Below are 72,089 nucleotides of genomic sequence, written 5' to 3'. Positions count from 1 at the left end.
ATATTGAGTTCCCCGAAAGCAGATCCTGACCAAGTTTTGGCTGCAGTCATTTGTTTCGGAAGGTGTGTGGGAAGCACAAATGAGGCCACTGAGAAGCAAGACAAAGAAGTTGGCAAGTCAAGGGATGGTGCATTAACTAAAAGCATGTTACCCTTGAGAGCAACTGGGGCTCAGTCTCCCTGGAAACCCACTGAGAAAGTGGGGAGAATGCTACGAGGAACAGAAAGCTGGATGTTTATGGACTGACCCTCATCTCTTTTTGGTTGGAGGTTGTAGTAGTCACCATTCTCTAGAGGGACAGGACTAATAGGACAGACGTATATATGAAAGGGAGTTTATTAAGGAGTATTGACTTACACGATCACAAGGTGAAGTCCCACAATAGGCTGTCTGCAAGCTGAGGAGCAAGGAAGCCAGTCTGAGTCCCAAAACCTCAAAAGTGGGGAAGCTGGCAGTGCAGCCTTCAGTGTGTGACCGAAGGCCCGAGAGCCCCTGGCAAACCATTGGTGTAAGTCCAAGAGTCCAAAAGCCGACGAACTTGGAGTCTGATGTATCAGGGCAGGAAGCATCCAGCACGGAAGAAAGACCAAGGCGGGAAGACTCAGCCAGTCTAGTCCTTCCACGTTCTTCTGCCTGCTTTTTTCTGGCTGCACTGGCATCAGATTAGATAGTGCCCAAACAGACTGAGGTGGGTCTGCCTCTCCCAGTCCACTGACTCAAATGTTAATCTCCCTTGGCAACACCCTCACAGACACACCCAGGAACAATACTTTGTATCCTTCAATCCAGTCAAGTTGACACTCACAGGGGTTGACCTGGGGGCGTTACACGCCAGCATTTTGAGGCTGCCCTGCACACACTGTTGCTAGAAAAGTAAAGCAGAGAAGAAGAGGGACGTGGGCCACTGAGGTGGAGTGCTGTCAGCACACCTGGAAGCAGCCAGCACAGCTGCAGGGGAGCACAGAGGCGGGCCGAGAAGCAAGGTATAAACAGCATCAGCAATCAGCCAGTTTGAACATGAACCTATAGAAATTGAAGTGTCTTTAACATGAAGTTGATTAGAGAGGATGATAATAGAGACATATTGTCCACTCCTGATTACTCTGATGGAAAGAAATGAGGTGATTTATGGATTAAGCACAGCTTCTGAGCTCTTAAACTGTAGCCCACGGTATGCCCAGCACTCTACCAGATGGGGGTCAGCAAACTTCTGGTAAAGGACCCAGCCAGTGTCCAGTGGTTTTGGGGCTCCAGCAAGAGCCATCGAGCCTGTGCTGTGTCTGTGAATTTCAGTGGTGGCTCGGGCTGCCCAACTCCCTTGTTCCTTTCCATTTGTGGAACTGAACCTGATTTGCTAGCCTTCCCATTGTTGCTATAAACTACTCAATATTTTTCCAATAATTCAATTTTCTTCATATGTTAACCAGAGTAAGTTTCTGTCACTTGCTGCCTAGAGCCTGGACAGGTACACAGTCTTTCATTCAATCACTTATTCAACAAACATTTGCTGAGCACCTAACATGTGTCAGGTATTAGACAAGGCACTGGGGATGCAGGGGTGAACAGCACACACGTCTTCCTCTTGTGTTCCTTACACGGCAAGAGAAGTAGGTGGCAAACCACAAAACCCTCAGTAAATAAGGACGTATGAGCTGCAGCGGAGGCTGTCTGATGAGGTACTGCATGTTTAAGGCAAGCCTTTCTGAAGAGTTGATTTATGAGCTAAAAAAAAAAAAAAAAAAAAAAAAAAAACCAAGAGAGGCCAGCACGGTGGTTCATGTCTGTAATCCCAGCACCAAGGGAGACTGAGGCAGGTGGATCACTTAGGAGTTCGGGACCAGCCTAGCCAACATGGTGAAACCTCTCTACTAAAAATACAACAACAACAACAAAATTAGCTGGGCATGGTGGCACATGCTTGTAATCCTAGCTAGTAGGGAGGCTGAGGCAGGAGAATTGCTTGAACCTGGGAGACAGAGGTTGCAGTGAGCCGAGATCGCACCACTGCACTCCAGCCTGGTAACAGAGCAAGACTCTGTCTCAGGAAACAAAAAACAAACAACAAAAAATCCCAAGACAGCCACCTTTGGGAAGACCTGAAGGAAGATTCCAGATCCAGAGAGGGCCTGGATCTGAGATCCTGGGTAGAGAAATGACTGTGACATGTTTGAGAAACAGCAAGATGGCCAGTGTGGCTGGAGTCAAACAAATAAGCGGATAAATTTTTGGAGTTGAAGTCTCAGAGAGAATGGCCAAGTCAGGCCCCAAAACTCTTTCATAACTAACGAGTTGTGGATTGTACTTTAATGTGATGGAAAGCCATTGGGAGCTTTAAGCCGGGCAGTCTTGGGTGTGACATGTGATTCTTTGAGGAGGCGGGGTAGTCAATCAAAAATTCTGTCATGCGTATTAGAACTTGGGATGCTTATTGAACTTCGAAGCGGTGATATGAGGAAGACAATTGAAGTTCAGAGGAGAGGGTGGGGCTAAGGATATACATTCAGCAGTTTGGAAATATACCATATTAGAAGCCTAGATTTATGGAGCGATTTCCTTGCTTGAGAGTATAGATGAAGAGGGACAGGGAGTCAGGAGAGGCCTGTCTGTGCCCTGGCGGTTAGAGGTTGAGCAGAGAAGACAGGCTTGGTGAAAGAGGCTGAGGAGGAGTGTTTGTAGAAATAAGAAGAGAATCAGTAGAGACAGGTGTCACGCAAGGACAGTGTTGGCAGAAGCTGTGTCAAAATGAACAGAGCAGTCACCTGTGCTGAATGCTGCTCATGGTTTAGAAAACAGAGAGCAGGAAGGAGAGAGTATTCTTGGGGCTGTGGTGTGTAGTGAGTTAGGATGCTCTCAGCAGCCAGGAACTGAAACCCCATCTCGCATTGGCTTAGATCACGAAGTCACTGGTTGTCCCCATTTCACAGAAATCCAGAGCACAGGCTGTGGGAGGAGTCAAAGATGCCATCAAGGACCCAGGTTTTCCCATCTCTCTGGACTATTTTCAGCTTGGGCTCCACTCTTAGGCTAGTAACAAGACAGTCTCATGTGGACACAATGATATTTAAAGGAAGAAGGAAGACCATCCTTTCTGTGGCTTTTCTCCAGAAAGCTCCCTGGCAGATGTCCCCTGGCAGTCCATTGGTTGGAAATGGGTTGCATGCCTCTAAGCCAATGTTGGGAATAAGAATAGAATCCGTGGATCACCCGAGGTCAGGAGTTTGAGACCAGCCTGGCCAACATTGTGAAATCCCGTCTACTAAAAATACAAAAATTAGCCATGCATGCGTGGTGGTGCATGCCTATAATCCCAGCTATTTGGGAGGCTGAGGCAGGAGAATCACCTGAACCCAGGAGGTGGAGATTGCAGTGAGCCCAGATCATGTCACTACACTCCAGCCTGGGTGACAGAGCAAGACTTCGTCAAAAAAACAAAAAACAAAAAACAAAAACAACCGGAACCCCTCTTAGATTAAATAAGCCCACCCCTGTGGAGAGGCGCGGGAACCCGAGGGCTGTGGTGGGGAAGATATGGGAGGACTGCGTTCATCACTGCTCCTGTATAAGTTCATGTGTATGCAGCCATGACACACAGTCATCAGTGACATTTAAGAGTCTGTAGTTCACCCTATATAGGCATAGGTATAGGCATCACCTTCCCTACTAACTCCCTTGACAGTTTCCAAAAGAGGCAAAACAACAGAAACAAAGCTTTCTAGTTTTTGTTTAAGGGAAGCACTTAAAGTAATAAGACTTAATGACACGTAAAGTCTATTGTGGTTTCCTCACCGTGGGACAGGAAAACTGGGTCCTTATGTGACTGTCAACCTGACTGCCTCAACTAGACACTGACTTTGCTGACTGTCTAGATTTGAATGTTGGGGGTCTGTGCCCATCATCCTAACCACACTTTTTTCCTGTCTTCTTCATTTGCTCGTGGCCTTCATTAATTCCTGGGCCAGGTCTAATGCTTGTGACCTAAGACAGTGATTTGGAAAACAGTACGAAGATTGAGTACAAGTTTAGGGCTGTGCAGAAGGACCTCAAAAGTGTCTCTATCTTTGTTTTTCTGTGAGGCAAAAGAGGACTTTGGCAATAGATTGCCTGGTCCTTATCTATACACAATGAGTCGTTTGTTGAATTTCCCACCTCATGGGGGCCGGGGAATGAATGCTACTCAGTGTAAGACGCAACTTCAGGATAAGAAAGATAAATATTAACCATTTCCAGAAAAAACTTATGCGTGTTTAATGATATTCACAGTAAAGGTCTCAAATTAGAATATATTCTAATTCTGTTTTATTCTACTCTATTCTAGTCTGTTTTAGAATATATTCAGAAAACTGTTTCTTTCCACGAGGTTGCCCTGGGAGAAGCTTGAGCTGAGGCCTGGGTCTGCTTAGCATCCAGCTGTAACCAGCTGGCCAAACAGCTTTGATTTGTGAAGTAAATGTCTGAGGGGAATTTATATGAGTGGCTCTAGGGTCTCTGCCACAAATAAATCACACGGGGATCTCTTTTCCTGAGACGACCGGAATGCAATGGAACAATCGGCTCAAATCCCTGTCCTTATTTGAATTTCAATATAAAAATCCATTTTCACCTACAGCACGTTCATAAGCAGATTTCTGTTAGTTCTCTTGCCCCTGAAGAGCTCTCTAGGATGGAAATCCGTTCCTGTCCCAGGATCCATGCTCCTGTCCCTGTGGCCATGTGATCTGAATTTCTCTTGCCTTTTAAGGAAACAGGCTCTGCTGCTGGCCCTGGTTCAGCCGCTGCATTCCAGCCTGCACACATGGAACGCATTGCCTGCCACTGAGCAGGACAGCCTCGCCAGCGTGGCAGAGAGCAGCACTAAAAATAGCGGGGTGCAGCTCAGCAGGCTCGGCCGCGCAGCCTGGCTGTCTTCTGTGGAAGTGGAGGCACTGTCTGCGGAGCCTCATCAGGACTCGGCTGATTCCCTTGTTTGGCTGAAGTTGTTACTCAAACCCCAATCCAAATTAATTGTTGATGTACAGAGAAAGGGCACCATTCTGGAGCCTCTCGGGGTCACTCCCTTTGTGACCTCCCTGAGCACAAGGCTTAGGCCTCCTTAGGCTCCAGGAGCAGGAGTGGGATTCTCACTAGACAATTTCAAAGTGGGTTGAATGTGTGATAACAGGGGATGTATTGGCAGCCAGGGCAGCCACTGCGATGGTGGCTCAGAGACCCCCCTCAGCCTCAGTCCCTTGGGGTCTTTTGGAGCTCATGGAGCATACTTGGTCTAGGTGGAGTCACAGTCTTGTGTCTTCAAGGGCTGGGTGGGTCTCTTGGGCAGAGGAGGAGCAAAGCACTAGGGACTGCTGGGGCTTGAGGCAAATAAGGAAGAGGTGTCCATTCTAAAGGCATTGGGGTTTGAAGACTTGAAGACACTCCTGCCAAATAAATGTCTTCTGGGCAACTCTGGCCCTTGAGCCACCAGCTTGCAATCTCTGGTTTAGAGGCACTGGGTTAAATGCACCTCTAAGTATATGTTTCTGTGTCTGGTCTTCTGTAGAGTGCTGCGCAAAGCTTCATCTGGCCTGGGAATGAATGTCCTTGCCCTTGACCAAAAGATCATTGAATGTGACCCCAACAGAAAGACTGTACAGATGACAGACCTAGGTTTTATAGTGAATGTATAGGTGTTTCGGCGTGAGAGTGGCCGGAGTTGTCTGAAGGTCCGGTTGTGTTAAGTAGGCTGTTTCTATGAAGAATAAGCAGAGTTCTTGACACAATGCAGATGCGCGTTCTGGATGTGCTGCTGAACCAGTGCCATGAGGAAAGAGGAGACCAAGCTTTATTAGGCATCAGATGCCGAGGAAGCTTCCATAAATGGAGAGCCTGAAGAAAGGAGCTTCTAGAAGGAATGCTTCAGACCAGGTCCTCCAGCTCAAACTGGCCTTGGAGATTTGGCCTATACTGGTCATCATCCTATCTGGTAATTAAAAAATCCAAGCAGATCCAAGAACAATCATGCTGGCACGGGCGTACGTGTAAGTTTTAATGTCTGGTAACCATTTTGGTGTGTAGTTAGCAAGCAATGGTCTGTGCTATGGGATGTGCATCCACAAGGATGAATGCATTAGAGTTTCTGTCTCTCTGGCCTAGCAGGGGAAACAGATGTATAAACAATGACTGCTGTGCAAAATGATAGGAGCTTTGATGAAGGCATGCGTGCCATCAAGAGACCCTCTGTGAACCACGCACTGTGAAAAGCAGTGGGGATAAGAAAATGAAAAATCTTGGCCTTTGCTCTTAAATAGCATTGAGAGACAGATGCACAGGCAAGTAAAGACAAGATAATATTTGTTCCAATTGAGGTGAGGGTGAAGTCTGGGAGTTGAGGAGAAACACATTCACGTCTACTCAACAGCACCTGGGGAGACTGAGTAGCAGGGCTGGCATTTCAGTAGGGCTGAAAGGATGAGACATTTCTGCACGGTGAGTGCTTGTGCACGTGCAAACACTTGACGTCTCTGGAGAGAGGGGATTATTTAGGGGGCATGAGCTTTGTCATTGGGGCCCTTCCTGGGATAGTGGAGATCTGGCAGGGCTGATAGCTGACAAATAGGTCTTGAAGGGCCCTGTCTGTCATACAAAGGAGTTTATGTTTAAGACAGCACAGAGGGAGGAACATTGACTAAATGTTTAAGGAAGCAGAGGACATGATTGCATTTCAGTATCCAGGACAATCTACTCTCCATTTTCTCTTATAATGAACTATTAGGTTTATGTCAAGTGGAGCAGGGAGGCCGTGAACAGTCTAGAGAGAGAGATGTGAAGGCTTTCCTGAGGACTGTAGCCCTGGGCACGGGAAGGGGTGGGGGATTGAAGAGATGGGAAGGAGACAATGAGGGGATCCGGGCTGGTGGCTGGCTGGATGTGTCTGGTGAGGAGAGGGCTGAGCGACAAGGGTGCCCAACTGTCTGGGTGCATGGTGGAACCATTCTTGAGACAGGGAACACATGATGAGCTATGCAATGGTCAAGAAAATTAATGCATCCTGCTTTTGAGTCCTTATGGGGTACAAGCTAATTAGCCAGCAGTTAGATCTATTCATCCAAGCACGGCAAGGAAGCCTTGGATTCAAATGCTGTCACCCAGAGAGAATGTATAGTGAGCAAAGAGAGGCAAGGGCCACTGAGGAGCATCTGCCTTTCGGGATGGACACAGGGATGGGGCCTTCCGCAGGTTTCAAGGGGAATGGAAGAGAGGAAGCAGGAGGTGGGAGGGTGGATTCTGGAAACTGAGTGAGGGTGGGAGAGAACATCAAGGAGAAGAATGTGGCCAGCAGTGTCCAGTATTCGGCGGTCCTTCCTAATGAGATCACGGTTGTGTTTCTCGTGACTGATTATGATTCTGCAGCTTGGTTTTCATAAACTCCTGATCTTTCATAAGTATGCGTGTACCACTGTCACGCCGTCTCATTTTCTTGGACACCTATGTCGTTTCTACTTTTTCACTCCACAGTGATGGCGCACTGTTATCACAACATAGCGATGAGTAACATTTGCATAGGTATTTACCCAGTTCTCTTTTTGTTACTTCAGGACAAATTGCAAGAAATGAAATATGTGTGTCCAAGATGGCTCATGTTTTTAAGTCTTTTGGGATGCATCATCAAACTGCCTGCTAGAGAAGCTACACCAATTTATACTCCCACTAATGGTCTTTTATTTTATTTTATTTTTTTGTTTTTGTTTTTGAGACAGAGTCTCACTCTGCCATCCAGGCTGGAGTGCAGTGGTGTGATCTCAGCTCACTGCAACCTCTGCCTTCCAGGTTCAAGTGATTCTCGTGCCTCAGATTCCCGAGTAGCTGAGATTACAGATGCCCACCAGCATGCCCGGCTAATTTTTTGTATTTTTAGTAGAGACAGGGTTTCGCCATATTGGCCAGGCTGGTCGGTCTGGAACTCCTGGCCTCAGGTGATCCACCCACCTCAGCTTCCCAAAGTGCTGGGAATACAGCCGTTAGCCAATGCACCCAACCCACTAATGGTCTTTTAAATGTCTCATCTCTCATGTAAAAATATGTTCATTTTTACTAAATCTTTGCTGCTAATTTGTTTTGTGAAATTGATGTTGCATTATTTTGATTGGTTAAAATTACTAGTGAAGTTAAAATTTTAAACAATTTATTCTAAACAACAGTGAAAACAAACAAACAAACAAACAAACCAAACTAACAGCAACAGAAACAATAGCTCCTCTGGGATGGAGGGGATTGAGGGATTGAGCTCCATGCCTGGCTCACAGTGTCACGTTTAATTATTCCGACATTGATGGGAGCTTTGCATTTTGTAGATGGGCAACAGAGGCTCAGAGAGGTTTTGCAATTGCTCTTAGTCACACAGCTGCTTTTGAATTCAACCCAGTCTGAAAGTCAGACAAAGAGCTTGGGCCCCCTCTTTTTTTTTTGTCTTTTCTTTTCTTTTTTTTTTTTTTGAGATGGAGTCCCACTCTGTCACCCAGGCTGGAGTACAGTGGCGCAATCTCGGCTCACCACAACCCCTCCTCCTGGGTTCAAGCAATTCTCCTGCCTCAGCCTCCCGAGTAGCTGGGATTACAGTCACCTGCCACCATGCCTAGCTAATTTTTGTATTTTTAGTAGAGACGAGGTTTCATCATGCTGTCTAGGCTGGTCTGGAACTCCTGACCTCAGGTGATCCACCAGCCTCGGCCTCCCAAAGTGCTGGGATTACAGGTGTGAGCCACCGTGCCCAGACTGTTTTTCTTTTGGCCTATTTATTGTTCTACTTTAAATATTTCTTTACTGATTGAATTACTTTCACAAATATTGCTAATTTTAAAGTATTTATCATTTTCTTTTTATTTATATGGTTTTAAATTTTTCTGAACTCATACCTTTTAATTTTTTTTCCTTACAAAGTTCATCTCTGCTGCTGTGCTTATAAATGCCATCTTTAATTCCAGGTTAAAAAACACTAGAGTGAATGCGGTTTGGGCGTCTGCTCAGCCCCTGTGCCCCTTCTCTGAGAATGGCCCCCTGACATCCCGCCCCACTTCCCTAATAATGTGGGCTCCAGGAGCCAGGTTTTGCTCAATGAACCACAGCAGAGGACAAAATCCGAGGGTTAACTCTGCTTTCTAGGAGCAAACTGAATCTCAATAGTTATATTAGGCAGTCGGGCTTAGGAGTGGCTGACGCTCAGAGATGTCAGGCTGTGACTCATACATGGATATCGCAACCTGAAATTGAGAGGCAGCTCACCAGGGTTCCGCTGCCAGGGAAACCTCAAGTGGGGAGCTGAGGACCCAGGGCTCTCAGCACTCAGGTCATCCTTGGGTTCAAAAACCAATGGGCCAACCGCAGCTCTAAGTGGCCTGCCAAGGAGAAAAAGAGAGGCTGCCAAATATCCCAAACATCAGGGCGCAGCACCACCGTGGCGTAACAGCGCCCCTCACGGCGGGATGCCCAGACATGAGCGTTTGCCCCTCTTACCTTGTGAGGGGCGTGGGAGAAGTGGCCATTGGTGTCCACCCAAGAGTTTAGGCTTCTTTTCTTTTTGTTAGGGTCTCGAAGAGTGCCTTATTTGGTTGAAACATGCAGGGACTAGGAGATCTAATAAGGCTGCTTGTGAGTTATACAAGCAGCCCAGAAGCTGTGCAGCAGAAGTCCTGGACTTACTGTGAGGTGGATGAAAAGGGAAGGGGAAGCGAGAGCAAAGCCATCTTCATTTCCCAAAGCACTCCAGGTCTTATTCAGTCCCATGCGGGCCTTTCGTAGAAAGAGCAATGATAGTATATCATAAATTATAATGAATTCACTTTCTACATCATTTAGGTTGAAACCTTTTCTGTTACTTATAACCACATAGTAAACCATAAGAAATTGTCACCCATATTTTCTCCTAGTATTTTTAAATTTAAATTTTATTTAATTTTAAATTTAAATATCTGAGATGTGGATTTTTTTTTGGAGGGAGGTTTAATGTAGGAATTTTATTTTTTTTCCAAATTATCAATCAATTGTCCCAGCACCATCTGTTGGTATACTATCATATCATTTTGCTATAAATAGTATTTTGATATTAATTTCCAACATTTGTAGCTCTTATTTTTCTTATTTTATTAAACTTCCTAGTACTTACACATCATGGTGTGGTATTAAGCATTTCTATCTTCACTGAGAATGTCTCATTCATTGTTTTCTGGTATTAGATTCTGAATTTAGACGTTAAGCAATCATGTTATATACTATGTTATATATATTTATGTTAAATATTTTTCTCTTTTAATGTATTGTTTTTTACAATTAGGAATAAATGTTGAATTTTGTCAAAAGTATTTTTTTTAGATTAGAAGTTCAGAAATGTTCTTCTTTATTTCTTTGACAATTTATTCTAACCTGTTCCTAACTTCTCCTCAAGGCAGAATAATCCTGCTGTGCAATTATTGTTTTGAAATATCTAGTGGGTCAGGCTAAGGCTACACTTCACGTGAGACCACGATATTGCATGATAAGTATGAAACATTCTCTCATTTGACTTTCTGGCAAGTTCGTGAAGAGAGTCACACTTGTCAAAATGCTCCAGGGATTTAATCATCTTTCCAAGGCCTCTCTTAATCCCTTAGATGTTTTGGGATTAAGTCTTGTTGCAAGTCACTGATAATGTCACCAATTTTGTTAACTTTTCCCTTTTCAGTGATAACTGTTCTACCAGACTTTGTGATTCCAGAAGTCCTCTAATATGACTGTCACCTGCTACACAAAATCTTACATTCTTTGAAGAAGTTTGCAGTTAATTTGCATTGTATTTCTGTTGTATTAATAGCCTCCTCCAATCAGGAAGAGAATGGCTGCGCCTGACATGGTTTGACTGTGTTATGGCAGCTGCAGTGTTAAGCAGGGAGAGGGGAAGGCATGGAGGCTAATTTGGCAAGTGGTCAGCTCTTCAGTGAATGTTTTCTGGTTGAGAACAATTTTTGCTTCCCCCTGCCAACTGGTTGCTGAGAACACTCTGATACTTAGAGTTCACTCAGAAATGAGGAGGGAATTGTGTGTTTTTCGGTAGCAATTGGTATAAATATTTATACAAGGAGAGACCAGGAGAAACTCCACTATGCTAAGAAGGACGCTGAATATTAATAGATGAATGGATAAACAAAATGTGATCTATCCACACGGTGGAGTATTATTCAGCCTTAAAAAAGTAGGGGATTCTGACCCATGTTACCTACAACCTGGCTGAATGTTGAAGAGAAGAAAGCAAAATAAGCCGGTCAGAAAGGGACAAATACCGCACTATTCCTCTTATGGGAGAGACCTGAAATAGTCCAATTCATAGGGATAGGAAATAGAATGGTGGTTTCCAAGGGCTGAAAATAAAGGGTTAATGGGGAGTTCGTGTTTAATGGTCATGAAGTTTCAGTCTGGGGAGATGAACAAACTTCTGGGAATGGATGAAGGTGGCGGTTACACAGCAATGTGAATGTGTAAATGTACTTAATGCCACTGAACTGGGCACTTCGAGTTAAGATCTTCACCCCTGCAACCCCCGCCAACACACACGCAAGTGTGACCCTGGGGTGCTCTGCAAGTACAGAGAGAAAGCCATGAAGGATCAGGGAGGCCGGGTGGAGTGGGTGCTGTGGTGCACTGTCCAGACCCTCCTTCAGGATGGGACACTCATTTCTCTCACTGCCAGGAGTGGTGGCTGCTGGTGGCTTCCAGCTGACTCCCTCTCTGAGCGTTACCCTTGGTCCCAGGTCTTACCCAAGATTGTGCCCCTTCCTTGGGGGCAGCCTGTGTCCAGTGACTGGTCATGAGTGGGTTCCAAGTCATGGTCCCTCAATTGAGCCAACTCTGAAGCCCTTCCATTTTCAGGACTTCGTCTGAGATCAGCTGAGGCTCCATTTGACTGCACCATAGCCCACCTGTTCTCTGGGCCTAGCTCACTTCTTTCTCCCCATCAGTGGCATTGATGCCATGAGCACATCTCAAGGATTCCATGCCAATCTCCACACTGGCTCAGTGAGCCCAACTGCAGCAGTAAGAAGCACTTAGTGGTGGGAGCCAGACAGCACTGTGGTGAGTGGGCGGCTGGTGGGGGCTTTTCCAGTGATGTGTGGCACATGTAAGGCATTGCTTCCTGTGCGCCCATACAGTTTGAGTAAAACTACAATAAGGGGGCACAGTGTGAAATCAATGAATTCAAAGTTGACTGGGACCAAAACAACAACATCCCATGCAAATGGGAGATCAGGACTGGAGGCTAGTGGGGTGGAGAAAGCAGACATTTGGGTTTCAGCCATTTTTGCACATAACTGTTATTCCTTATTATTCCTTGATGTCTTTGAGAGCAGGGTTTGGGTTAGCTTGCACGTGCAGCTCTCACAGACCCAGAGAGCCTCTTGCCGAGCACATGTGCACGGCATGGGGAGAGAAGGGGCAGCTGCTGCTGCCTGCTGGACAGTGCAGGGCATTAGGGTGTCTGTAGGGATAGTCGCGGTTCTGAGCCAAAGTCCTGCAGAGGGCCAACTTGCCTCCACTGTAAAGACCACCACTTCCATGTCCTAGCTTGAGCAAGGCCAGAAGCCAAGTGTGTGATTTAATGCCAATTTGATGTCGCCCGGTCTCCTACTACACAGGAAGTCACAGGGGCCATTGCAACCATTCAGAGGGTGCTTTTAGTCTTTGTCAAGTAGGAACTGGAATCAAAATTGTCATCTCATTGTATCCCTGCCTTTCAGTTCTTTTTGGCTTTATTCCATAATCATAAGCCTCGACATTATTTTTGTTTTATTTCTCTTGAATCCTTGAGAAATTTTATTTTTATAACCTTTGGATCCTTTTTAATAGCTTCTCTTGTCCGTACCCTCGGTTCATGCTACGGAATTTCACTTTCTAAATTTAAAAGCTTTTTAGGTTGCTTAATTGTTGTTTTCATTTCCTTAAAAATTAACTTTGTAAACTTCAGGCTTTGTATTCTTTTTTAAATTTGTTACTGCTATTCCTTTGTTTTCCTTAAAGATTTTGTAGTTTATTATAAGACACACACATGAAATTAGCACATGGGGACCTGCTGTGGGTCCCATACATGTCTCTGAGATCCAGCGCATCGAACCCTTCTCAAATTCTTCATGGATGTGAGGAAGCTGGGTGCAACCTATGACAAATCATGACTGGTGGGGTCAAGGCAGAGTTCCTCAGGATTTTGGAGCTAATCCACATTTCCTTGAGCATGCAGGACTCTCCTTTAGGAAACAGCTCCTGACATGCACGACAGGCCACACCATCTAGGTTACCAGTCACAAGCCAGATGTGACCCAGCCCACCTAGTCACAAGTCAGGTGTGCCAGCATCACTCCACCATTCAGTGGAGTGAAGGCAAGACTTGCCAACACCATGTGACAACTGACGGATGCCATGTTAAGCCCTTGCTCGGGATATCCTGAAGGACAGCAGAGAAGGAAAGGAGCTCCCAAATGCAGAACATTGAGCAAGCATCTGTCCACTTGGTATGCAGTAATCCTAATGGGGAGGAAAATAACAACTAAGGGTCACATGCTAGGTACCCCGCCCTTCTCACATTTACTGCTTCTGTGGTAACCAGGGGTAAAGAAATGGCAGCAGGTGAGGATCTATGCAGATTTATGGGCTATGACACAGGAGTCAGGGACTCAAAAACAGTAGGACAGGGGGGTTAGAGAGGAGGTTTGGGGAAAATGGCCGGTCCTTTTGAAATGAGCCCAAAGCCGAGGATATTTGTACTACATCTGAAAGCTATAGGGGGTTCTTTCAATAAACAGTGGGTTGGGATGACTCAGCCTGGGATCTTTGTCAGCGTCTTTTCTCTAGTGATCATGGGCTCAAAATACCATGTGACCTTGCACTTAGGATGATGCCTGTGAGTGGGACCTGTGATACGGACTCCTCTTCATCACAGCTGGTGCCACCTTTGCTGCTGCTGTATGAGTGATTTGCCAGCAACCATGACCACCCTGACCTCCTGACCTGGCACAGTGGGACTGACCAATGACCCCATAGGAGTTGATAGCACTGAACTTAGGCCACTACAAGACAGCAATGATTTGTTTTACTTGGAGTGGACACAGTCTGAATGTGGATTTGCTTCTCCTGGTTACCATGCTGTCTGGACCTCCATCCATGGACTTACTGAATGGCTTATCCACTGTCCTGGGATGTCACATAGCATTGCTTCTAATTGAGGGAATCACTTTCCAGTAAATGAAGTCCCATTGATCTTATCCTGTCCCATGGCCCAGGAGCAACTGACCTTGTAGAAGAAATAGTGAATCAGTTACAACGGGTTGGGTTATGATGAAGTAATAAGTAACCCCAAACACAACAAAGGTTTATTTCTCACTCACCCTTCAGGTCCAACCCAGCCTGCACTCAGGCTGATGGAGGCTTTGCCTTGACAAATGCTTCCACAGTTACTAAGAAAGGGGAAAAAAGATATGGCAGTTCCTACCCCAGTGTGAGTTAGCATGTACCCTTATATGTCATTGGCCAAGTCATCACAAGGATGAAATTAGCTTCCAGGGTGTGATGAAGGAGAACCAAATATATATATGTGACCTCCTAATGACTAACATAAATGGCTTACTAAAAACTCAGGTCTGCACCAGCTGGGGAACAGCACCGTGTGATTTTGTAGCATTGTCCTGTAGGCTGTGCCTATATTCTCTTAGCCAAAGACCAATATACTGGTGCTGGTTCTTCCATAACTAAAAACTATGGGTCTAAACACAAAGAGATGGAAGGAGACATGGAATTTCCTAGAGGGTTATTGCTGATAATCCAGTTATAGTTTTGTTTTTCTTCTTGTTCCCAAGACACTGGAATCTTAGAGATTTTAGTATCTCTAAGATACTAAAGGGAGGACTGCTTCTACTAGGTCTTACAATAGTGGTTCCATTCATTGATTAGGAAGTGATACTGCTACTTGGCCATTCAGGGTTCATTCTGCTACTAAACCAATCAGCAAAGAAGTGGGTTATGGGGGGCTTGCATGATTGATCCTGACCCTCAAGGGCAAATAAGCAATTTGCTTCAAATTGGGTAGAGAGGAGTATAGCTGGAGCCCACAGGATTTCCTGTTATGCCTCCCTGAACCACCAAGCACAGTAATTAAGGCTAATTGAAGACTATTACAATACCATAGAGGCAGAATCACCAATGACTCATACCCCTTGGCCATGAAGGTTAAGGCTCCTCCCTGGCTGGGAACCAACCAACTTAGGTGCCAAGTCAGGAAAGTGGGACTCCAGAACAGACAGTAGAGGAGGAAAGTCCTGGCCATTAGCTGTCACCTCATGATCAGAGATGAGGACTGAAGCATTTTCCAGTATCTTTTTTTTTCTGTGCCATGCATTTACCTGCATGTTATAATTAATTTTTATTTCCTATCCTCTTATTTTCTTCGAATATTTTATATGAAGTGTATTAGTCTGTTCTCACCCTGCTTATAAAGACATACCAGAGACTGGGCAATTTACTAAACAAAGAGATTTAATTGGACTTAGAGTTCCACATGGCTGGGGAGGCCTCAGAATCATGGTGGGAGGAGAAAGGCACTTCTTACATGGTGGTGGCAAGAGAACATGAGGAAGAAGGAAAAGCGGAAACCCCTGATAAACTAATCAGATCTCATGAGACTTATTCACTATCACAAGAATAACACAGGAAAGACCAGCTCCCATGATTCAATTACCTCCCACTAGGTCCCTCCCACAACATGTGAGACTTCTGGGAGATACAATTCAAGTTGAGATTTGGGTAGGGACACAGCCAAATCATATCATTCTGCCCCTGGCCCCTCCTAAATCTCATGTCCTCACATTTCAAAACCAATTATGCCTTCTCAACAGTCCCCCAAAGTCTCAACTCATTTCAACATTAACCCAAAAGTCCTAGTCCAAAGTCCCATCTGAGACAAGGCAAGCCCCTTCTGCCTATGAGCCTGTAAAATCAAAAGAAAGTTAGTTACTTCCTAGATACAACGAGGGTACAGGCATTGGGTAAATACAGGCATTCCAAATGGGAGAAACTGGGCAAACCAAAGGGGCTATAGGCCCCATGCAAATCCGAAATCCAGCAGGGCAGTTAAATCTTAAAGTTCCAAAATGATCTTTGACTCCATGTCTCACATCCACATGGTCTTGGGCAGCTCCATGCCTGTGGCTTTGCAGGGTACAGCCTCCCTCCCAGCTGCTTTCATGGGCTGGCATTGAGTGTCTTTGGCTTCTCCAGGCACATAGTGAAAGCTATCAGTGAATCTATCATTTTGGGGTCTGGGGGACAGTGGCTCTCTTCTCACAGCTCTGCTAGGCAGCACCTCAGTAGGGACTCTGTGTGGAGGCTCGACCCCACATTTCCCTTCTGCACTGCCCTAGCAGAGGTTTTGCATGAGCACCTGGCCCCTGCAGCAAACTTCTGCCTGGGCATCCAAGTGTTTCCATACATCTTCTGAAATCTAGGAGGATGTTCCCAAACCTCAGTTCTTGACTTCTGTGCACCCACAGGTTCAACACCACATGGAAGCTGCCAAGGCTTGAGGCCTGCACCCTCTGAAGCCATGGCCCAAGCTCTATGTTGGCTCCTTTCAGCCATGGCTGGAGAAGCTGGGACACAGGGCACTAAGTCCCTTGGCTGCACACAGCACAGGGACCCTTGGCCCTCTGGCTCATGAAACCACTTTTTCCTCCTGGGCCTCTAGGCCTGTGATGGGAGGGGCTGCCATGAAGGTCCCTGACATGGCCTGGAAACATTTTCCCCACGGTCTTGGGGATTAATATTAGGTTCCTTGCTACTTATGCAAATTTCTGCAGCTGGCTTGAATTTCTCCCCAGAAAATGGGTTTTTCTTTTCTATCATAGTCAGGTTGCAAATTTTCCAACTTTTGTGCTCTGCTTCCCTTATAAAATGGAATGCCTTAACAGCATCCAAATCACCTCTTGAATGTTTTGCTGCTTAGAAATTTCTTCTGCCAAATACCTTAAATCATCTCTCTCAAGTTCAAAGTTCCACAAATTTCTAGGGCAGGAGCAAAATGCCATCAGTCTCTTTGCTAAAATATAGCAAGAGTCACTTTTACTCCAGTTCCCAACAAGTTCTTCATCTCCATCTGAGACCACCTTAGCCTGGACTTTATTGTCCATATCATTATCAACATTTTGGTTGAAGCCATTCAACAAGTCTCTAGGGAGTGCCAAACTTTCCCACATTTTTTTATCTTCTTCTGAGCCCTCCAAACTATTCCAACCTCTGCCTGTTACCCAGTTCCAAAGTTGCTTCTGCATTTTCAGGTATCTTTTCAGCAATGCCCCACTCTACTGGTACAAATTTACTGTATTAGTAAGTTTTCATGCTGCTGATAAAGACATACCTGAGACTGGGGAATTTACAAAAGAAAGAGGTGTAATTGGACTTACAGTTCCACATGGCTGGGGAGACCTCAGAATCATGGCGGGAGGCAAAAGGCACTTCTTACATGGTGGCGGCAAGAGAAAATGAGAAAGAAGCAAAAGTGGAAACCCCTGATAAACCCATCAGATCTTGTGAGACTTACTCACTATCACGAGAATAGCACAGGAAAGACCAACCGCCATGATTAAATTACCTCCCACTGGGTCCCTCCCACAACACATGGGAATTCTGGGAGATACAATTCAAGTTGAGATTTGAGTGGGGACATAGCCAAACCATATGATGAAGTATGTTGATGGAGACTAAACTACCTTTAGTGCATAGTTTGTATAATATTGAGGTGGAGTTATATTAATAGAACCATAGAAACACTTGGCACACAGGTATCCCAGACCTGTAGCTGGGTTTAGTGCCCAATGAGATTTGGACCTCTCCTTTTTGGAGGAAGTGAACACATTTTCAATTGCAAGGGATTTAGTTACATTGAGTTAGACTGGCCATTTTTGGGCCTAGAGGCATCTCTCACTTAAGTGAATGATTCATTCCTGAAAATCAGATATTCTGAATGAAAATGGTAACAAGGGGGCCTATTTATCATCGTTTTAAGTAGAAAAAAATATGATGCATTACATGTCAACACAAACCCCCCAATTTCCTGAAATACACTAAAAACATGGTAAAACACCCACATATAAGTAACAGACTATCACCTGCTTGAAGACTATATTGGGAAGAGCTCTCTTGTGGCCATGCAATGAGAGCAAGAAGTGTAGTTAGCTGTAGTAAGTTTTCAGGGTTAGAAGCATCAACTGCTGCTCAACCCAACCAACAAAATACAAAACCAAGAACACTTTTGAGTGGTAAACGTTGATTGAAATGTGACTGTGAACCAAGGACCAAGGATAGCGCCATCACCCTCATTGTACCTTCACATATATGCAGATAAATGTGTATTAAAAGCAGGAAAGAAGAACTTATCACAGTAGTGCCCCCCACCGCCTTATAGAAAAGTAGGTGATATTTTCTTCTTCCCTGTATCTTTTTGTTGCCAGATCCTGTTTTATTTTAATATTTTCAGATTTTGTTGTATTTATCTTGATTTTTAAAATATTGCATTAAAATGTTACTCATCTTGATTGCTAAGTTTTTTTTTGTGTCCCCTTAAATTTTATGCCTAAGATGAGTAATTCACTTACCTTACCCTAGTCCCACTGTCCCTCTGCCCATCACTGATATCCTCTCACAGCGTATACACCTTTGTGATGGTGTCGGTTCTTCATTCACTGTCATATAAGCTACCTAACATGGCTCCTGGTATCTTGTAGGAACTCAAAGCATCCTGGTTGATAAATGGACATACAATTATTTAATAGTAATGATAACAGAGCACAGGGGACGTGTCAGTGTCCTTGCTCATTGGCTTGTGGGCCCTGACTTGTACCTCTGCCAGATGTCCAATTCCTGCCTCACCAACATCCAGTATGACCTACTCGATGTGACAGAGCCCTTTCTGCCTGGTGCTGCCATTCAACCTGAGACTCCAGCTCAGCCTGATCCCTATGATCCCTAGTCTCCTGGCTGAGCCCTGATCCCTGCCTGACGCCTGCTCCCACTGGGAGTGCTGGGTCTGGTTCTTCTGCTGCTCCAGTCCCTGTCTGCAGATCTCCTGAGCCACGTCATCTGAGGACATCAGCTCCTCCCATCCTGAGTGTGAGCTGATCTACTTCCAAGCTGACCCGATGGCTCTTCCTCGAGAGCTCATTTGTCTGGACCTGTCTCAATGTGATTTCCCCATTTGGACACTTGGCATGGGTCTTCCTGCCTTCCTTCAGTCTTGTCTGATTTCTCCCTGTAGCCTGTGTGATTTAGATCCTAGCCATGCTAGCCTAGTGTGCCTTGTGCCCAAGTCCTCTTGATAGTAACCAAAAAGGGAAACAGCAGTGGCGTGGGCTCAGGGAGGCATTTTCAGTAATACGGAAGAAAATGGCAAGAGGTGAGTTTAGAAATTGGTAGCAACTTGGCGTGCTGCAAACAGTCTGAATTGAGTGGGAAAAGGCAGGGGATTTTGAGTCAGACAGATTGGGTATGAATCTCAACTTAGGCGTTGAAAATCTGTGTAGCGCCGAGGAAACTGCTTAACCTCTCTAAGTTTCAGTTTTCTCATTTGAAAAGGGGTTCATTGAGCCAATGTATGAGAAATGTTCTTCATAAACTACATAGTTCAATATAATTTTAACTTTTAAATATCTACTGAATATTTGCTTTTACTGCTGAAGAACACTATATTTCCTCATTATCAAAAGGTATTATATATATTAACATTAAAGCTAGAAGCTACTGTGGTTTTGTTATTTATAACTTTAGTTAAGTGTGAGTGTTCTCACTGCACTCTGCTTTTGAATGACTTCTTATCTTAGGTTTGGGAACTTTGTTATTGCAAATCCAGACAGAGTCAGTTCATTTTCATGGATATATATTATGTAAGTGCATATGCATCATAGAGGGTTTTATTTTAAGAAGTAGATCTACTAGGGATTTAATGACTGGGATATCTGACACCATGACAAACGTTAAGCTCCAGATCAAAGGCAGCTCCATCCATCCGCAGAAGCCGGTCTTGCATGAATTAGCCATGATTCATCTCAAGAACAACATCTGTTGCTGTATTAGGAAAAATCCTGTGGTGTATCCTAGCAATTTCATATGTATTATTTCACTTAACTTTCTTAGGAGACCTATGAAGAAAGTACAATGATGAAGAGCGCACAGTGGTGAACTGGTACAACAAACCCACTTTACAGTTGAGGAAATTAAGCTCTGAGGCTTGGCGTGCCTAAGTCATTGGTGTGTGAGGAGTACTGGTCTTCTCCCATCACCATATTTTCAATATGTCCTATGACCTGTGTGTGTTCAGGTGGGAGGCTGAGAAGCGCAACCTCATCCTCTGTGTTGGTCATCTCTTTGGTTATAGGGTGGCACTGAGTAGTGGTGTGACTGGACATGTAGAAGTTCTCCTGACAGATCTTTCTGGGATCAGGGATGATGCTTTAGTGTATCCCTAGCCCTGAGCACAGGCACACACAGGAATTAAGTGATAAAAGCCAGAAAAAGAGCTGGCTAACTCTTTTCTTTGGCGGACCATTCAAAAGATGGTAGGGCTATGGCTTAAGCACTTTCATAAGTACAAATTGGCTTGTGGAGTATGAAACTTGTTTTATTAAAACAAAGCAGGATTAACATTTTCTTGGGATTAGTATTGTTATTGTTTTTGGTCCTATGAATTGTCCTTAACCTCAAAACTGTCCATATGTGGTAGGTGCGCGGTGTTTTTTCTTTTGTTTGTTTGTTTTTTGATGGAGTTTCGCTTTTGTTACCCAGGCTGCAGTGCAGTGGCACAATCTCGGCTCACTGCAACCTCTGCCTCCTGGGTTCAAGCGATCCTCCTGCCTCAGCCTCTTGAATAACTGGGATTACAGGCACCTGCCACCACACCCCACTAATTTTTTGCACTTTTGGTAAAGACGGGGTTTCACCATGTTGGCCAGGCTGGTCTCGAACTCCTGACCTCAGGTAGGTGATCGACCCGCCTTGGCCTCCCAAAGTGCTGGGATTACAGACATGAGCCACCATGCCCGAAGAGGTGGGTTTTTAAGGAAGTTTTTGCAGCTAGAATTTCCCTGAGGTTTTCACCCAGATGCATGGCATTCCTGAGCCGGTTGAGGATTCTGAAGTGCCATAAAAAGTATTTCTGGACCATGCCACGATTGCCTCACATTCGTAGCACTGGAGGGTGTGTGTGTGGTTTTCAAGCACGTGTGCATGACCTCAGCTAAACTGATACTCATCATGAGTCAGAGAGGCAGGTAGAGACAGGTTCATTTCATTGACAGGAAACCGAGGCAGCTTGGGGCCATATCCAAAGGCATATGAAGTGGACATGTTGCAGGACTCTATGCTTCTAGGTCTGTATTTCCCCCAGCACTGCGGGACAACATTGTTGTTTGGGGTGAGCTGCCTACTTTGAGATCATTCCTATCACTGTTCCACTCAGCGGAGGATCTGAGGAAAGTAAGTAGAGCTAAATCTAGCTGCCACTACCCACCCATCTCACTCCTTTCTTTCACAGCGGTAGCCCTGGGAAATGCGGCGGACACAGCACGTCTGTTCTTCATCAAGGCACTTGACAAGCTTTTTATGATCTACTCGTGGACACACTGCAGAAATGTGGGGTAGAGGCTGGGATAATTAGGAGGATTACTAACTGGCTAATGGTGTCCAAAGGAATCATTGACTCAGTAACCCAAAGGCTTTTGATCTTGTTTTCTAGGACTCTGTCCCTGATTCTAGACTGTTCAGCATTTTTATTAGTGCCATGAACAGAAATACAGAAGTTGCCATTTCCTCAATTACAAGGGTCATGGTAGTGGGAGGGAGAGTGGAGAAACCTTGATTGAAGAAGTCTGAATCAATAAAAGTACATTTTAATATGCATAAGTATAAATGCTTTTATTTGCATCCACCTACCCCAAATCCCACAAACTACTTCCCAATATAGGACAAAGTAATCGTTCTTTAGTGGTAGCATGCTGCAAATATCTTAACAGTTTCAATCCATGTCAAATCAGTTAAATCTGAAATTAGCTTGCACTATGATGCACCCACTGAGAAGCTAGTGTGATCTCACATGAGTTTATACAAATACGGTACTTAAGGGCAGGTTTGATTCCAGCACAACTGGGGAATTTCCACTCTTTAGGAGCCTGTGGGTAAACTGTAGGATGCACAGGGCGGTGTGCTGAGAGTGTGGAGAAAGTGCCAGTCCCTGGCCTGTGAAGATGGCTGAAGGAACAAAGTTTTTCCTCCTGGCAAAGAGAAGATGTGAAGGTGAGAGGTCACTGGACATTTCCTTCATATTTGTGAAAGGCTTTCCTAGAGAAGCAAGATGATTCTTGCCGAAAACCAGGTGGGTAGATGATAGAAAATGAGGTGGCTCTGCAGCACTGGGGGTGGTTCTCCATTCCAGATGCATTTGAGTCCAGACTGTGTAAGCACTGGGGAGGGAAGGCTCCACAGGGGCTGTTGACCACATGACTTTGATGTTCACAGGAGAGTTTACTCAGGAAACGCTCCATGGCAGAGATGAAAGTCACGCTGAGCTTTGAAGAATGAGGCTTGGAGGCAGGGATGCTTGAAGTGTCTCTAGAAGTCATTCAAGCGGCAGAAAAAGCAGCCTGGTAATGAGTTGAGAGGCAGGAGAATGTGAGGGCTATGCATATGAATATTCTAGTTAAAATTGTATTTGAATCCAAACTCTGCCACTGGCTAACTTGGCAACCTTGGTGCTGTAGCCAGAATAATGTCCCCATGAAGACATCCGCATGCAGATCCCTGGAATCTGTGAATATGGTACATTACATAGCAAAAAGGAATTGAGGTTTAATGAAATTAAATTTGCTAAACAGCAGAGAGATTTTCTTGGATTATCTGGCAGGCCCCATGTAATAACATGGGCCCTTAAAGGTGGGAGAGGAGACAGATGAGAACAAGAGGGGCTCAGGGAGCAAGGTGTGAGGCTCAGAGAGAAGCAAACCCAGAGAGAGGCTCTGTTGCTGGCTCTGAAGGTGGAGGAAGGGGCAGTGAGGGAAGGAATGTGTCAGCCTCTACAAGGAAAAGACATGGAGGAAACTCTCTCCTAGAGCTTCCAGGAAGAAGAGCAGTCCTGCTCCACCCTGATCCCCACTCATTGAGGCCATTCCAGACATCTGACTTCCAAAACTGTAAAGTAGTAAATCTGTGCTATTTTAAGCACTAAGTTTGTGAAATTTGTTAACCGTCAAGAAAAAAAAACTAATGCATTTGAGTTAGTTTGACCTTTGTGAGTCAGTTTTTTCATGTGTAAAGTAGAGATAGAAATAATATCTACTTCCCAGGATTCTTGCAAGTAAAGTAACTAATACCCTATTTGACATATTATATATATTCAGTAAAAAGATAGTCATCATTATTACTATCAAGACAGTTTTATTTGTGAGGTTCCCCTCAGCATCATTTAGCTGCCATAAAAAAACTGCAACAGCAATTAACATATTCCTCCCCCACCTTGTGGGACTTCCTAATACTTTGCTTCCTTTCCTTGAATAAGGAAACGTCACCACTAGGATAGAGATCCGCAGCTACCTGACTCCTTCATTCCAATTTCTGGGGAAACACTGACTGGCCCAGCTGCCCAGTGTGGGTCAAATCCCGACTCACCCTAACCAGATTACTGCATGGATAACAGGAAAGGACAATCCTAGAGAAGTGATGCTGGTCAAGCTGTCTGGTCTAGTCTAGAGTCCACTGCTGGGCTGCCTAGTACACACATAGGTGTACACACTCATACACACACACACGCACATATAGACAGACACACACACACACACCAGTCATTGCATCTGGAGGTAATATCACGGAAACACACACACACACCAATCATTGCATCTGGAGGTAATATCACGGAGCGGCTGCAGCTGTCTACGTACAGGATGGTACATAGTACCAAAATGTAAAAACCAAAATGGTAAAAACCATTTCTCCCCAGACACAGTCTTGATACAGTCCAGATGTAGCTCCTTACAGCCTGCAACCTGGGCATAACTGTCCATCACATCTGGTGTGAACTGGTAGAGAAAAGCAAGGTGGAAATGTTACCCGTACTGTACATCAGTCAAAGGTCCCGAGCACAGGCTGTTTTCTTCTGGACAGAAAAAGTGACACACGCGTCCTTGTTGACATGTTGCCCTGGATGTGAACTGAACTCCTTAATAAGTCTGTCTGGTGGGCACAGCTTCTGCCTGATTGAATGACTTCTGTGTTCCAGTGTGCTTCTGGGCCAGGCTTAAGAGAGAAAAAGAAGTGTTTTCATGTGATGTGTATGTATTTGTGCGCTACTCATCTTGGAGAGTGATGGAAAAATCTCAAGACCCTCTTAGCTAAGCTTGGGAGTTTTCTGGTGACATAACTACCTTTAATATTACTAAAATTCCTTTCTCTTCTATGTGTGAAGAATACGTTTATAAGTTTTCAATGCCAGAATTGTTGGATAACTATGATTTTTATTCACCATGACCCACTAAAGTAAACTGTCCAGAGCTTTGGGGCATTTTAATTTCTTTAGTTCTAAATTTAACAATCTGCAGGAGGTTTGTGTGGTGAAAAATAAACAGAAGTGAGAGTATAGTTGAATTGTCCCTAACGTGCCCTGGACTGTAGTCCCAGCCTTCTCAGGCTACATTCAAATCAAATTTTCTTATGTCCATTTTTTCAACTTCATTTAACATGAACTTATTGAATGTCTACTACGTTTCAGGCATTGCTGTAGGCATTGTAAATATAACAAAACAGACAAGTTTCTGCTTTCAAGTAGCTTACCTTTTAGTGGAAGGACACTGAATAGTAATGGCAAGCTGTTCAGCAAAATCCAGTCTCCTCTACTTTGGACACACACCAAAACTCTATTTCCCAATATTTCTTAAAGTTATGTATGATCAAATTACCAAGCCCTTTCCAACCAAACGAGCAAAAATGATGTGTTCCGGACCTGGACAATGAACACCTCCATGTATATCCCTTCATGACTATTAGCTTCTGCTTACTGGATTCAGAAATGATGGAGCCACAGAATGGAAGGAGTGTGGATCCCTGAATGACTGCATGGAGGAGAACCAACCTGCTAACTTCAGTATCTACCTAGGACTACTAGGTGAGCAGGAAACAAAGCTTACTGTATTGAGACATTACATGCTTGAATCTATTTGGTATAACATCAGTTTAACCTACTCTGAATAATATACAGAGATGGGCAAAGAAATATATTCTATGTTGAGTGGTGATAAGTCTAGGCATAAAAATATAGCAGAGCAGGAGAAGTGAGAGTAATGTGCATGTTCATGTGTGTTTGTGTTTTATAAATGGTGCTGAGGAAGACCTTCCTGGAAATAAATCATTTGAACAGACAATTGAAGGAAGCGAAGATATGAGTCAGCCCTGAAAATCTTAGGCAGAGGAGAGAGGTGCTGAAGATGAAGGAAGAACCCAGGTAGGAGCCCCACAACTAAGGCTCTGAGATGGCTGTGTTTGATTGGGGCCCAGTGGAGCTATTAATAGCATCCTGAATTCCTCTGACTCTTCCTAGATAGCCTTATTCTAATGACAAGGATCTCTTATTTTACTTGTTGGTACTTCAACTTTAGCTTTAGAAATGGTTAAGTTTTGCAAATGGCCTATTTATCTGAAACTTAGCAGTATTATATTGCTGGAAATCAGGAGAAAGGACTTCCCTTAATAAATAATATACTTGCCCTGCTGTTATTTCTCTCCCCCTCTCTCTTTTTCTTTCATTTTTGCTTCCAGGCAGTAACCTTGGATCAAAGCTCGTATTCTCATTTAGATTCTTACTAAAGGCAGTAAGAGGCAGTCAACACATCTTGATTCTATGACATTTGCCAAAAAATATTCTAAAGCATTGGCCTCAGTAGGCTGTTGGTTTAACAGGAATTACCAGCTTTCTTCCCAGGATGGAGGAATCTTGAGAACTATCATCACCCTCCTCCCTGCAAATTCAGCCAATTCCATATGTTTGGGTCAGCTACTTGCAATTAATTTCTGATTTTTCTTAGTTATAAATATTTTGCCTACAAGTAATAGAAACCACTAAGCAGTAGGGGAATGTTTTTGACAATTACTCAGTTGGCTTATGAATTTAAACATGAGATGCATAGACTAAACACCATCTGGGGCTGTTTTCCTGTATAAATAGATAAATAGGTAAGTTTCTGTTTATTCTTCATGCACTTGCTTCACCGTGATATATGCATCCAACTGGGACACAGTAAATGTGGCATAAATTATATTAAGGAAATCAAATCAATGAAAAGGGTATTTGCAAACTAAGAGAAAGACTGAGGAAAGGAAGAGCAGGGTAGCAGGAACAACCAAGTTTTGAGACATGCGCTGGAGATAAGGAGGGGGTAACATTGATGTCAATGATATATAAAAAACGCACAAAACCTTTTGCATCACTGTTTTCACACTGCATGGGATAATTGTTGAGAATATTGCATACAAGTTAATGCCACTGGCTTTGGGGTCCAATTGGCTAGTGTTCTAGTGCCAGATTTGCCACTTACGAGCTGTGCATCACTGAGCAAATCACTTCACTTCATAGGGTTGTTGTAAGGATTCAAAATGCTTTAAAAATACATGCCAAGGACTAGAATTTAGTAAGCTTCTGATAAGCAATATATTTTAATTACAATATAGTTCAGAATCAATATCTCTATCCAATTATCCCTCATTGAATATCTGTCTTTTAACTGTCACTGTTCCTAAAGGCTTTGTATTCTCTTACTTCAACTCTAGGGAGTGGAGAGTTGATGAGGCTAGGAAGTAAGCTTGATATTTCCTTTTTTCTGAGCCGTAGTTTCATTTCTGTGAACCCACAGTGGGATTCACCAGATCCCACGCATATTCCATTCATATTGCACGTAGTGGGTCCAGACAATGAATTCTGGCCAAGGACAAAAGATGAGTGTTCTTTCTTGTTGAGTTCATAAAAAGCCATGCTATTTTCTTCAGTCTCTCTATGCAGGCCCCATGTTTTTGATGATTTAGGTACAAAACTGTAGAGGCATAATCACCTTGATCCTTGAGTGACTGTGTGGAGTAGAGGCCTCTGCTGTCCTATATAGGACTAGTAATGCGAGTGAAAAAATAAATTTGGCTGGATTAACCTACTGAGATTTTGGAGTTGTTGGTTACTGCAGCACAACCTAGCCCCCTTCCCCAACCCACCCCAATAACATACCAGTTGGAAAATGATGGTGACAGATCAGCTGATCCTTCACATTCAAAGAAAATGCATTTCTAAAAAATGCTGTAATTGACAAGAATGTCATTCTAACCCTTATGTACTACCACTTCAGTGTCACTCTTTGCAGGAAGATAAATTACCTAATGTGTCTCTTTTCTCCCAGCAGCTGGCATGGTGTTTAGCACTGAATAAACATGGAAAATGGTCACTGAGTATTCTTTATATTAATTATTTCCCAAAAATATGACTCAGAAATTAAAACAGCACTCAGTGCCCTTTACCTTATTTTACATTTCCATTTTCATCGTTAAATTCCTCTGAAGTCATTGGCATTATGACCATAGGAAAAATATCTGATTTACTCTGTTCTTAGGTAAAAACATTTTGACATTCATTTCATTTCTCTTATAAATCATTTAAGAGAAATCTATGCAAGTCACATGCTTCTGTGAAAAATGGAAAAATTAAAGTAGTTTTTGGAAACCTTAATGCCACATAGAGGAATTTTTAAACTTCTTGGGAGTTTACTGTAAACACATGCAGTACAGCACTAAAACACATTGGAAGTACTAAGGAAAGAGACAGTTTTGAAATATTTGAAAATAGCTGTTACAGCTTCATTTGCTTAACTTCTTAGTGCCTCAGTTTCCCCATCTGTGAAATGGAAATGATTTTACAGTTGAAGAAACGAAGAAGCAGTTGGTTGAATCAGCTGCTTGAGAGAGCAGAAACTCTGGTGCCAGACTGGGTCCTTGTCACGGGATTGTCATTTACTAGCAGATGGGCAAGTTATTAGTAATGTTTTCTGTGCCTCAGTTTCCTCATCTGTAAAATAAGGTGAATAGCACCTATAGTGTAGAGTTGCTGTGAGCATTCAGTTAACATTTCAAGTGTTACCTGGCACATAGCTAGGATTATGTGTTAACTCCCTCTACTTCTGCAAAGTTTACTTAAAATATCAAATATCATATGTTCTTACCACAATATGTATGTACTTCCGATTTTCTCGCCACTTTTATTGGAATAAACTCTTATGTTTGACCCAGCTGTACGTTTGATAGAGTTCATTTAAATGCGTTATCACAGTGAATTCCTCTCTTGTCTGCTTTTCAAAGATAAAAATGGGGAAAATTATCAACGTAGAAGATGGCAGCCAGACTTGAAACGACACAGAAGGGAAGCAGTTCTTCTGAAAAAGGAGACGTGCTGAGTAAACAGTCCCTGAAGTGCTCCTGGCTGGGCTCCAGATGAGTAATGATTTATGAACGGGAAATCTGGGTCGGCCGGGCTTCAGTCCCGCGGCGCAGGGAGATGGAAACCAGATGCGGAGGCTTCATCCAGAGGCCCAGGAGCGGCAGCATGGAGGGGGTGAGGGTGCAGAGAGGGACACAGACCCACGAAAGGCACATGTGGCGCGGGGAACACACAGAGAGGGGAGGAGGAGAAGACAGAAAAGAGGAGGGAGAGGAGAGAATCAACCAAGCCGTCACTCATGGAAATAAGACACCCTTCAGAGTTAACTCAGAAAACGTTTCCTCAGCCAGAAAACCTGGTGCTTCCTCAGAATATACGTTTTGTTTTCATCTACGTTCCCATGGAAACCAGCTAAAAAAGTTCAGACACATTTGTTGACTTCAACTACTTGGAGTACAGAGACCGTGTCTGTGTGTGTGTCTCAATATACACAACGTGTTTCCAAATATGTTTCAATGAAATGCTGGTTCTCTTCCAATTAAATCTCTGCGAGAGTTCAGTTTCCTACAAGCTAAAAGGAATTGATTTTTAATGCAATTCTGCCAAAGAGAAGAAAATTTAAGTGTGTATTCTTCCTATTGCCAAACTGTCCAATACAAAGCAAATCAGACATCTAGAACAGGGGTCAGCAAACTATGGCCAGTGGGCAAATTTTGGCCCACAAACTCTGTATAGTCCACAGGTTAAGAGTGGGTTATTTATTTATTTATTTTTGGTTGTTGTTGCTTTGCATTTTTTAAAAGTTGTAACAAAAAACGGGAAGATTATAAAACAGGATTGTGTGTGGCCCACAAAGCTGAAAATATTCACTCTCTGGTCCTTTACAGAAAAGTTTGCTAAGCCCCGATCTAGAATATGATGCTTTTGCCAGTGAAGTTGTTGCCATGATAACAGGGCAGCTGGGTAATCATTTCTATAAATGAAACGATTCTTAGAAATATTGATATAGACCCATAGAGTGCTTTGGTGTAAACACTCATTTGATCACTTCACGCTAAGCCACTGTGCTCCGCCCTCGAAGTGGGGAAAGCTGGCGAGTAGCACGCGGGGGTAGACGAGCTCTCCCTGGCCACGCCGAGGGGAAAGCACATGATGTTCTGGGTCTGTGCAGAGCTGCAGCGGCTCCCAAATACAGAGCTGGCACTCATCTCTCAAACCTCGTAAAGGAGCATGAGCAATGGATAGTGAAAAGTCACAGAAGAATGTATCTTGGGCTTTAGAGAGACCCAAAGAATAAGGCACTCATGGAGAAGCAACAGATTGTACCCTGGCTTTGATCAAAGTGACCCTGACCAAATAATGATGAGAATAATAAACAAAAACAATAGCTAATGGTGACTAAAATTTATTGGGTGTTTATGGTGTGCCAGGCATCATGCTGAGCACTTTCCTTGATTTACCTTATTTAATCCCCATAATGACCTTCTGAAAGCGGAGGAACAGACTCAGAGGTAAAACAACGCTTTCAGAGTGAAATAGCTGTTAAGAGGCAGAGCCATGGTCTGAGAAGAGATTCTTTTTTTAAATTTTTTTATAAAAATCTTTTATTAAACTCCCGTAATCTAGAAAAATAGACTTTTTTTTATAATTAATAGACTTTATTCAGAATTCAGCATGTCCTTTTCCCATCTTATCATCAAATGCAGTGTACCACAATATATTTAATCTTTGTCTCTTTATTTAATTCTTATGGCAATTCCCCCCCACACTTTTTTATTTATTTATTTATTGTATTATTATTATACTTCTTAAGCACTGCCTTGATGGCTTCTTGTTTAGAAAGACTCAGGGGGAAGTGTTATCAATATAAATATGCAGGGTACAAATGGAATTGAAAAACAGATCTTTACGACCCATATTTATCTCCCCTTTACTTTCAAACCCCACAGTAATAAAAGTCCATGCACTGAGGTACCACAACATTTCATTCTCGATGTTATTTTCCATAGAGTCTGAACTGTGCGGTATGAGGCCGACCTCAGGATTTGGAGCTCTTTGGAGGCCTCGTCTTCCTGGGTACTCTGATTTTGATATTTTCTGGCTTGTTCCTTGGTCCCTAGGTCAGCTGACTCTATAATATATCTTCACTTGATTCAGCTTGGAAATCAAATTGATGTATCAATATGTGCATTTTTCTTCTGAAACGGCTTCAGCATGATCAATGGTTCCTTATCAAATAAGGGTAACAAAGTCCAAACGTGCAGAGGCACCGCAGAGGAGAGTCACACTGTGCTTGAGTTGGGGCAGGTGTGGTCCCTTGGCCGCAGCCATGAGACAGCTTGACACGCCAAGCTTTGCTCAAACAAGGAGGATGGTAGTCAGCTGGGGCAGTCAGGAGTCACGCTCTCTCTCTCTGAAATTTAGTTTACATGGTTTTTCATAAGGAGTCTCCTATAAATTCTTACCGTTGTGCTTATGTTGGTAATGTGTTGGAGTACTTTCAAGATCTTTGTCTTTGTTTTTAAGAAGTTCATGCATAACGTATTGAGGGGTGTTTTTCTTCCCCTCAGTGTTCATCTGTCTCGTTTCTGGTTCCGCAAGTTTCACAGATCTGTGATCTAACATCTTTCACTGTTTTGATAAATTCTTGTCCACTATCTCTTCAAATATTTCTGTTTCTTCTCTCTCTCTCTTTCCTTTCGGGGATCTCGATTACACTTACGTTTGACTTTTTGCTAATGTCCCATGGCTTTTCATTTCCTGCTCTATTTTTCCCTCTCTTTTATTCTCTTTGTGTTTTATTTTGCTGATTTCCCTTGAGTCACCTGTAAGTTCAATGATTCATTGCCTGTGTTGAGTCTAGTGATAAGCCTGATAAAGGCTTTCTAATTTTTAATTTAAATTTTATTTATTTACAATAAATAAATAAATATTTGGGGGTACAAGTGGTTTTTGGTTACATGGATGAATTGCATAGTGGTGAAGTCTGGGCTTTTAACATACCCATCACCCAAATAGTGTACATTGTACCCAACAGGTGACTTTTCATCCCTTGCCTCCCTCCCATCCTTTCCCTTCTGAGTCTTCAATGTCCATTTCACCACTCTGCCTGCCTTTGTGTGCCCATAGCTTAGCCCTGCCTTATGAATGAAAGCATGCAGTATTTGGTTTTCTGTTCCTGAGTTAGTTAAGATAATGGCCTCCAGTTCTATTCAAGTTGATGCAAAAGACATTCTTTCATTCTTTTTTATGGTTAAGTAGTATTCCATGGTGCATATATATACCACATTTGTTTTCTTCATAACTATTTTATTTCCAGCATTTCCATTGGATGCTTTTTTATAGTTTCCCTCTCTCTGCTGAAAGTTGTCATCTGCTCATGCATATTGTCCACCTTTTCCACTAGTCTTTAATATATTAATCACTATTATTTTTAATTTTTTGTCTGATAGTATGGACATCTGGCTATCTGTGAGTCTGGTTCCATTTCTGCCTCTTGGCAGTGGGTTATTTTTGTCTTGTTTTTTTTTTCTGTCTCATAATTTTTGATCTAATGCCAGACATCATGTATAGAACAGAAAAGTCTGAGGTCAATAGAATTTATTCCTGGAGATGAAAATACTTTTTCTTTTGATAAGCTGTTAGTGTGAAGGTTGAGTCAGTCTTGTCAGGAGTTAACCTACAAACTGATGTTGCTGTTGCTAGGGTTATCACCACCAACTGTGCACCACCAGCTTCAAATTCTTCTAATGTCCCCCTGTGCTTTGACTGGGTGTTTCTCAATATTCTGCTCTGCTTTTACCTTCTGTGTGAGATTGATCCTGAGATGGGCTCTCTAACTATGGTTTTGACCCTCTCAAAACTGCAATTGCTTATTTCTCAGTGCTTTCTAGCTTACTGGAGGAGGGGATGGAGGGGTTCTCTGTCCTCTGTTGTGCCTCACTCTTAGGCAGACCCTATGTGCTTGGGTCTGGGGGAAGTGTCTCTTTCAGTGATCCTTCCCCTCCTCCTCATGGCAGCCAAGCCACCTTGTACCCTTTTCCAGCAGCCGGCAGCACCAACCAACATTGCTATAGAATCGTGGGCCCAGGACTCTTTTTGTTTGTTTGTTTTTGCAATGGAGTCTCACTCTGTCACCCGGGCTGGAGTGCCATGGCGCAATCTCAGCTCACTGCAACCTCCGCCTCCCAGGTTCAAGAGATTCTCCTGCCTCAGCCTCCTGAGTAGCTGGGATTACAGGCACCTGCCACCACGCCCAGCTAATTTTTTGTATTTTTAGTAGAGATGGGGTTTCACCATGTTTGCCAGGCTGATCTTGACCTCCCAACCTCAGGTGATCCACCTGCCTCGGCCTCCCAAAGTGCTTGGATTACAGGCGTGAGCCACCACACCTGGTGTGGACTCTTTCTTGACCTTCCCCCATGGATAGATGAGTTTTCCTCTCACTCTTCCCAAATGTACAATGGGGTTTCACTTATGCCCTGGGGGAGTGACAGGGCTTTCTGCCCTTCCCAAAGGAGCCTGAGGCTTTTGTTCCATATGCCAGACCTTCCTCTGTCCCCACCCAAATCTCATCTTGAATTGTAGTCCCCATGTGTCATGGGAGGAACCCAGTGGGAAGTGATTGGATCATAGATTGGTTTCCCTCATGCTGTTCTCATGATAGTGAGTGAGTTCTTATGAGATCTGATAGTTTTATAAGTGTCTAGCATTTTCCCTGCTCTCACTCACTCTCTCTCCTGCTGCCTTGTGAAGAAGGTGCGCCTGCTTCACTTTCCACCGTGATTGTAAGTTTCCTGAGGCCTCCCAAGCCATGCAGAACGGTGAGTCAATTAAACCTTTTTTCTTTATAAATTATCCAGTCTCAGGTATTTCTTTATAGCAGCGTGAGAACAGACTAATACAGTCCTGTACTATCCATGAAGCTCTCTCTCTGATCTTCAACCCCACCCCCAATCCACTAATAAGCACCAGATGGGGGTCCATGGAGAAGAGTTCTCAAGTGGGTGCAACCTCCCTTTGTATCTGGGAATCCAGGTACTGCCATGCTAGCCAACACTAGGCCCTCAGAAGGTTATTACAAAATTTAGCTTAATTTCTCTCACCTACTTGTATGGTGTCTGGAATGTCTTTCTCCTGTGTTCGCATTATCTCTCGTGAGGATTTATAGCAAGAGAACCTCTCATTCATTGCTGGTGGGAATACAAAATGGCACAGCTACATTGAAGACAGTTGGTCAGTTTCTTAAAAAAATGAAACATGGGTGCCATATTGTACCAGTCAGGGTTCTCCAGAGGGACAGAGCCAACAGGATATATGTATATATAAAAGGGAGTTTATTAGGGAGAACTGTCTCGCACGGTCACAAGGTTAAGTTCCACGATAGGCCATCAGCAAGCTGGGGATAGAGAGAAGCCAGTAGTGGCTCAGTCCAAGTCTGAAAGTGTCAAAACCAGGGAAGCCAACAGTGCAGCCTTCAGTCTAAAGCCAAAGGCTCAAGAGTTCTCGGAAAGCTGCTGGTGCAAGTCCCAGAGTCCAAAGGCTGAAAAACTTGGAGTCTGATGTCCAAGAGCAGGAGGAATGGAAGCAAGAGTCCAACACTGGAAGAAGAAGACCCAGGACTCAGCATCCCACTTATCCCACCTTTTTCCACCAGCTTCGTTCTAGCTGCGCTGGCAGCAGATTGAATGGTGCCCACCCACATTGAGGGTGGGTCTTCCTTTCCTAGTCCACCGATTCACATGCCAATCTTCTCTGGCAACAACCTCACAGACACTCCTAGAAATAATTCTTTACCAGCCATTTAGGCATCCTGCAATCCAATTCAGCTGACGCCTAATATTAACCATCACACTTATGATTGCATAATGGGCTCCTTGTTTTTTACCCAAAGGAGTTAAAAACTTATGACCACACAAAAACCTACACACAAATGTTTACAGCAGCTTTATTCAAAATTGCCAAAATTTGGAACCCACCAAGATGTCCTTCAGTAGGTGAGTGGATAAATAAATGCAGTATATCTACACAAAGGAATATTAGTCAGCAATAAAAATAAATTCGTTTTCAAGCCATTGAAAAGACATGGAGGGAACTTAAATGTATATTACTATGCATTGTAAGATTGAAAGAAGCCAATCTGAAAAGGCTAAATGTTACATAATTTCAACTATATGACAGTCTGGAAATAGCAGAACCATAGAGACAGGAACAAGATCAGTGGTTGCCAAGGGTTAGGGGGATGGAGGGATGGATAAGTGGAGCACAGAGAACATTTAGAGCAGTAAGACTACTCTCTGTATGACACTGTAGTGGTGGATACATGTCCTTATACATTTGTCTAAATCCATAGAATGCACAACACCAAGAGTGAACCTAAAGTAAACTATGGACTCCAGATGATAATGATGTATCCATCTAGGTTCATCAATTGTAATACATATACTTTCTGTTAGAGGATGTTGATAATGAGGAGGACTATGTGGAGAAAGGAGGTATATGACAAATCTCCATATCTTCTGTTCCATTTTGCTGTGAACCTAAAACTAATATAAAAAAGTCAACAAAAAAGGATTGAGAGCAACCTAGAATGTCTGGAGTGGAGAGAGTGGTGGTGGGAGCTGATGGAGAAAGCTGGGCCTGGGGGTGAACTTATGTATCATACTGAGAATTTTGGCCTCTATTCTGAGAGTGGAGTAGAACCCACTGAGATTCCATGTTGGAAAGTGACATGGATTGATTTGCATTTCATAAAGATGATTATGGATGTGATGGGTAGAGTGTATTGACAAGGGGACAAACATAGCTGCATGGGGACCAGTGAGGAGGCAATCAGAGAAGTTTCACAGCACAGACAATTAAGAGTATAGGGGAGAGAATGTGCAATATTGAAGAAACTCATAAAAGTGATGCTATATTGGACACGGAGAGAAAAGTCACAGATACCTTCAGATTTGAGTCTTGAGCAAGAGGCTGTATGATGATTGCATTCACCAACATGGTGCCTCAGGAGAGAAGCAGGGTTTCTCTGGGAACTGGGGTGGAAGATTAGCTCATTCTTTAAGCACATTGAGTTTGAGGTACCACTTAGTTACCTATGTGGAGCTGTCAATAAGATAGTGGGATTTTATGAGTCTGGCTCTCAGAAAGAGGTGTGGACTAGAGATGGAGATTTTAGGATATTCAGTTCATAGATGGTCTCTAAAGTCATGACACAGATGGGATTGCACAGGCAGAGTTTAGTGTGAAGAACAGGGTGAGGTGGTCCTCAGGGACCACATTTAGGGTTAGGAGAGGTGGAGGTGGAAAAGGAGACAGGGGCTATCGAGGAGCTGAGAAGACAATGTTGGGAGTGTGTGTCCTGAAAGCTGAGGTGCCCTGAGAGAGCAGACAGGGGCTCTCATAACCTGTCTTGGGGGTGGGGAGAAGAAATTGGCTTAAAGGGAATGAGGGAGTTGCACCAACGAAGAAGCATGACCGAGGCAGGGGCAATAGCAGGTATGAGGCAAAGACATAAGAATGAGCAGGGATTGATACTGGCAATTGCAGATTAGTAAGAACCGTGGGAGAGTAGGGTGCCACATGAAGAGAGGCAAGAGTTGAGGCTACAAAAGAGGGGTGCAGGGCAGATCCTAAACAGCTCTCTGCTCTATTTTAGTTAAGTGTGGATTCTGCTGCAATCTGCTGTGCTACGTTTGCATAGGGACACAGCAGATCCCATTTGCAGGGACAGGAATTGCAGAGATATTTAAGAAACAGCACTGACAGGAATTGCAGTTAGATATCTAGTACCTTAAAAAGTTTAAAATTTTAAATTTCCATCAGGAAAGCATTACTCTTAGAGAAATAGATTATTAAAACTCATTGGTGATAGTCCAGATATGATTCATCAAAGTGGAAATGTCATTCCTTTAAAGATGTGAGTCATAGACATTGTTATAAGTTGGTGACACTGCAGCTGTTTTTGGAAACCTCTATGTGTCTATATCCATTTTATGCATTTCACATACTACAGTATATCCAAAATTATTGGACGTTTTTCCTCAGCCACTGGGCACACACTACCTTATCTGTCATAATACCATTAGAAGTGGGTTGTCATTGAATACAAATGCCTTTGTGATATGAAAATTTACTAAAAAAAAATTGTCTTTCCAAATGGAAAACACCAATCATAATTACAAAAAAAAGAAAAAAAGAAAAAAGTACAAGCCATCAATGCTTCTAGATGGGTCATCTTAATACAGCCCAATTCCATTTCAAAAATGTAAATATCCAGCCTGATTGCACAAGTAGCTCACTACTTGGGTATAATGAAGTTGTTCCCACTGCATGGTGGAATTTGCTAGGGCCGTAGAGCAAAAATGTGATCACCTGCTAGCATGTGCTACAATTAATTATGTGAAATTTCCTGATATAAGAGCAAACACTATTGGATTACTTCAAACACTAAACAGGATCACTTTTAGGTTGAGCAAAAAGAGGTGAAATGAGAATGGTGGGGCGTTGGTTGTGATTGTCAATCTCATCTCAGCCTGGATTGTTAGAAAAGGGCCAGACAGAAAGCTTCTCTTTTCTGAGGTCTTCACCTAGGATCCAGACAGACAGGGGAGGCTTTGGGCTGAAACGAAAAACCTAGGAACACCCAGTCATCATCAGAGGCTCTACCACTTATCCCAACTCTGCTCTGGGGTAGACAGACAGACACTGTCTCCTCCACCTACACAACTCAGTCACAGCTGCAGAGTTAATGCAGTGCTTCCCAAATGAATAAAGCTCTTGGCATTTCTGCTCCTCCATGTAGATGCACATGAGTAAATGGGACATTTCCATCCTTTCCTTCCCCTCCCCTCCCCTCCCTTCCCTTCCCACCCCTCCCTTCCCCTCCTCTCTCCTTCCCTTCCTCTTCTCCTTCCCCTTCCTCTTCTCCTTCCCCTTCCCCTTCTCCTTCCCCTTCCCCTCCCCCTTCCCCTTCTCCTTCCCCTTCCCCTCCCCTTCTCTCCCCTCCCCTCCCTCCCTCTTCTCCTTCCCCTTCCCCTTCTCCTTCCCCTTCCCCTCCCCTTCTCTCCCCTCCCCTCCCTCCCTCTTCTCCTTCCCCTCCCCCTTCTCTCCCCTCCCCTCCCTCCCCTCTCCTTCCCCTTCCCCTTCTCCTTCCCCTTCCCCTCCCCCTTCTCTCCCCTCCCCTCCCTTCCCACCCCTCCCTTCCCCTCCTCCCTCCTTCCCTTCCTCTTCTCCTTCCCCTTCCCCTTCTCCTTCCCCTCCCCCTTCTCTCCCCTCCCCTCCCTCCCCTCTCCTTCCTTCCTTCTTCCCTTCCTTGCTTCTTCTTCCTCCTTCTCTCCCTCCCTCTCCTATCCTTCCTTCTTCTTCCTTCTTCTCTCCTTTCTTTTTTTCCTGCTACAAATATTTGAACATTCTATTTTGTCCCAAATGCTGGGGACACACCAGTAAACAAATGGACAAAAATCCCTATCCTCATGGAATTTGTCTTCTAGTATGGAAGGTAATTTAACATGATTATCAGGCAGATTACATTTGCTTTGAAGTAAAGCCTGAAGACTTGAGTTGTAATCTTTTCCGTGGTCACTTGCTGTAGGATTTAAGTCGTTGCATGTCTCCAAGCCTTAGTTTACAAAATACCTAGGAGGATTAAGTGTTTGTCAGTTACTCAGTGCTCCATAAGTGCTCCATAAGTCAGTGTGATGAAACGTGCAGACATAATTGAAGCTGCAGATCCAGTAAGCTTTATGGCATTTAAACAATGGTTGGATTTGTAAATCCTATAATCCAATATTCTGTGTGTGGGCTCCTTTGTCCTTAAGATGAGACATGATTTCCAAATTGAGGTTGAAGAACTTTGAAATTCATTTCCTGGCATTATGCCCAAACCAGCCTGTCTTTGAAAAATCCTACCATCTAGAAGTGGCTGAGTTTCTGACTAGGTTGTGGTCACTGTGGCCTCCAGTTCTATTCAGTTTGCCCTCTTGGGAAATGTGCCAAAGACTCCACCAGAGGCTCATCGCTTCCATCACTGCTGATGTTCTCAATGCCACAGATCATTTTGGACACAAAATGACAAGCATTTTACAGCAAACCCTTATTAGCAAAAGGGAATTAAGTAAGAAGCTAAGGCAGGACTCATTTTACGTGCACATTAGGGCAAGGCTTTTGTCCTTTGTTTCCAGTTGATTCCAAGTTACAATAATTTCCCTTATTTGACAGTATGTTAGAAGATGCAGATAATTTCCTTTAGGCCTCTAAAATTTGCTCACCTAGGAATCCCTCCCTGTCCTGGACTTTTCTTTACTTCATCCTAAACCCAAACTTTCTCTTGCCTAGACAAACCTTGACGTCCGGTTCCCTGCCCACTCTTGCCAACAGCACCCAAGTCCTGCCCAAAGCCAGTGAGAGCCTCTGAGTTTTCCCACTGTGGTGTGGGTTGTTTGGATCTGTTGATTTTTAAAATGTTTTAATTCACTTTGTGCTTTGATTTTATGTAGACAGGGAGATGGTCATTCTCTGAATATTCTGATTTTCCATTTGAAAATAATTACTATTGTGCAAAGATGGTAAAGCTAAATTATTTCAACAAACCAATTAGAATATCCATTTTATGAACTGTTCTCTATTTTGGAAGAAAAATGAATTAAAACAAGACTAACATCAGGAAACTTTTCACATAACACATATTTATTACACACCCTCTGAACGAAGACGTTGTATTGGGCCCTAAGGCTCCCAGCCACTGAGCACATCGTGGCCTGTGGGGGCTGATTTGTCATCCAAGCCAAGATAGACATGGTTCCTATCATCATGGAGCTTGTCTCAGAGGAGAGGCACTGATCACAAATGAAGTGGATTCATTAAGGGGGCCAATATTCGTTCAGGGTTAGCGCCACTCATTCCTGCCTGACCCCTGAGCCAGGAGGGGCTGAGAGATGCCCCAGATGGTGTTACCGAAGTAAAAAAGCGAACAAACATTTTAGGAAGCTTTTAACATGGGTTGAAACAAATTCAGTTAACCAGAAACCCATTCCCAATTTAATCCAGTTAATTGAGGTGTTATACGAACCCAAATATGCTTTTTGGCAAACGTCTGTATTTGCAAAGACGTCAGTGGTATATTTCCTTTGACCTGAAAACCTGGTGAGGTTGGTAACACAAGAATTGTTGGTCCTTATTTTACCATTAAGTAGAAACATGGCTTCTGAGTATTTCCTGTGTGCAGAGCCCTGTTTTCCCTGCGATGGGGTTTTTAAAAAATTGACATGAAAATGATTGGCCTTGATTACGAAGTTAAAATGAAGAAGTTTCAGTAAATTCAAGTGCACAGGATGTACATTTTCCAGAGGGAGGTCCTCGGAGCCGAGACAGATCTAAGCAGCCTCAAGCGGCCACTGGGCTCAGCGTGGCCTGTGGGGGCTTATTTGTCATCCAAACCATTGGTGTGGGTGGCTGAAGAAATTCCCACAAGCTACAGACCACGGTTGACTCTCATGGTTTGTATTCGGTACTACGGAAGGCATTTCCTCCGAGATGATTCACTGGGGGAATTTGATATACTGTGGGGTGATGGGGCTGGTCTCTGACATTTTCATTACTGTATTAATTTTGTGTCCTCCCGACTCCTATCGGCTCCCACACGTACACAGCTGGCTATTGTTTCCCTTCATTCCAAACATGTATAACATTTATTTTAAAAAAAACTCCAGAGCAGAAATTTACATCAATCCCTTTAAAATTCCATTCCGTTAGTTTTGGCCCGCTCTTCCAGTTTCCCACTCTGTGAATGAGCGACTTTGAGGGTGAAGGCCTTTGCAGTCCAGACTCTGCAGCTCTGTATCACTGGGGTCCCATCATGTCACGAGCTTCTTTGCAGATGCCCACGTGAAATGCAGACAAGACTCCGCCCAAGGTTCCAACAGACCGTCAATGAGTGGGGACAGCAGAAATCACAGGGACAAAGTTCACTTCTTATTTTTTTCTGCAATGTGTAGTGAAGTTTTTGTCTGAGAACAGATGACCGTGTGGACAGCCAGCCCTGTGCGGACTCCAAAGCTGGTGTTTGGAATGAGGGGCTTTGGCTTGCTGGCTTCCGTTGTGTCCTCTGTCCCCACCAAGCCATAGACCTTTTGTCTCTTTCCATGGATCCCCTTTCACCTGGCAGCGGTGTCCCTGCTGCCACCAAATGCAGACCCCCAACCTGTGTTCTGCGTCTCCCTCTGTCTCCTAAGCACCTTGACTCTACAAGTGTCTCCGTCTTTTGTAGCATCAGCATCTGTCTTCTGTGTCCTTCCCATCAGCCACATACTCCTTCATAGCTTTCGTCCTAAAACAAACACCACCACCAGCAAGCTTCTTGAACTCCACAGATTACCCAGCTCCCTCTCGTTTCTCAGCTCTATGTCTCAGCCAAACCCCTCCTTCTAGCCTCTCTTTAAACTGCTGTCATCAGGCTCTGACCCCACGGAAATGTCCTTTTGCCCCACCATCAGTATGCTCCATGCTGTGACTCTGTCCTCATCTTACCTAAGCTACCGGTGGGCTTTAGTACCCTTGGCCTCCTCTAAAACCTTTCTTCTCCCAGCGTCCATGACTCCATGCTCTCCCGGTTTTCCCCAGAGTGGGAAGCCTTCCATCCTATTCACAGCAAAGCCCTGCCAGCTCTAGTCCAGGTCCGGCTCTGCTCTCACCTCCCTCTCCCCATCCTGCCTGGTGTCCCCTGACTTGGAGGGAGCATGTGTGCTTGTTGCTATGGCGCAGGGTGGACTGCCAGGGAGGTAATGGTGGAGCCCAAAGAGCCTTCACATCTGAGATGCAGCAGGAGATAAAATGAGAGTGTTCCCCAGCTCCAATCTAAAGTAAAAATGTTCCAGCAAAGGTCCTGGGATTTAGGTATGCCAATACAGGTTACAAATGTAATATGTGCTATGAAGTGAAGGCTCTTTCCATATTTAAATACACTACAAAACAATTCTGAAAGAATGTGACTAGGTTATATTCAAAACGATAGTGCAGGAGGCATCCCTCTTTCTTTAAAATTGCTTGCTTGAAGGTAGGTCATAAAATGAATCACTGGTCAGCATTTTGGCAGCCATGCTGGGGCTATGCTCCCGGGCACTGGCCTCATTTGCCTCCTTTGGAAATGAGTTGCAACTTAACTCAAGCCCAGCCAGGCAGCCTGTTAGCAATTACAATGCAATACTACAAGATTAATATCCTGTTAAGGGACTTTAAAAATCAGATCATCACTCAGAAAGCCTAGTAGTCAAGTGAGAGTTGTCAGAGCAAAATGGAACAATCAAAACCCCAGAGCGAAGCTTTGTAATTTTGTAGCAGGACAAGCCGCAGACAAATCCCCTCAGACACGGAGTTAAAGAAGGAAGGGCTTCATTTGGCCGGGAGCTTCGGCAAAACTCACGTCTCCAAAAACCGAGCTCCCCAAGTGAGCAATTCCTGTCCCTTTTAAGAGCTTACAACTCTAAGGGGGTCCACGTGAGAGGGTTGTGATTGATTGAGCAAGCAGTGGGTATGTGACTGGGGGCTGCATGCACCGGTAATCAGAACGGAACAGAACAGGACAGGGATTTTCACAGTGCTTTTCCATACAATGTCTGGAGTCTATAGATAACATAACCGCTTCGGTCAGGGGTCGATCTTTAACCAGGCCCAGGGCGCGGCGCCGGGCTGTCTGCCTGTGGATTCCATTTCTGCCTTTTAGTTTTTACTTCTTCTTTCTTTGGAGGCAGAAATTGGGCATAAGACAATATGAGGGGTGGTTTCCTCCCTTAATTTAGTTCACTGAACAAACTGGAAAGAGTGAGCCCGTTTCAACAGATACGATGAATTTGTTAAGTTTGTATTACTCTCACCTTTAACAATAAAGATCTTCAGCTTTTTACTAAAAATGTATGGAGAGAATATTCTAGATTCTATCCCACGTTAGGACTGACAGATGAGAGATCTACAGCACCACATGCTTATTAAAATGATGAACGTGAGTAGAAAGCTACCATTACCCTAAACACAGCACAATGGTGGCAGTTTTCCTCTTGCGCAGGCATTTGGTAGATGGAGAAAATGAAAAGCTGGGTCAAAGTGTACATTTTTTTTCTGTCAACATACATGCTTTTTATTGTGGCAAAGAATATTATACATGGCATAATATTTGCCACTTTAACCACTTTTGAATGTACAATTCAATGCATTAAATATTCATATATTTTTTGAAACTTTTATTTTAGGTTCAGGGGTACATGTGCAGGTTTTTTATATAGGTAAACTCATGTAATGGGAGTTGTTGTAGAGATTATTTGGATACCCTGGTACTAAACCTAATACCCAAATTTTTAAAAATTCTCTCCCTCCTCCCACTCTCCACCCTCAAGTAGGCTCCAGTGTCTGTTGTTCCCCTCTTTGTGTCCATGTGATCCCACTTATAAGTGAGAACGTGCGGTATTTGGTCTTCTGTTCCTGTGGTATAGTTTGCTACAGATAATGGCCTCCAAAAGACATGATCTCATTCTTTTTTATGGCTGCATAGCATTTGACGGTGTGTATGTACCACATTTTCTTTATCCAATCTGTCACTGGTGGGCGTTTAGGTTGATTCCATGCCTTTGCTATTGTGAACAGTGCTGCATTGAACATTTGTGTGCATGTGTCTTTGTGGTAGAATGATTTATAGTCCTTTGGGTATATACCTCGTAATGGAATTGCTGGGTTGAATGGTAGTTCTGTTTTTGGCAATTTGAGGAATTGCCACATTGCTTTCCACAATGGCTGAACTAATTTACACCCCCACCAACAGAGTGTAAGTGTTCCCTTTTCTCTGTAACCTCGCAAGCATCTGTTATTTTTCGACATTTTATTAATAGCCATTCTGACTGGTGTCATATGGTATCTCATTGCGGTTTTGATTTGCATTTCTTTAATGATCAGCGATATGGTTTTAATTTGGGTTCCCACCCAAATCTCATGTTCAATTGTAATCCCCCATGTTGGAGATACGGCCTGGTGGGAGATGACTGGAACATGGGGGTGGATCCTTCATAAACGGTTTAGCACCATCCCCTTGGTGCTGTTCTTGTAATGGTGAGTGAGTTCTCATGAGATCTGGTTGTTTAAAAGTGTGTTGCACTATCCCTCTCTTTCTCTTGCTCCTACTCTGGCCGTGTGATGTGCTCACTCCCCCTGTACCTTCCACCATGATTATAAGTTTCCTGAGGCCTCCCCAGAAACTGAGCAGATGCCAGTATCGTGTCTCCTGCACAACCTTCAGAACCATGAGCCAATTCAAACTCTTTTCTTTACAAATTACTCAGTCTCAGATATTTCTTTATAGCTATGCAAGAATGGACTAATACAATCTGTGATACTGAGATTTTTTTCATATGCTTATTGGCTGAATGTATTTTTTTCTTTTGAAAAGTGGCTGTTCATGTCCTTTGCTCACTTTTTAATGGTTTTTTTTTCTTGTAAATCTGTTTAAGTACCTTATAGATGCTGGATATTAGACCTTTGTCAGTTGCATCATTTGCAAATATTTTCTCCCATTCTGTAGGTTGTCTGTTTACTCTCTTGATAGTTTCTTTCACCGTGCAGAAGCTCTTAAGTTTAATTAGATCCCATTTGCCAACTTTTGCTTTTGTTGTGATTGCTTTTGGTGTCTTCATCATGAAATCTTTACCTGCTCCTATGTCCAGGATGGTATTGCCTAGGTTGTCTTCCAGGGCTTTTATAGCTTTGGGTTTTACATTTAAGCCTTTAATTCATCTTGAGTTGATCTCTGTATATAATGTAAGGGATCCAGTTTTAATTTTCTGCATTTGGCTAGCCTGTTATCCAATCACCATTTATTAAATAGGGAGTCCTTTCCCCATCACTTGTTTTTGTCAGTTTTGTCAAAGGTCAAATGGTTGTAGGTCTGTGGCCTTATTTCTGGGCTTTCTATTCTGTTCCATTGGTCTGTATGTCTGTTCTTGTGCCCGTGCCATGCTGTCTTGGTTATGTTAGCCCTGTAGTATAGTCTGAAGTTGGCTAGTGTGATGCCTCCAGCTTTGTTCTTTTTATTTAGGATTGCCTTGACTATTCACGCTCTTTTTTGGTTCCATATGATTTCAAAGTAGTTTTTTTCTAGTTCTGTGAAGTATGTCATTGGTAGTTTCATAGCAATAGCATTGAATCTATAAATAGCTTTTGGCAGTATGGCTATTTTAATGATATTGATTATTTCTATCCATGAGCATGGGATGTTTTCCATTTGTTTGTGTCATCTCTGATTTCTTTGAGCAGTGTTTTGTAAGTCTTATTGTAGAGATCTTTCACCTCCCTAGTTAGCTGTATTTCTAGGTATTTTATTCTTTTTGTGGCAATTGTGAATGGATTGCATTTCTGATTTGGCTCTCAACTTGGCTGTTGTTGGTATATAGGAATGCTAGTGATTTTTGCACATTGATTTTTGTACCCTGAAACTCTGCTGAAGTTGTTTATCAGTTGAAGGAGATTTTGGGCTGAGATTGTGGGGTTTCCTAGATATAGAATCATGTGATCTGCAAATAGGAATTGTTTAATAGGAGTGTTAAGAGAGAGCATCCTTGTCTTGTGCTGGTTTTTAAGGGAAATGCTTCCAGCTTTTCCCCATTCAGTATGATGTTGGCTGTGGGTTTGTCATAGATAGGCTCTTATTATTTTGAGGTGTGCTCCTTCAATCCCTAGTTTATTGAGAATTTTTAACATGAAGGATGTTGATTTTTATCAAAAGCTTTTTCTGCATCTATTGAGATTATCATGTGGTTTTTGTCATTAGTTCTGTTTATGTGCTCAATCACATATCTTGACTTGCACATGTTGAACCAACCTTGCATCCCAGGATGAGGCCTTGTTTAATCACGGTGGATTAGCTTTTTATGTGCTGCTGGATTCAGTTTGCAAGTATTTTGTTGAGGACTTTTGCATCAATCTTCATCAAGCGTACTGGACTGAAGTATTCCTTTTTTGTTGTGTCTCTGCCAGGTTTTGGTATCAGGATGATGCTGGTCTCATAGAATGAGTTGAAGAGGAGTCCTCAATTTTTTGGAATAGTTTCAGTAGGAATGGTACCAGCTTTTCTTTGTACATCTGGTAGAATTTGGCTGTGAATCCATCTGGTCCTGGGCTTTCTTGTTTGGTAGGCTATTTATTACTGATTCAATTTCGGAGCTCATTATTGGTCTGTTCAGGGCATCAATTTCTTCCTGTTTCAGTCTTGGGATGGTGTATGTGTCCAGGAATTTATCTATCTCTTCTAGATTTTCTAGTTTGTGTGCACAGAGGTGTTCATCATAGTTTCTGATGGTTATTTTTAATTATTTGGGGTCAGTGGTAATATCCCCTTTGTCGTTTCTAATGGTGTTTATTTGGATCACCTCTCTTTTCTTCTTCATTGTCTAATTAGTGGCCTATCTTATTAATTTTTTCAAAAAACCAACTCCTGTATTTATTCTCTTTTGAGTGGTTTTTCATGTCTCATTTTCCTTTAGTTCAGCTCTGATTTTGGTTATTTCTTGCCTTCTGTTGGCTTTGAGGTGGTTTGCTTTTGCTTCTCTAATTCTTTCAGTTGTGATGTTAGGTTGTTAATTTGAGATCTTTCTAACTTTTTAATGTGGGTGTTTAGTGCTATAAATTTCCCACTTAACACTGACTTAGCTTTATCCGAGAGATTCTGGTATGTTGTATTTTTGTTCTCATTAGTTTCAAAGAACTTCTTGATTTCTGCCTTTATTTTATTATTTTTGCAAAAGTCATTCAGGACTAGGTTGTTTAATTTCCATGTAATTTCATGGTTTTGAGAGATTTTTTTTTTAGTATTGACTTCTATTTTTATTGCACTGTGGTCTGAGAGTGTGTTTAGTATGATTTCCGTCTTTTTGCATTTGCTGAGGATTGTTTTATGTCTGATTGTGTGGTTGATTTTAGAGTATGTGTGCTATGTGGTGATGAGAAGAATGTATATTCTGTTGTTTTTGAGTGGAGAGTTCTGTAGAGGTCTATCACATCCATTAGGTACAATGTTGAGTTCAGGTCCTGAATATCTTTGTTAATTTTCTGCCTCAGTGATCTGTCTAATATTGTCAATGGAGTGTTGAAGTTTCCCACTATTATTGTGTGAGAGGCTAATTCTCTTTGAAGTGAGAGGCTAAGTCTAAGTCTAAGTCTACACTGTGAGAGGCTAAGTCTCTAAGAACTTGCTTTATAAATCTGAGTGCTCCTGTGTTGGGTAAATATGTATTTAGGATACTTAGATCTTCTTGTTAAATTGAACCTTTTACCATTATGTAATGCCCTTCTTTGTCTTTTTTGATCCTTGTTGGTTTAAAGTCTGTTTTGTCTGAAATTAGAGTTGCAACCCCTGCTTTTTTTCTGATTTCCATTTGCTTGGTATATTTTCCTCAATCCCTTTATTTTGAGCCTATGGATGTCACTGCGTGTGAGATGGGTCTCTAGAAGATAGCATACCATTGAGCCTTACTTTTTTATCCAGACTGTCTCTCTGTGCCTTTTAAATGGGGGCATTTTGCTCATTTACATTCAGTGTTAGTATTGATATGTGTGGATTTGATCCTGTCATTGTGTTGTTAACTGGTTGTTATGCTGGCTTGTTTGTGTGGTTGCTTTATAGTGTCACTGGTCTGTGTACTTAAGTGTGTTTTTGCATTGGCTGGTAATGCTCTTTCCTTTCCATATTTAGTACTCCTTTCAAGATTTCTTATAAGGCAGGTCTGGTGGTAATGAAGTTGCTCAGCATTTGTTTATCTGAAAAGGATCTTATTTCTTCTTTTCTGAGGAAGCTTAGTTTGACTGGATATAAAGTTCTTGGTTGAAGATTTCTTTTCTTTAAGAATGTTGAGGCTGGGCGTGGTGGCTCACGCCTGTAATCCCAGCACTTTGGGAGGCCGAGGCAGGCGGATCATGAGGTCAGGAGTTCGAGACCAGCCTGACCAACATGGTGAAACCCCGTCTCTACTAAAAATACAAAAAAAAATTAGTCGGGCGTGATGGCACGCACCTGTAATCCCAACTATTCAGGAGGTTGAGGCAGAAGAATCGCTTCAACCCTGGAGGTGGAGGTTGCAGTGAGCCGAGATCGTGCCACTGCACTCCAGCCTGGGTGACAAAGCAAGACTCCGTCTCAAAAAAAAAAAAAAAAAGGAAAGTTGAATATAGGTCCACAATCTCTTCTGGCTTATAGGGTTTCTGCTGAGAGGTCCACTGTTAGCCTGATGGGGTTCCCTTTGTAGGTGACCTGCCCTTTCTCTCTAGCTGCCTTTAACGTTCTTTCTTTCATCCTGACCTTGGAAAATCTGATGATTTTGTGTCTTGGGGATGATCTTCTTGTGTAGAATCTTACAATGGTTCTCTGTATTTCCTGAATTTGACTGTTGGGCTCTCTAGCAAGGTTGAGGAAGTTTTCATGGACGATATTCTGAAATATGATTTCTAAGTTGTTTGCTTTCTCCTCGTTCCTTTCAGGGATTCCAGTGATTTGTAGATTTGGCTTCTTTTCATAATCCTATATTCCTTAGAGATTTTGTTCATTCCTTTTAATTATTTTTTTCTTTATTTTTATCTGACTGTCTTATTTCAGAGGTCCAGTCTTCAACTTGTGAGATTCTTTCCTCAGCTTGGCAAAGTGTACATTTTCACATATTTATCTAACCTATGGAATTCTTGTGAGCATTTTTATATTGCAACACAAGTTCTTGAAACAAAATAGGTCATTATTCTATGTATTCAGCTTAACTTAAATATAAGGATTTATAACTGTAAACTAATCACTCTATGTGAACAATTTTAAAACCATGTAATTTTGAGCTGTAATTTAAGAAAACATGCGTGCATGCAGTCCTGTCTTCTAAACAAATACAGGTTCCCTCTCTTAAGTCCTGTCGTGTTTGAGTCTAAAGCCGTAGATGAAGGTTACTATCATCATTCCTGCAGTAGAGGGTTGAGCTGGTATTTTTGTGCTCCAGGTCACAGCTCTGTTCACAGCTACTAAATTTCGCAAGTTGAAAATATGTTAAGTGTAGGAGTTTCTGGATATTAAATATGATCCAACATCCTCTGTGAAAATAGAGTATGATAGATGGATAATCAGGAGATCTAAATAGATAGATGATAGATCCATAGATAGATGATTAATGGATGGATATATGGATGGATGAAAAGATAGACAGAGATAGACAGACAGATAGATAGACAGACAGATAGACAGATAGATAGATGGATAAGCTAGGACTAACTGTAGGAGGAAAACCAGGTATACTTGTATTTCTGTGAAAGTGACTTGTTTGTTTATTTTCTCCTGAGATATCTTCTAATTCATGCACCTGATCAAGTATCTCCCTTCTGCTACTGGAAAGCATAGAACCATATCTAATCTCACTTCTATCAAGTGTAAGCTCATAGGCTGCATTTTGGGTGCTGACTTGGATGACATTATTTTATTATTTGTTCACATCTTATATGTGATTTTTCATTTTATTTAGCCTGGTGTTTATGTTTGTAAACTGTAATTTTTAAAAAGGGAAAGGGATTGGGAGGAGAAAGCAGAAATGCTGGAAAATGAAGGGAGGCCACCACCAGCCAGACACAGGACTTATCCGGGTCCCCATCCTTCTTTCCCAAGGCGATTTTCTAAATGAGGAAACCAAGGCACGCAGAGGATGACAAGCTGCCCAAGGGCATGCAGCCTAGTAAATCTTGAATCTGGATTTCACCCAGGCTGGCTGACACTTACAGTCACGATCAGGTTGCGGTCACCATGCTTCATCTCTCCCCAGATATCAGGGTCATCTCAGGACCCCACTCAGGCAGCTGCCTCATTCTCAGTATCATCTCTCGCCATTACCTTTGTACCTGTTGGCTGTGGTGAGACATGCTAGGCCCACTCACCATTTCTGGACTTCCTTACCTTCGCTCAGTCACTTCCTCTCTGCAAATGCTCTTCCTTTGACAAACTTTTTCATCCTTCAAACCCCAGCTGAAGAACTGCCTTCTCAAGTCTTCTCTGGGACTTGGTAGGTTTTCTCGTCTTTGCTGAGTCAGTGAATGGGAGGATAGATGTTTTCAACAGGAGACTGTGTGCTGTGTGCTGGGAACAACCTCTCCCAGGCTGCAAAGCTCTAAAGATGCACTGAAGGCAAAGTGCTCAGCTCCCAGGGCACCTGGGAAGCCGGGGTGCGGGGTCCCTTGGGGTGTATGAGAAGCTGCATTCACATGTCAGGAGACCTTTCACTGTCAGCAACTAGCAGGTCCCGGGTGTTGAAGTTTGCACGGAGACAGGGTCCAGTGGACTTGTATTTCCCTGTGTCTCAGAGGCGTTTGCTCCCTGGTTGGCCGGCATAGCAGGGGCCCACCCTGGAATGGCTGCAGGAGCTGGCCCTTGTGCTGCACCTTCTTCTGCTCTGCTGCTTCAGCCGTATGCCATTTTTCATGGCAAAAAAGTCCCATTTCCCCTCTAGCTACAGAACTGCTGGGCTTAGGGGTAGATCCCCCAGTTGTGATAATTCTCTGCCCCAGAGGCCTGAACAGACACAGGCTTCCCCATCCTTTCTGCTGCTCAGTTTCTGCTGAAGATGAGCTCAGACCCTCCCCTCCAATGCCGCCGAGGGCTGAACAGAATCTCCTCAACTCTCCTAGATAGTAAAGTTCAGGTCTCACTTGCTAGAAAGCAGGGGAGGTGGGTGGGAGGCGCAGGTGGGACCCCCCTACTCTGCACAATACAGCACTAAGCACAGACCCCGCTGAGCACTGGAGCTGGCGGCAGTATTTGCCATTGGAGGAATAATGGTAGATGGCAGGCTGGGTGAGAAATGGATATGCAGTTGTCAACTCTGCAGAGCACATGCACTGAAACAGTCTTAATAGGACATCGGAATAGTTAGGGAGATCCATGAAGATAGGATGGCAGCTACTCTGCAGGTGAGTTGTTGAGGTGAGAAGAGGTGGAGGGGCCCGGGGTCAAACACCAGTCAGGGAGAGTCGGAGCCTGCTGCTGGGAGTGACAAGATACCTGTGCCTTCACCCTCAGGACACGTTTGCAGGCATGTCCCCATCTTTCCAGAGAAGGCAATGGTGAGACGGAAGAATGACCTTTTCTGGGATAGGGGCTGAGGAGCCCTAGCCTCTTCTCCCCAGGCAGAATGCATGACTACCAAGGATTCTGCCAGTAGGCGCCACAACAGAGACTTCCAGGCCAGTTTCTTTCCCACTTGGCAGGGAACCACCCAGAATGGAAAAAGAATTCAAACTTCAATTTAGAGTGTTGTGACTAGCATTTTACAGATGAAAGCACAATGAAAAAGTCCTAGCAAACTGAGTAGGCCGTTTGCCTATGTTTGTAGGGAAAAACACTAATATTTACTAAATCCTTTCAAACATAAGACTGTGGTGTTTGTCTTCAGTGGCTTCATTTACATATTCATTAATCGGGATTTCTTTTCACAGAACTGAGATTATTTATTATCCAAGTGAATAAATATTACAGCTCAAAGCATTTAATCACATGGTAATTGCATCCTGCTGACTGATGGTTGTTTTCTTTGTGTATACCCAATGCTGTGCTTGGGGCAGGCGTTATGTTTAGGAAGCCTCTTTATTGTTTGAATTGAAGGACATGGAAAGCAGGGAAAAGAGCAGAGGTGTGGGGCGAGTCATGCCTGGGATCCATGAGCTCCTGCCTTTGGGAATGCCGACACACCGGAGAACTTTTCTGGGCCTCACATCACACGTAATATGTCAGTAATCTCAGTCTCAGAGGGTTGTTGTAAGAGCTGCCTAAGGATGCATACAGAATGTCAGGGTCGGGCCCAGTGGCTCACGCCTGTAATCCCAGCACTTTGGGAGGCCGAGGTGGGTGTATCACCTGAGGTCAGGAGTTCCAGAGAAGCCTGGCCAATATGGTGAAACCCCATCTCTTTCAAAAATACAAAAATTAGCTGGGTGTGGTGGTGGGTGCCTGTAGTCCCAGCTACTCAGGAGGCTGAGGCAGGAGAATCACTTGAATCTGGGAGGCAGAGGTTGCTGTGAGCTGGTATCATACCACGGCACTCCAGCCTGGGCAACAGAGTGAGAGTCCGTCTCAAAAAAAAAAAAAAAAAAAAAAGTCAGTAGCTACCCTGCAAATGAGGATGCTTGGCTTTTCTAACTAGGGTAGGATTCCGCATGTGCAGGTTGTGGGCTCAGTGTGTTCGTGGTCTAGCTCTGTTATTCCCAACACTGCTTTTGTGGCGCAGGGTCCAGTCATGATTCCCTTTTACAGAGACGGGGACTGACTTTCCTAAGATCCCACAACCAGCTTTGGGCTGAGCTGGGAGTTGAACCTGGCAATGTGGACCCAGAGTCTGAGCTCTTTGCCTCTCCAGGATCACATGCAAATAAGAGGTCTGGGCAAGTGTGAGGCTGTTCCCTGCAGCCTGCCCAAGAGGACACAGTAGGAGGCAGGGCCAGAGAACGAGGGTGGACCCAAGTCTCTGGGCACCAGGGAAAGAGGGTCCCAGAGGGGTAGAGGAAAGTGAGGAGGGGGCAGCAGAGGTGAGGGAGAGAAGGCAGGGTCTTCTCAGGGTCCCCCAAGACCCCACTGAAGGAGCTTCTGGGATCTCCTTGTGCTCTGTGAAGAGGCCCCTCCTTCCAAATCCCTGCTCATCAGCACTGACTGCTCGGCCAACGCTGGATCCAGGGTGTCCAGTTGGAAGCTATTTGAAGAGTTGTCCTTGATACGTTAGAGACGAGGTCTGGAAACTTCCAGAAGAGGCAAAGGCCTTACCCAACGTGACAGGTTCTGAGATATTTTCTTTGGCATACAGTACTTAGTAGTTGATCCAAACTTATCATCATTCATTCCTAACAATTCCAAAAAGTGCACCAAGTATAGAGATGACATTGAACCTGGGCAGCCAGAAGGCTCTATGAAAAAGCTATTTCCATAGAAATAGGCTCTTTACCGTAGAAACTGCATGAGGTCACTTGGAACAGAAATAGAACTGTTTTCACCTTATTTGTTCCAGAATAAAGTGTCTGTTAGGCATTTCTGTTGATTTTTAGATGAATAAAAAAAGCTGTGCTGTTATGTATAAAGATAAAAAGCATAGACAGTCCTCACTATGCTTATGTACCTTACTGGTCTTCCCAAAGAAAATTGTTAATCATTTTTTTTTTGCAGATGAAGTATAATGATTAAATATCAAGGAAAAATAAGATTCATGATTTACAGCCTGAAAAACAATATATTTGGTGAAAAGAAAATCTATAAACCTATAAGCCAAATAATTTGTTTCACATGATTATGGATATCTTGTCTGTGTCTTTTCCCAAGGATATTTCATTTTTTCATAAAGAATTGGAGAGAAAAACTATTTTAACAATATGTTTATCATAAAAGTAATAACTATTCCTTTAAGGAAGACTGGAAGAATAGAGTATAAAAGATAAATTAAGGGCCAGGCGCAGTGGCTCATACCTGGAAGGCCGAGATGGGCGGATCACCTGAGGTTGGCAGTTCAAGACCAGCCTGACCAACATGGAGAAACCCCATCTCTACTAAAAAATACAAAATTAGCTGGGTGTAGCGGCACTCGCCTGTAATCCCAGCTATTCAGGAGGCTGAGGCAGGAGAATCACTTGAACCCTGGAGGTGGAGGTTGCAGTGAGCTGAGATTGCATCACTGCACTCCAGCCTGGGTGACAGAGTGAGACTCTGTCTCAAAAAAAAAAAAAAAAAAAAAAAAGAAAGAAAAGACAAATTAAAAACCAGCCCAAACTCTACAAGGTATTGTTGACTCCAGATGTGATTTTGATGTCTCTCCTTCTACTCCTCATTCTATGTTTCTAACAAAGTGTAACAATGTAGCTAATATTCTGCTTTTTTTCTTAAGTTTACATTCCCAATATTGATATTGTCTTTATTCTGTTCTTAAGCAAAATTATAATAATTGTATGCGAAACAAAATTAAAATACTATTATATTGAAATAATTTGTAAATTTTATGCTTTTCTCCACATAACATTAACATATATATTCATTTCCATGTCATCAAATTGGCTGTAACCCATGACTTCCATCATTAATATTTGGTGTAAAATCTTCAAGTGTCTGTCCATACATGGATGTACCAGTTGACTCTTGAACATCACAGGGGTTGGGGTGCTGATCCTGTGCAGTTGAACATTTGAGTATAACTTTTGACCCCCCAAAAAGCCTAATTACTAATAGTCTGTTGCTAACTAGAATTCTTACCAATAACATACAAGGTCAATTAACACATATTTTGTATGTTTTATATATTATGCAGTGTATTCTTAAAGCAAGCTAGAGAAAAGAAAATGTGATTAAGACACTCATAAGGAAGAGAAAATACACTTACAATTTATTAAGTGGAAGTGGATCATCCTGAAGGTCTTCATTCTCATCGTCTGCACGTAGAGTCGGCTGGGGAGGAGGAGATGGAGGAGGGGTCGTTCTTGCTTTCTCAGGGGTGGCAGAGACAGAAGAAAATCCATGCATGAACCTACCTGCTCAGTTCAGACCCATGCTGTTCAAGGGTCAGCTGCACAGGGAAATGCATTGCTATTTTCCTTCATGTTGGAGGGGAACTGTTTCCTCAACGGACTCCCCATCAGCACAATTCCTGTAACGTTTGCCCGGAATCCCATTACTGGGACTTCTTCCAGTTTTTCGCTATTTTAACGGTGAGGTGGTGACCAGTTTCGTCTCCATGACTGACTACCTTTTAGAATAATTTTCTAGAAGCCTTTCAGCTGGGCCAGAGGACATGTGGCCATATTGCTCTCTAAAAGGCTTAAACCAAATTGCGTTCTCCCAGTTAGAGAATAGTGAAGTCCACTTCTCTGTTTTGCCAACCAAAACATTCATTCATCTTTTTTCATTTTTTACCTAGTATTTTAGAAATGATTATCTTAATTGCTTTAAATTTCAATTCTTTGATAAATGAAACATTTTTCATGTGTTTATTTTCCCTTGTATTTTACCTTTGTCATCAAATAGTTTGCCTTTTAAAGAATTTGTATATATGTATCTTTGCCTTCATGATTCACAAATGATTTTGATATAAGAATATCAAACCTTTGCCATTTATTTTGGTGCAATTCTTCCTACTTAGTTATTTGCCTTTAAACTTGATTATAGTGTTGCTAGATATGCAAAAAATTTATAATTTATGTAGAAAATCATTTTTTCTATGGTTTGGCCTGAGGTTTTGTTTTGAGAGGTTTTTGTCACCCTTGGATATCGTAAAGTCAGCTAAGTCTTCTGTAGTTTTGTATTAATACCTTTAATTATTTAAGATCTATTTAATGTATTTTAAGTTAGAGAAACAAAGACATAGTTTGTAGGCCTAGTGTGAAACTAGAATATTTTTTGGGAAATAGTTAGTTTTCCTGGTAGCCTCCTTTACCTGTTCAAGTATCACATTTCTCTACTATTTATGTGGGAAATGAATTCTTGACAGTGTCACAAAGCTGGATGTGAACCCACGGGCACTGAGACATGCTTTCTGGTCACATGTCACTCTGCACGCTCCTCTTTTCTAGGAGAGGAGTTAAAGAAAGTCAGGGACTCTAGGCAGATCTGATTTTTCCTTTGCCCCTGATACGCTGGGTGGCTGTGAGTGAGTGCTCTAGCTTTTCTCAGGTCCAGTCTCCTCATCTACAACAATGAGAGGCAGGACATGAGATATTTCTGTTACCTTTGGCTTGAAAGATCCAGGATGCTAGACCCAAGAGGCGAGAGGAGCCCAGGAGCGGGCTGGAGGCCTTGGGGAGCTGGTGGAGGGATCGTCAGCTCTGTGAGTCAGTGCTGTGGCGGGTACCCAAACCAGTAGCTGCAAAGGCTGGTGTGAACTTCTGTTCGGAGGATGCGTTGACGGAGGAGCCCGGGTGACTCACTGTGCGCGGCTTGCACCCACCTGAGTGTTTGCATGCTTCCTGCCATCGTTTTTCTATGAAAGGGTCTCAAACACGGGGCCTGCTGGCCACATTCTGCCCCAAGAAGTTTTATTTGTTCTGCAGATAAAAAAGTTGGTCCACACGGTGGGGATTTTTTGGGTTCAATTTATCATGAAATTTGTTGCAAGGTTAAAAATCACAAAAATCTCGATTTTGTGTTTCTCTTTAAAACTGGCAAAGTTCAGTAGACACAGAGCCACGTTCCCCCACAGCCACAGTTGTTGATGAGTGAGACATGAGCTGTTCATTCCCTGCAGTCCCCACCACCCTCTACTGTTTCCCAGCACCGCGTATTCAGTTGCCAAGGATCATCATTATGGGCCGTTTCTCTTGCAGTAAAGGGGGAAGAAAAGATTTCCTATATCCTTCTTGTGCCCTATACAAAATGCAAACATAAAAAAGCTAGAAGACTATAGGTTCCAAGAAGAACAATAAAAGTAAACCAACTGAGGTGTAAAAGTGAAAAAGAATTTGGTATGTTTACTTTACAAACAAAGCATATCTGTGTAGAAGGAATTCAGTTAAGACATTGTCATTAATATAACACAAATACAGCAATAAGGTCTATGATCCATATAAGGAAGAGATGCATGGTGGAAAATTTAACAAACTATAAAAAAGAACACTTCCATAGATTTTGTTTTTTAAAAAGAAAATTCAATAACTAATGTGACTGAGAAATACACTTATGATTGAAATGTAAAACAATTGCCCAGACATAAGGGCAAGTTCATAAAAGGGAGTCTTGTGAGTGCAGTAGAAATCGTGTGTTCTGAATAGAGAGAAGTATTTGGAAATGTGAACCTAACTAGAAACCTGCTGTTCCGTCTGTGTAGACACAGCTAAGAATGCATAGGACAAGTTATAAGAAAAAGTGAATCATTTGTAGCATTATTTTTTGTAATGATGAGAGTCCAGATGTAAATAATGCTCTCCAATAAGCCCTGCGTGTTCAGGTGTCAGTGAGAATATTTGTAAATACTTTTGAATCTGTTGTGCAAGGAAGACCAGATCTTCAAGCAGTGACTTGGTTTGAAATATTGAGATAAGGCTTAAAGTTTAATGCAGACTAGTCAAAATTTACATATGTGACCACGTTAGGCTCCTCCAATAATTGCTTTAAATGTTGGGTAACTAGCCAATCCAACAAGTTCAATACAAAATGACAATACTTTCTCCAACAAGGGACTTGGGTTGTCCATCGTGGCATGTCCTAGAAAATGCTTTGTGCTAAACAGAGAAAGCAGACATGTGCCATGGACATGTAGTTAACTCGGCAAATTTCACGCATGCCTGTGCTGAGCCCACTGGCCACTCGACATCAGGATTGTGGAATTAGATGTGCAATGTCCCTGTTGGCTGTGCTACGGGAAAGCAGGCGCTTTCGCCTTGGCATGGTGCCAAAAAGATGTTTTAAATTTAAAAGGTAACATTTTTCAGTGAAAAATTTCTGTCCTTAATAGATAATTTGGGATCACGACTCAGCTTTTTCATAAATTCAACAATCCATCTCACACTTGGAATCTTTTTCCTCTGCTCAGGCATTAGCCACTTGTTACACAATTTTGTGATTCAGTTCCTGTATTGCAAAATTGTCTTTGAAAAACTCACTTAGAATAATATGGCTCATGTATTAGTCCATTCTTGCACTGCTATAAAAAATACCTAAGACTGGGTCATTTACAAAGAAAAGAGGTTTAATTGGCTCACGATTCTGCAGGCTGCACAGGGAGAGTGGCTGGGGAGGCCTCAGGAAACTTATATCATGGAGGAAGGTGAAGAGGAAGCAGGTATGTCCTCACATGGCCAAAACAAGAGGAAGAAGCGAGAGGCGGGAGGTGCCACACACTTTTAAACAGCCAAATCTTACAAACACCCACTCACTACCATAAGAGCAGCACTGAGGGAAAAATCTGCCCCATGATCTAATCACCTCCCACCAGGCTCCACCTCCAACACTGGGCAGTACAATTGGACATGAGATTTGGGAACTCTGATGACCCATTTTCCTTTGCTCTGCCTGAATGATAGCCTCCAAATTGTGGCATTGCAAGTTGAAGTCCGGCTCCACCTCCAACACTGGGCAGTACAATTGGACATGAGATTTGGGAACTCTGATGACCCATTTTCCTTTGCTCTGCCTGAATGATAGCCTCCAAATTGTGGCATTGAAAGTTGAAGTCCGGCTCCACCTCCAACACTGGGCAGTACAATTGGACATGAGATTTGGGAACTCTGATGACCCATTTTCCTTTGCTCTGCCTGAATGATAGCCTCCAAATTGTGGCATTGCAAGTTGAAGTCCGGCTCCACCTCCAACACTGGGCAGTACAATTGGACATGAGATTTGGGAACTCTGATGACCCATTTTCCTTTGCTCTGCCTGAATGATAGCCTCCAAATTGTGGCATTGCAAGTTGAAGTCCGGCTCCACCTCCAACACTGGGCAGTACAATTGGACATGAGATTTGGGAACTCTGATGACCCATTTTCCTTTGCTCTGCCTGAATGATAGCCTCCAAATTGTGGCATTGAAAGTTGAAGTCCGGCTCCACCTCCAACACTGGGCAGTACAATTGGACATGAGATTTGGGAACTCTGATGACCCATTTTCCTTTGCTCTGCCTGAATGATAGCCTCCAAATTGTGGCATTGCAAGTTGAAGTCCGGCTCCACCTCCAACACTGGGCAGTACAATTGGACATGAGATTTGGGAACTCTGATGACCCATTTTCCTTTGCTCTGCCTGAATGATAGCCTCCAAATTGTGGCATTGAAAGTTGAAGTCCGGCTCCACCTCCAACACTGGGCAGTACAATTGGACATGAGATTTGGGAACTCTGATGACCCATTTTCCTTTGCTCTGCCTGAATGATAGCCTCCAAATTGTGGCATTGCAAGTTGAAGTCCGGCTCCACCTCCAACACTGGGCAGTACAATTGGACATGAGATTTGGGAACTCTGATGACCCATTTTCCTTTGCTCTGCCTGAATGATAGCCTCCAAATTGTGGCATTGCAAGTTGAAGTCCGGCTCCACCTCCAACACTGGGCAGTACAATTGGACATGAGATTTGGGAACTCTGATGACCCATTTTCCTTTGCTCTGCCTGAATGATAGCCTCCAAATTGTGGCATTGAAAGTTGAAGTCCGGCTCCACCTCCAACACTGGGCAGTACAATTGGACATGAGATTTGGGAACTCTGATGACCCATTTTCCTTTGCTCTGCCTGAATGATAGCCTCCAAATTGTGGCATTGCAAGTTGAAGTCCGGCTCCACCTCCAACACTGGGCAGTACAATTGGACATGAGATTTGGGAACTCTGATGACCCATTTTCCTTTGCTCTGCCTGAATGATAGCCTCCAAATTGTGGCATTGCAAGTTGAAGTCCGGCTCCACCTCCAACACTGGGCAGTACAATTGGACATGAGATTTGGGAACTCTGATGACCCATTTTCCTTTGCTCTGCCTGAATGATAGCCTCCAAATTGTGGCATTGCAAGTTGAAGTCCGGCTCCACCTCCAACACTGGGCAGTACAATTGGACATGAGATTTGGGAACTCTGATGACCCATTTTCCTTTGCTCTGCCTGAATGATAGCCTCCAAATTGTGGCATTGCAAGTTGAAGTCCGGCTCCACCTCCAACACTGGGCAGTACAATTGGACATGAGATTTGGGAACTCTGATGACCCATTTTCCTTTGCTCTGCCTGAATGATAGCCTCCAAATTGTGGCATTGAAAGTTGAAGTCCGGCTCCACCTCCAACACTGGGCAGTACAATTGGACATGAGATTTGGGAACTCTGATGACCCATTTTCCTTTGCTCTGCCTGAATGATAGCCTCCAAATTGTGGCATTGCAAGTTGAAGTCCGGCTCCACCTCCAACACTGGGCAGTACAATTGGACATGAGATTTGGGAACTCTGATGACCCATTTTCCTTTGCTCTGCCTGAATGATAGCCTCCAAATTGTGGCATTGCAAGTTGAAGTCCGGCTCCACCTCCAACACTGGGCAGTACAATTGGACATGAGATTTGGGAACTCTGATGACCCATTTTCCTTTGCTCTGCCTGAATGATAGCCTCCAAATTGTGGCATTGAAAGTTGAAGTCCGGCTCCACCTCCAACACTGGGCAGTACAATTGGACATGAGATTTGGGAACTCTGATGACCCATTTTCCTTTGCTCTGCCTGAATGATAGCCTCCAAATTGTGGCATTGAAAGTTGAAGTCCGGCTCCACCTCCAACACTGGGCAGTACAATTGGACATGAGATTTGGGAACTCTGATGACCCATTTTCCTTTGCTCTGCCTGAATGATAGCCTCCAAATTGTGGCATTGAAAGTTGAAGTCCAGAAAAGATTTTCTGATTTAAAACTTTATGAAAACAACCTGACATTGTTCAGTTTGCCTTCCTCTTTATACGGCAGTGGGAATGAAAAGCTATGAATAGAAGTGATTGAACTGTTCCTCCATTTTAACATAGAAAACTAAAGGATACCTTAGAGTCCTAAAGGATGGCCTTGAAATACCAGAGTTCTGCCATTACATTGGCAGAAAGCCATCCTGCAAAGGTTACCCCTGTGTTCGGAAGGCCCACACTTGTGATCAGCAATGCTGAACACAAGGCCTGTTGTTGATAATTCAGAATAGTGGATACCCTGCACCCCAGTTCCCCTAATGATAACGTCTCACCTTAGAATAGTACAATTGTTAAAATTAATGAGCCGCATTATTATTAATTAAAGTTCACACTTTATTCAGAGTTCCCCAGTCTTTGCCTAATGTCCTTTTTCTGTTCTAGGATCCTGCATGACATTGAGTTATCATGCTTCCATGAGATCTTCTGAGCTATGGCAACATCTCACCTTCCTTGTCTGTTTTCTTTTGATTCTTTTTGATGGCTTTGTCAGTTTTGAGGAGTATTGGTTAGGTATTTTGTAGAGTGTCCTTTAATTGGGGTTTGTCTGGAGTTTTTCTCTTGATTAGACTGGGATTATGTGTTTTGGGGAGGAAGGCCACAGACTTAAGGTGCCATCCTCATCACATCATGTCAAAGGTACATACTGTCAACATGACTTACTACTACTGACCTTGATCGTCTGGCTGAGGTCGTGTTTGTCTACTATAAAGTGACTCTTCCCCACCCCTGACCCCCCTGCCATTCTGTCCCCTTTGGAAAGAAGTCACTATCTGCAGCCAGCACTTTTAGAGTGGGGATGTAGGCTTCACCTTCTGAAGGATGAAGTATCTACTGAAATTGTTTGGAATTCTTTATATAGGAGATTTGCCTCTCCTGTCTCATTTATTTTGATTCAGTGATTTATTTGTGTCAGTATGGACACATGATATTTATTTTGCACTTTGGGTTATAATCCCATATTATGTGATTTTTGTTGCTCGGATTCTTCAGCTTGTACAGTTGGGAGCTCTTACAGTTGGCTCCTGTGCCTTTTGACAGAACCCCATTGTTCATTTGTTTTTACTTTTTAAAATTTTTTGAGCACTACCTTACTTTAGGCCACTACAAGATGTTCCAGGCTTATTTTGTGTATTTTTGTCAAATTGGCCTGACATGGTTAGGCTTTGTGTCCCCAACCAAATCTCATCTTGAATTTTAATCCCCAGGTGTTGAAGTAGAGACCTGGTGGGAGGGGATTGCATCATAGAGGTGGTTTCTCCCATGCTGTTCTTGTGATAGTGAATGAGCTCTCATGACAGCTGATGGTTTTATAAGGCAGTTTACCCTGCTTTTGCTAGCTGTCTCTTTCCTGCCGCCATGTGAAGAAGATCTTTGCTTCCCCTTTGCCTTCCGCCATGATTGTAAGTTTCCTGAGGCCTGCCCAGCCATGTGGAACTGCAAGTCAATTAAATCTCTTTCCTTTATAAATTACCCAGTCTTGGGTATTTCTTTATAGCAATGTGAGAATGGACTAATATACAGCCATTTCTCTAAGGAGTTCTGGTTCCTTTTATTGGAAAGTGATATTAGAAACCAAGATCTGGGCACTAGGTGTATGGGTTACACTTTAAAATTATGATTTTAAATTTCTATCTAATGTTCTTTACCAGGTATCATAATTTATTTAAACATGTTGAGTCTTTTCCATTTTTTACTATTATGAACTATGACCAATGCATCCCATAGGCAGGTGTAATGGAGAAATTTTAGAAGGATCGACTCCAATCCTTTGTTTCACAATAATAACCTCTAAAAGGTGTTGCTTAGTCACCTTCAGTCATAGAAACCAGTGTGTGAAAATGGACGTTGGATCCTCCTGGCTATAAATGAGCTCTGCAGCTCCACCCATTGCTCTCCACCATAAGCAGAATGGCCACCCACTATGGGGTGGGAGGGAGATTACAAGCAGGCTGTCAGCTGTGCTCTGGTCTGCAGCTCCCACAGGGCACCTCGCACCTTTGTTTTTTCTCCCCTGATCATAGGATAGAGTCATATTTCCTCATTTGGGAGCAAGGAACTCATTAGTTATCCTCGAGGTCTCTGGGCACCCAGAGCTTGCCTCCCAACTTTGCCTCACGTTCACTTTTAAATATTTTATTTAAAGCTGTCCTGAAAGATCCAACTGTGTAGGCCTCCATTTATAGAGTCCCATGTATGGTACCAGTGGCAGGATTGTGGGGTGGGAAAACAAACCAACCAACCAACCAACCAACCAACCAACCAACCAACCGGCAACCAAACAACCATCAGATTAAACTGAGTTTTGGTCTCTGACAGACTTGAGGTGGAAGTTACAGTTTTACAGCTCTATCTTTCTTGGAAGTGATCCATTCTTGCAGAGCTGGGAATTTTTAGTAATGCATATGAAAATAATTTATATGTTACAAACATGACTTTTTTTCTGCTTTCCTTTTTTCTTTTACTCCCTTTTTTTTTTTTTTTTTTTTTTTTTACTTTCTCTTCCTTAGCTTATCAGAGGACATAGAATGAGAAGCATGTTTCTCTAGTGAATTCTCAGACTTTGGAGATAAGATGTCTCAAAGGTCTGTTATGGCTGTGGAAGTCTGGCTCAAGTCTTTTCTGTCTAAATCCCTGCTAATAAAATCACCCCTAGCAAAGGCAACCCTGAGACCTGGTTATAAGGAATACCTGCAAGAATCATTAAAAAAAATTTCTAGAAATCTGGAGTTATTATACCAGACATTAAAATTTGACCCCATTTTTCCTTTTCTCTTTCTTTCTTTTTAGGTTGTGACATTAATGATGCTTATAGAAATAATAAGTTAATCTTTTAACCTTTTGGTTTTCTACAAGATATGGAGATTCACAGTTGTCTGCTAGGTGGGCTTATGATGGTAAATAAGACAATAAATGCAGTGCCAACACATGGCCTGGCATATAGATTTTTTCAACTTTTCTTTTTATAGGCAATAGTGTTTTTAAAAGATTTTTAAAATTTTAATTTCTTAGTTGACAAATAATAATTGTGCATATTCATGGGGGTACATAATGATTTTTAGGTGCATGTAATGTATAGTGATCAAATCAGGGTAATTAGCATATACATCATATCAAACATTTATAAACTCATTGTGTTGATAACATTTGATATCCTCCTTCTAGCTATTTGAAACTGTATAATATTTTATTGTTAACTATAGCTATCTTATAGTGGTATAGACCACTAGAACTTATTCCTCCTGTCTAGCTTTAATTTTTTCATCCTTTAACAACTCTAAAAAAATACAAGTTGGAAAGTTTGAAAAATCAACATCGAATAGACACCACTCTGCTTGCATGATTACAATCTGAAACATTCTTCGTTGATTTACATATTTGGTTGCTGGGTGTCTTTTGCTCTGCTTGCATTCCTAAAATAGCCTAATAAAATAGTAGGCCAAAGCAAGACTCCGTCTTACAGGATGCATTACATATTTTGAATCAGAGACCATGATGGCCAGAGCCCTTGGGTCCAAGAATTAATCGCCATCCTAGCAACCTGGGATTCTGAGGGCTTGGGGATCTTAGACAGCTGTGCAGGAACACTTGGCCCCCCATCAAGGGACACAGCAATGACTCTACTGAACTAGAAGCAGAGACTTCATTTGGCCATTGTGGGGTCCTAGAGGCCACTGGACAAACAGTCACAAAAGGAATGAGTCTATAGCTCGGGTGGTTGATCCTGGTGACCAAGGGGAAACTGGGTTTCTGCTGCGCAACAGACGGAGGGAGGAGCCTGTCAGGGGCAATGAGTGCTCCTTAGTACTTGCACGTAAGAACTAACCAACAGTAAAGTTTAGTAGAAAACTAGAGAAACTAAAGAAAAGGCAGGCTGATCAAGGACGTAACTTCCTTGTAAAGAATTGGAGCAGCCAAGGTCTGGCTTAGGGCAAGGGGAATATGGAAGAGCCAGAGAAGGAAGCCACACATCCTAACATGGCTCCATGCCAAATTACAGAAACAAGGATTATAGAAGCTCTGCAAATGTTCTATTTGCTTATGACAGATAAGTATTTTTTTCTCCATGATAACCATGTTCATCGTTTTTCCTATTTTTACTTCATGTACATGTTGTTAGAAATTCATTTTATAATGTATGCAAAAAACATGAGTTAGACTATGATTGAATTTGAGGAGTGATTAATATAGCCCATCACCAATATAATGACCTTGAGAACTATGGGGCTCCTGATTTGAGGGAAAGGCTAAGAATTTCTTCATGTTTGTCCTCTTCAGTTTGGGGAAATGTCTCCTTCAATTTGAAGTAAAGAGGCCCATTTCTAGCAAGTTCTGCTGTTGCAACACCACAGCACTTGCAAAAATTCCCTGCCACCCACTGAGCTATGGCTGTGCCCTCTCGGCATGTCTGAATCTTTTCAGCCCTGGAAGCGAGGCCCCTTCCATGAGCATCCATCTCAGCTCCAGGGACGGAGAGTGGCGGCTCCCTCTATCTGCTGCTTTGTATTCTTTAGAGTTCACTTCTCACTAGCCAATCCCTTATTACTCCAGTTCTACATTTTACTTATTAATTCTTTATACTCAACTTTCCCCGTTTAAGTTACTGTGTGGTTTCTACTTCCTGCTTGAACTGCAACTGATACAGACCATAATCATCTGAGGAGAAAAACATACATACAAGCTTAAAAATTATAAAAATTAACACTGCCTTGAATAAACAACACTACTCACAATATTGCAAGTTGAAACACAGTCTTCATTGCTTTATACCCTTGATTCCTGGATGTATTTTGTTCTGCTGCTAATTCTAAAAGAGCTTCATAAGATATTACTTAAAGGCAGTTAGGGTGCCCCATTCTCCCCGGTGTTGATCAGCTTAATGCATAAAATACCTCTGTTTCAGGAAAACGTAGTCAACCAGATCCCTGAAATGCTTGCCAGCCTAAGCCGGCTCAAGCTGTAAACCATCTGGGCCTCAGGACAGTTTAAAATGGGGATGTGGAGGGTGGAATGTTTCTGAATCGAATGCGTGTGTGTTTGTGAATTCCTTATGTCTCATTTTCTGACCTCAAAGTGTAATCTTAAATGAAAAAAACAAAAAACAAAAAAACCCCAGAACTTCAAAAGAAAATTGCTTTTTAATTTCTTGGTGGAATGGCAGGAAGAGCAGAGTCCGCACAGCTGTACCAGATGCAGGATCGGAAAATCACTTCTCTTCTTGATATCAGACTGGTCAGCACAGCAGCCAGCTCTGCCAAGGTTCGGGTCTTCCCGCTCTGGGGCAGCCAGACCGGGTATAGCTGTCTGATTTTGATTTCTGAGGGTTGTTTTTTTTCCTCAGTAAGCCTGGCTTCACTTTCCTCCATCTGTTGAATAAAATATTATCTGGATTACTTAAAAAAATTTGTTTAAGGTAGCTGCATTTCTTGTTGAAGAAACAGATTTTGAATTTATGTGCCTGAATCACCCTTGAGACCTTTCCACACCCTCGTGATCAGCTGAAAGCCCCTTCTACATCTGCGCATGTGGATCTGGGGCCAGAGAGCACTTAGATGTGTGCATCCTGTGTCTGTTCAGGAGCTTGTGTACCTGGGGAACTCACTGAGAGTAAAGAGCTGTCACCCTCACAGGTGATGTCCACGAAGCTGCAAATCCATGTGCTTTTCTGTAGCATTGTCATTCTTCCAAAGGAGCCTGGAATTTGCCTGGAAAAAAAGAGGGTGTGGTGTGCAAGGAGGAAAATATTATTTTCACTGGTGACTAACTCACCGTGTGATCTTGGGACGCTGCCTCCCTGCTCTGGGCCCAGCTTCCACAACAGTGAAGGGCTGGAGTTCCTTCCAGCTAAAGAATGGTACTGCCTGAAGCTTCCTCCTCCATTTCTCTTGAAGAACCCACTCTAGAGGGGCTGTGGTAGCAGCAAGCTGTGGATTTCCCCTGCCTAGTGCATGCATAGCTACTCAGTATATAAAAACACTGCCTTCTATCTGGCCGTTAGAATAACGATAACCACGTTTTTCAAAGGATGATCCACAGAATGCAAGTCCCACAAAACAGGCTGAAGAAAATAGAGGGTTTTGTGATCAAGGCTTGGGAGGTGAAGCTGGCAGGAGGTACCAGCCGGTCTGGGAAAGGAGGGCAGTTGGCTGCTCAGAAGTGAATCTAGCCTGGGCTGGGAGGGAGAACGGTGGAAGTGGGTCACTGCCATCCCCACGTGTCCACTGGGCATTCAGAGTGTTTGCCAGAAGACCCTCCTGTGCCTCATTCCTCAGCCTCTAAGTGGACATCTTGGAAGGGCACCAGCCTTGTAAGGAGATGGCAAGACCAAACCCCTGGGGAACCCCTCACAATCTGGCCTGATGCTGCCATTTTCCAAAAAAGAAACAGGTTACACAAGGTTGTTGGTGGAGTTGTGTCCTGATTCCTGGTCACGCGGGGCAAGGCTGCCTCTCCAACCCCTCACCTTAGTCTTACTCCCGCTTACTCTGCCTCTGGTCACAGCTTCTTGCAAGCTCTAGATCCAAACAAATGGGGAAAACCAAAGGTGCTTGGAGATGCGTGGTCCAGTGGGAATGGTTTGGTTCATGTCAGCAAAGCACCTGTCACATGGAGGCTCCATGCCTGGGCTTTGGGCTTGTTAGCTGAGTGACCAGGGGCCATCACTTGCCTTCTCAAATCTTAGCCTTGTCTTTGTAAAATAGTGATCATACTCCCTTTCTCGTTGTCTTATGAAGATTAACGAAGACAATGCACATGGGACTGAATGAATGACCTTAAAAAGCTGTTTCTAACTAACAATAACACTTGAACGTTGATTGATAGACTTAACTACTGTGTACTGAACACTCACTTAAGACAAGAGGGACAGAGCAGTGCACAAGGAGGATGGAAAACTCACCCACAAAATTCTCACATCCTAGTGACACAAGCTACAAAATGAAGATATTCAAGATCCATGAACGATGGGCATGATTTCTAAAGGTTTTTCAGAGGCTACAAATTTAGAACTGGCTCTAGAACTAAAATTGAGGATCACAGGATGCTGGAACCCTCACTATCTATTTGTGACTGTATGGGCGTCTTTCCTAGTGGGTTACATGCTTACCTCTTAAAATTCACAAGGATGGGTAGAGAGGTTTTTTTAGATGGAAAAACATTCTGAACTCCTTTGTGTGCAGTCTACTCAGTATTATATTTTATCATACAAGAACCTGCTGGGTTTTTTGTTTGGACATTTAGAAACATAAACCGACATTTAAGGCCAATTTAGATTTAAACTAAATCTAAGAATTTTATTCTTATACTTTCTGGTGCTCCTGGTCTCATGAATAGTTTCGGATGTGGGAGGAAAAGACATCCCTGCATTGTTAACAAAAGAGACACAACAGACAAACACCAAAGTGACTCACCAGCACACCGCAAATGTGAGTGGCCAGCTTCCCCCACTCCATCTGGGATTGTCAGGGGCTTTGACAACATTCAGCACTTTATGATAACTTCATATATGGGCTAATCTTTCCATTAAAAAAATGGACTCAAGAATGCAATTGGTTTGAAATTTCTTTGGGAGAAAAAAGCCTACACATCTTGCTTGGTGTTTGGACCTTAGAACTAAGAGCTATTTTCTGGCCTTAGTGATTCCTGGAAATCTTTTTGTAAAAATGACATGGCAACCCCTGTTTAAACACATAACATTTATACATTATTCATCCCGAACCAAGTCATGGCTGACTTGCTTTAAAAAAATAATAAGTGTAATGGTGGATACCTTGGAAACAAATAAACAAGATATCTATCCATTAAAAAAAACTAAATTAGGATAACAGAATAAATTGTTTCCAGTACATTTAGTTATTGAGAAGCAGAGTACTAGTACTTGACATTTGATTGTAACAATCAATGAGCTGCTGAAATGACTATTTAAGACAGTATATTCCCAAAGATTACCTTTCATTCAAGGGAGGCTATTTTTGGTGTGAGTTTCCAGTGTAGTAGGCTCAAGGATTGTTTACTCTCTTCTAGTGGTTTGTGCCCAGTGAGAACTTCGGTAATGTCTGTGGGTTTCATTTCCTAGAAGGAACACCCCTAAGGAATTCTGCCTAGTCCCACGTAGATTTTTTTTTTCTTGAACTATTTAATCATCCCAGTCAATTTGTAATTTGGGGAAAAATAAAGGAATTTGAGCTATTATTCAGAATTGTGTTGCTTAATTTTTGGTTTGCTGGTAATTTAAATGGTGATTTAGATAAACAGAATTCCATGATGAAACTTATCCAGAGGACAGGGAAATAATGATTATAGCTAACATCTGTGGATCACTTAACAAGTAGCAAGCTTGTTCTGTACTTCCCCACTAAATTCTCATGACAACCCTATGACTTGGAGACCCAACTTTTCTCTGGTTACAGTGCCCTTAGGATCTCAGGAAATTTTCCCTGTGGCCCCAGGTCAAAAGAAATACCAGTTTTCAGTAGTTAGGTCCAACCAACCCAAGAGTTGCAGTATTGCAATAGACATCATGATTATGTCAAAGCTTCATGCGGTATCTGATAGACATCTCCATGTTTCCTCCTGGAGATTTAAAATGTACATTGGTGCCCTTGTGAGTTTGTTGTGGCATCCTGGGGTGCCTTGGCACACAGCTTGGGAACCATGGCCTCATGAGGTAAGTCTTATCAATATCCCAGTTTGACATATGGGAAAACTGAGTATAAGAAGGTCTAGGTACTCAGTCAAGATTACCCAGCTGGCAAGAAGGGATGGAGCAGGGAGTCAAACCTCCGGTGGGTGATTCCAGAATGCACCCTTCAGCCTCTGTGCTCCTCACCCCCAAGCCTGTTACTATGGGGAGAATTTCAGGATTCCAAAGCCTGAATGGCATAAGTGGAAAGAAGAATTTGGGATGCATATCAAGGGAGTCTTGCAAAAAGGTGATCTAGAACTAATTCATTCATTTTTCTTTCCCTTTTTTCCACTCATTTATTCATTTCATTCATTCAAAAAGTACATGTTGCCAGGCACTGAGCCATGCCCCATGGAGCTCAGTCTACTGGGGAAGATGGAGAGAGATGACTGATCAGAGCTGGGATGGAGTGTTCCCCAGGTGCATAGAACACAAAGCAGGCTCTGTCTTGGGGCAGGGGGCAGAGGGGCATGTAGGTTTATGAGCAGCAAGGACAGAACCAGTCATACCAAGCAAAGCCAGAAGAGAACAGACCATCTGCCTGGAAAAATGTGACACAGCCCTGCCAAGGCTGTACTTGTATTTCACGACCAAACTACCCGTGCCCTGCTGATTCATTCACATTGTCTCACCTTCTCAGACGGCTACAATTACACACTCATTAAATTCAAACTTGCATGATATGCACAGTCTGCAAGAGATACAATTCCTTTAATACGATGGTGATGGAATTCATACTTGACTCCATATGATATTTAAAAATAGAAATTCAATGCCTTAGCAACTTTTACTTATGTTTATGTGTGTGTATTTTTCCCTTTTAAAACCAGTAAGTCATGTACAGCTCCACCCTTTGATCAAATAATGCATGACTTTTCCTTGTTGCCAGAATCACATTTTCCTCCTCCAAGGCTATATTTCACAAATGCAGCATTCAGCTGGCGTTCATTGAGCACCTACTTGTAAGGTGACTCAGAAACTCATTTCTCCACTGAAGTCTCAGTCTGGTGAAGGAGAACGAAAAGGACCTACAGATTCAGGGCACCTGCTAGAGGGTATGGACTTGAGCAGGGTCTTTAGGAATAAATTAGGGCAGGAAGCAGAAGAGGGAGCAGGATCCAGCCAGGAGGAGCACCGTGTGCAAGTTCTAGGGCCTGAGGTAGCACAATCCTCAAGCAAGCCATAGCCACCAGGTCCTGCAGCAGCAAGCAGCTGGGGATGGCTGGAATGGAGGAGCCAGCTAGGGAGTGTTTGGAGATGAGGCTGAGGCAGGCAAGGATGCAATTATCAGGAGCTGGGTTCCTTTGGTGGGAAATTGGCATTTTTTGAAGCCACTGAAGGATTTCAGCAAATGAGGGTGGTGATCTTGGTGACCTAGTCCCTCAAATGAGCCAGATATGCAAAGTCAGACCTGAGTATAAATTGTACCATTTAAACTAATTTTTTATACCCCTTGCTATTCTCCGTTTTCAATAAACAAGTATTGACTAGGCTTTGATTGTATATCAGGTGCCATGTGGGAACCATCTCTGAGGACAGTCTTCTTTCTGATCAGCAAGGCTCGAGGGTCGCTAATGATAATCAAAAGAGTCCCACTTGTCCTGCTCTCCCTCTGCATCCACTTCTACCACACTGACAAGTAGAAAGAAAGAAAAGTCAACAACCTCAGGATGCTGGCGACGTCATGCAACCCCTTGATGAGTTTTTCCAAGCTGAAGACAGTGAGGCAAACAGAAGTTTGCCTCAGTTGACAGGAATGGAGCCATCATCTCACATAACTACACGTCCCTGTCCTTTGGCTTGAAAGAAAAGTTAGTCTGTTGTGTGTATTTTCCAACATTTAACAGGGCATAAGAACGTTTTCCTATTTCCTAAGAAAGGCCCAGAGACTATCTCTTCATGCTGCCAGACTCGGGTGGATATGCACTTCTGCTCTCTGACACAGTGCTGACCTGCCCTTTTTCCTTGATATTATCCCATTCAAAGTCCAGGTGAGATAACTGTGAGGTAACTGTGTGTGTGTGTGTACGTGTGTGTGTGTGTTTGTGTGCATTACAGAGTCTGTGTTAGAGAGAAAAAACATTCTAGGGATATTTATTTCCTACTTTGGGTATACACCGCACTGCTTCATTTCTTTGCTCTAATTGCTCTGGTTCTGGGCATTGGGAATTCTTTAGGTTGACTCCTGTGCTCTTTTGACATATTCCCATCAATACGATTCTTCCTTATTTTTGAGCATTTTCTTATTTCTGGCACTACAAGGTGCTCCAGGCTTGTCTTGTATAATTTCTTGCCAGTCCTGGAATCATCCATTTCTCTAAGGAGTCTTAGTACCTTTCACTAGAGAGTGGTATTCTACACTAAGATCTGAGTACTAGGCGTGCTGATTGCTACCCTGGGTGTCATTTCTTCTAGGTCCTCTCAGCTGATACAGCAAGGACAAATATGCGTGCATGCTAATCTATGTAAGTATATCTATCAATAAATAGTTCCATATGTAAATATCTATACTAAGATAACATGTGTTCATATTGATGTCTCCAACTCTAGTCTGTTACCACGGGCATCACTGTTGTCTCTCTCCCTTGCTTAACTGTGCATTCCTACTCCAACAGTGAGATATCTTGTTCCTGCCATTTGCCATCCATTTACTTAATTGTTCAGTTTTAATATACATGTATAGCTGTATTAGAATATTAACCTGTGTTTCTTGGGAAACAACTTTATCAACTAGAGCAGTGGTCCCCAACCTTTTTGGCACCTGGGACCAGTTTCATGGAAGATAACTTTTCCACGAACCAAGGGAGAGGGGATCATTTCAGGATGATTCAAGTGCATCACATGTATTTTTATTATTATTACAGTGTAATATGTAATGAAATAATTATACAACACACCATAATGTGGAATTAATGGAAGGCCTGAGCTTGTTTTCCTGCAACTAACGGTCCCATCTGGGGGAGAAAGTGACAGATAATCAGGCATTAGATTCTCATAGAGTGCACAGCCTAGAACTCTTGCATGGACAGTTCGTGGTAGGGTTCCTGTTTCTATAAGAATCTAATGCACTGCTGATCTGACCGGAGGCAGAGCTTAGGCGGTAATGTGCGCAATGGAGAGCAGCTGTAAATACAGATGAAACTTCACTTGCTCACCTGCTGCTTACCTTCTGCTGTGAACCCCGGTTCCTAACAGGCCATGGACCATTACTGGTCCAGGGCCTGGGGTTTGGGGACCCTTGAAGTAGAGTACAGTCTTATACAAGGTTCCTTTTACCTTTACTCTTATGTACTCTACTCATTTCCAAAGTTACTTAGGTCAGCACCTTTTGACCTACCACCTTCAATGAGGTTGTTTCATACATTAGCAATGCATTTAGATTTTTTTGATCTGTCGGCATTTCTTTCTGAGATTTCTCAACCTCCTAAATACTTTTTAAAAATTTATGTACATTAAAACTCACTTTTTATGCTGTAAAATTTATGGATTTTTACAAATGCA

Source organism: Pan troglodytes, chromosome 13, assembly GCF_028858775.2.
Source record: "Pan troglodytes isolate AG18354 chromosome 13, NHGRI_mPanTro3-v2.0_pri, whole genome shotgun sequence".
In the NCBI taxonomy this organism is placed as follows: Eukaryota; Metazoa; Chordata; class Mammalia; order Primates; family Hominidae; genus Pan; species Pan troglodytes.
This window is presented reverse-complemented; position numbering follows the sequence as displayed.